Source organism: Hordeum vulgare, chromosome 3H, assembly GCF_904849725.1.
Source record: "Hordeum vulgare subsp. vulgare chromosome 3H, MorexV3_pseudomolecules_assembly, whole genome shotgun sequence".
NCBI lineage: Eukaryota > Viridiplantae > Streptophyta > Magnoliopsida > Poales > Poaceae > Hordeum > Hordeum vulgare.
In genome coordinates this window covers 418,152,051-418,224,139 of record NC_058520.1, presented here as the reverse complement: position 1 = coordinate 418,224,139, position 72,089 = coordinate 418,152,051, and the positions used below count along the sequence as shown (strand labels likewise).

The 72,089-nt window shown below is 42.8% G+C and overlaps 1 long non-coding RNA gene across 1 annotated transcript; it reads left to right on the top strand.

Moving 5' to 3' along the window:
• Positions 1-40,590: 40,590 nt before the first annotated feature.
• LOC123440076 lies at positions 40,591-42,627 on the top strand. Its single transcript, XR_006630273.1, has 2 exons — positions 40,591-40,883; positions 41,963-42,627. It is a non-coding gene; the product is annotated as an uncharacterized LOC123440076 (long non-coding RNA).
• Positions 42,628-72,089: the final 29,462 nt, after the last annotated feature.

The window sequence follows — 72,089 nt, the reverse complement described above, 5'->3', positions numbered from 1 at the left end:
CGGAGAAACCCAATTACAACAAGCGTCGTCTGTTCAGTTCTCAGGAGACGCATCCAGCTTCCGCCTTCACCGAGACTCAAATAGTCGAGGTGTGAAATATTATCAGCCCCAACACACTCAAGAAGGTGGTCTCTGAGCAGAACTCGATCCCATTACAACAGAAGAAGCAGAAGGGACGGAAAATAAAAAACAACAAGGGTGCGAGCAAGCCGACACCGAGTACGATCCATGCTCAGGATGGGCCACCAATATCTAAGGACATCTCGAGGAGGGTGCATGTGGTGGGTAGGCCAATGCTACCGACTAATCTGCTCAATGCTGCAGCCGGTGCTATGCGGAGTCTGCATGACGGTGTTCTTTATATGGAGAAGCGGCGTCTCTCCGAGAATGATCTGTCATACCCGGTTTTCGTGGCCAAGATGCTAGAGGGCAAGGGCTTTGTCGATAGCACCATCGGGCGTATGATCGTCCTGCAGTTTGATGACATCTTCGCTATGCTTAACCTTTATCTGCTGCACTAGACCTTCATTCGGCTATTTTCGCTCAGTATGGATATGCGGACCATTAGAGACAAGACCCCGGACATCATGATAGTCGACCCCTTCTACATGCGTGCCAAGATCTTGGACAGCACTGGGGACTGGCAAGTCGCGAGTTCATACCTCGAAGGCGTCATTCTGGCGAACACAGATAAGGATAACTTCCTCGTGCCTTACTTTTCCGAGTAAGTCATCCCCTCATCGCCCCGTAACCTATGATTTCTTAGATTTCGATCATTCTTTTTTTTCTAACATTCCGTGTTTTGTGCAATGACACACATTGCACACTCATCCTCTTAAGCCCAAAATATTCCATGGCCACGTATTTCGACTCGGACCGTTAGTCGAATAAAGACAAGACAAATATCAAGAAAGTTCTTGATGATGCCCTCCCCGGCTACCCCAAATCTGGAGGCACCTTCAGGAGGCCAATTCGTAAGTACGGCAAGCAGGTGTTCACCCACGTAACAACATTCCCCTGCGTCAAGCAGCCGCCTGGCAGTCAAAAGGAGGCCTACTACGCCCTCCATCACATGCGGGCGGTCATACGGGACCAACATCACCGTATGCTACCAAATGATCTCGAAGAATGGGCCGCACGCTTGTCGGCAATCCACAACGAGGACATCAGACAAGAATTCTTTCGCATCAAGTCGGAGTTTGCAGAAATCATCTATCAAGATGTCCTTCCTAGATCGGGGCAGTTCTACCTCAACTCTCAACAGTGAAATAGACACAAAGCTACAAACGCAAGCTGATAACGACCTCACATTCATGACCATCACAAAAGACAGCGGCTTCATCCACGCTCCGGTCCCTGAGTCGAGTCGAAAGTATTGATGCTATGTAGTTCTGAAATATCGATTAGCTCGTCTTGTAATTAAACTTTAATGAACTTGTATGCCTCTTTAGTTTGGACAGTCGTTCAACTTATATGTAATCGATGCTATTTATTAGTAGGACCATGAATCGTGCTATTAATGTGTTGCTTTTCTCTTCCGATCCTTTTGTTGCATACTTATATATTGCTTATATATTATCTATGAATTGCTACTAACGTTTTGTTTGTCTAGTGCATAGAGATGCCATCGTATGTCGTGTACAAGGGTGAGGTTCCCGGAGTCTACGACAACTGGGAAGAGTGTTGGAGACAGTTTCAGCGTTTCAGCAGTAACAGTTACAAAGGGTACACCACTAGGGCATAGTCGGAAGCTAGATACGCGCGCTATCTAGCGGGTGAGAGGAGGGAGCGGAGGAGGAACCGGATGAAGATCAGTTTCATCGCGATGATGCTCATCGTGACCGCAACCCTCTTCTATGTGATGGTAGTTTAGATGTCGACTTGTAATGTGAAGACAAACTCACTACTCGCGGTCTCGAGACTTGTAGTGTTCTAACTTTGTTCGGTATTTTGGATTCGGAGACTAATATGATGAATTGTATTCGGAGACTAATCTTATATTGTATTTGATAAATCTGCTGTTTATATGTTGTGTTGTTTATATTCTGTGATGTAATATATTTTGTAACCTGTGCAAATATTAGAAAAGCAAAAAAAATCCTAATATTCATAGTAGTGGAGCACCAAATTGCACTTTAGTGGCGCACATGAATAAACACACCAGTGGCGCATTATCTAAAAGTGCGCCATTAGTGTCTGGGATAGTAATGGCGCATCAGGTGGTGCGCCACTGTTATGTACATAAATAGTGGGGCACCAGGTGTGCGCCATTACTATTTATTAGTAGTGGCGTGGTAATAGTGGCGCACCTATAGTGCGCCATTAATAGCCAAAATAGGTGCGCCACTAGCAACCTTTTTTCTAGTAGTGAGGCTTGAGGTCCAAAAACCCTAAAACCCTCCAGAATATATAGGAGGAACCAAGGGGTGGTTGGCTTGCCTCCTACTCCAAGGAGGAGCTTCGGTCGAGGTAAGGAGGGAGGAGTCGTCCTCCTATTCGGTTAGGTGGAGGACTCCTTCCTATCTTGTCCACCTACTTTTTTTTCGTTTCCTTCTTTATTATTGCTTTGGCTGAAATAGCCTTATTGAGCTGGCCTCACCAGCCCAACAAGGGCTGGTGTGCCACCCATGGGCCTATTTGGTTCTCTCCCGGGTGGGTGGCCCCTCCCGGTAAACCCCGGAACCCATTCATCACTCCCGGTACTTTACCGGTAATGCTCGAAATATTTCTGGAACCCAAATGCACCAATTATATATATCAATCTTCGATTCCGGACCATTCTGGAGACACTCGTGACGTCCGAGATCTCATCCAGGAGTCCGAACAACAATCTGTTACCAACATCAATAATTCAACTACAGCAAAAACGTTAGCAAACCTTAAGTGTGTAGACCCTGCGGGTTCGAGAACTATGTAGACACGACCGAGACACTCTCCGGTCAATATCCAATAGCGGGACCTGGACGTCCATATTGGATCCTAAATATTCTAGGAATATCTTATCGGTTGAACCTCTATGTCAAGGATTCACACAATCATGTATATCATTCCCTTTGTCCTTCGGTATGTTACTTGCCTGAGATTTAATCGTCCGTATCGCCATCCCTATTTCAATCTCGTTACTGGCAAGTCTCCTTACTTGTTCCGTAATACAAGATGTCATGGCTAGCTCTTTAGTCACATTGCTTGCAAGGCTTGTTTGTGATGTTGTATTACCGAGTGGGCCCTGAGATACCTCTCGCTCGCATGAAGTGACAAATCCCAGTCTTAGTCCATGCTAACTCAACGGATACCTTCGGAGATGCCTGTAGAGTACCTTTATAGTCACCTAGTAACTTTGCAACGTTTGATACAGACAAGGCATTCCCCCGATGTAAGTGAGTTACATGATCTCAAGTTCATAGGAATGTATACTCGACATGCAGAAAACAATAGCAACAAAATGACACGATCTTATGCTACGTTTATAGATTGGGTCTTGTCCATCACATCATTCTCCTAATGATGTGATCCCGTCATTAGGTGAAAACACTTGTCTATGGCTAGGAAACCTTAACCATCCTTGACAAACAGTCTAGTTAACTAGAGGCTCACTAGGGACATTGTTTTCTCTATATATCCACACATGCATTTGTGCTTCCATTCATTACAATTAAAGCATAGATAATAAATGATTATCTTGAAACAGGAAATATAATAATAATAACTATTTTATTATTTCCTCCACGACATATTTCCAACACTATCAATGTAAGTCTTGACCGAAATGGTCACTATTTGTATCAAACGATATGTATGGATGTAAGACTCTTCTTATTCGGTTTCTTTGTGTTCGGTGAGCATTGATCTCTGGGATCACTGAGCACTTACATTCGGAGATCTCGACTTACAAGTCAGTGTACCCACATGGAGTCAGTGCGATATTCATCAATAAACTCTTGTCACTAGTCATGTGATTTGTACATCCACTTTCAAGAACACAATACGTGGTTTTGGGGTTGTCATCGTGCAGATGAATTAGTAATCCTTACCATCTCATATGCTTTAGAGTGAAGAATATGATATCAAAGTCATCAGACTTGAATTTCGTCACATGGTATAGAATTAAGACATAATGAGGACATGTGAAATGATAAACATTTCATCATGATTAGCTTGCGTCCTTTCAAGCAATTCTTCACGTCTCCAACAAATTATGTAGATGATGATATTCATTGGGAGACCTGACCAGTAGAAGTGATTAGTTTAATTTCTTCACCACCCATATCTGAAGGGGTGGCAAAGATTCCATCATCCCGCGAGCACCATAAGAGAATTGAGGAATAGTGCACATATTCATGTCCCTTGTTTCCCTCCATATGAGAACCATTAGTGCGAGTACGAGCTGAGTTTTGACCATATGAGGAATTTGATCCTTGTGAAGACTTTTGCCACTTCAGGAATTTAATCTCGGGTTCATGTTCTTAACTGGTGGTGACATGAGGACATTCAGCTGATGACTTTCCAAGCTGCTTTTGGGAACACAGATTTCCCACAAGGGTGGTCCATTCGTGTACTTAGTTCCAACATATCTAGCAAAATTTTCACCATTCTGATTTTTGAACATTTTACAATTGGAGTCAAGTGACCCATCAGAGGAATATGAAGTTTCACATGGAAAGCCAGATAGTGTAGATGGATCAACAGGAAGTCCTTTTGCAGCAACCCATGAGGTTTTGGGATACTTCACAAGTTTCCAGTATGATCCATCAGCATTCAATTTCCTCTCAAATGCAATATCCTTTTTCCTTGGATTTCTGTCCAGAATCTCCTTTTCAGCATATCTGAAAGGGTTTGATGCCCTTTGAGGATTTTGTAAATGCCCGTCACATACAATTCCTTGAACCCTGCATTTTCATAAGTGACATTTGTGGTTTCCTTAAGTGAGGAATTTGTAACGACAAATACAGTTGAAGAAGTTGTAGCAATATAAGCATTTGAACTTTCAGGTGAAGAATAATACATTCGCGTTCGATGCATTTCAAGCACAGTCGAATTAATTCTTCTTGAGCAGTACTTATCTGTTGAGCAAGCAAATAATCATTTTCACTTCAAAGATCATCATGAGATGCCCTTAGTTTCTCAAGATCTTGCTTTCTTTGAAGAAATTCATAAGAAAGCTTCTCATGATCAGCCAAGAGGGTGACATGACGATCCTCAAGACTATCAAACCTAGACTAAAGAATTTTGACATCATGAGTCAATATTTGAGTCCAACTCAGAACAGATCATCGCTTTTGTCTAGTAGTTTCTGAAGCTTTTCAAGAGCAGTTCGTTGTTTAGTGGCAATATTAGCAAGCTTGTATTAACTGGATTTTTGATAGTCATCAGGTTCACAGTCACTTGAGTCAGAAGAGGAAGTGTGGTTGTGTACCTTGGAACCTTTTGCCATGAAGCAATAGGTGAGAGCAACACTTGTAGGAAAAACCTTATAGGTAAGATCCTAGTAGTAGCGCTAGAATATGGCACGCGCTGCTGCTACTTAGCAGTAGCGTTGGATGTGCCAAGCGCTACTAGTCATGGCCTTAGAAGTAGCGCTTGATATGTACACAGCGATACTACTAAACGTGGCCCAACGAGGCCACCAACGGTAGCAGTAGTAGCAACGCGTGCTTGGGAAAAGCGCTACTGCTAAGTAGAATAACAGAAGTGCTCTTTGGGAATCAACGCTACTGCTATTGGCCCCACTTAGCAGTAGTGCTTTTCCAGAAAAAGCGCTACTGGTACGCGTGCTCCTGTGTCGGCTCCAAAATCTCCTAACTCTCCCTCCACACCTTTCCTCTCCTAATCTCCCCCATGATCTCTTGTGTCTCCACCGTCACCCGCCAAAGCCCTCCCTGCCCGTCCCTGTGCGCACCTTCGACTCCCCCTCCCCTGTAGCTCCAGTAAGCCCCAGCCCCGTCCTCCCAATGCCTCTATCCCTCGCGTCGGGCGCCCCCGCCCCCCCTCCCGATGTTATGGTGTAGGTAGAGATCAGGAGAATAAGAGGAGGAGGAGAAGAAGAAGAGGATAAGAAAAGGAAAAAGAAGAGGAGGAGAAGTAGAAGAAGAGGAGGAGGAGAAGAAAAGGAATAAGAAGAGGAGAATAAAAATATTTAGATATTTTTTATTTTTTTTCATTTAATTTCTATTGTTATTAGATTAGTGCTAGATTATTAGGGTTAGTTGTATCTAGAGTTAGGTTAGGGTTAGAATAAGAAGAAGGATGAACAAAAACAAGAAAATAAGAAGATAAGGAGAAGAAAAGAAGAAGAAGAATAAGAAGTGGAGGAGAGGAGAAGAAGAGGAAAAATAGAAGAAGTGGAGAAGTAGAAGGAGAGGAGAAGTAGAAGAAAAAGGGGAGAAGAAGAAGCGGAGAAGAAAAGAAGAAGAAGAAGAAGAAGAAGAAGAAGAAGAAGAAGAAGAAGAAAAGAAAGAAGAAGAGAAAGAGGAGAATAATACAATAAGAATAGGAAAAAGGAAAATAAGAAGAGGAGGAGAAGAAAAGAAGAAGAAGAAGGATAATAAGAAGAGGAGGAGAGGACAAGAAGAAGAAAAATAGAAGAAGAGGAGGAGAGGAAGAAGAGGAGAAGTAGAAGAAAAAGAGGAGAAGAAGAAGCGCGGAATAAAAGTAGAAGAATAAGAAGAAGAAGAAGAAGAAGAAGAAGGAGAAGAGAAGAAAAGGAAGAAGAAGAGGAGGAGAAGAAGAAATAGGTTAGCTAGTGTACTAGGTTAAATCTGTTTTTTTGTCATTTGGTTGGTATTGGTATTAATTTTTATTGCTAAGTTTGTGTTAATTCATCACATATTGTTTTGTCTTAATTAAGTATTCCGTTCGGTAATGTTGTTCGTTTCTGTCATGGTAACGCGAATGAAAAATATCATCAGTTTTGCCAGAATGTGCGAGTGGCCTATGTTTTCCCGGAATGTTGATTCATTTCCGTTCCGGCAAATTTCAGGCGCTCCATATGTCCACTTTTTAGAAAAGGCCATGCTGAAAACTTTCGTGAATTTCGGCATGACTTGTGCTAGAAACTAGGGCATATTGACTCCCCGGGAATTGTCGGAAAGGTGAATGAATCAACATTCCGACCAAATATAGTCCCCCTTTTATTATTCATGCTTCTTATTATATATAGATGTTCAATTCTTTAGATCTAGGGTCATGGTTGATGTGTACGCATTTGCAAACATGTTCCACAAATTATAAGTTAAATTACCACATTAAAATAGGAAATGTCAAACGATGATTATTGGGAGTCTGAATATTGCGACAACTATCGGGGTTTGTGTGACATGCCTCACTTGCGAGATGATAGGTTCTTTAGCATCAAGCTTGACGAGACCTTCGAAGTTTCTATGGTACGGAACAATGACAAGTGTTTTTCGTAATTAAGCATACATGACTTCTTTTCTTTGCTTCAACATGTAACTTCTATTTTGTACAATTCGACTAGTTCCTACCTTGCCATGGTAGAAGGTATGTGTTGGAGAGGCTCGGTTTCGAAGACCACGAGAGTATGGAGACGAGAAGAGCTAACCTGAGGACTATACATGGTCATACATTTCTGATCAACATAATGAATGCAGTTTATAACACAGAAATAGGGTGCCCAAATTGGGAAGATCTTTGCAAGGCATATGGATTTCAGGAGGGTATGGAAATAATATTCGAACTTCATCCTGAAGATAATATGCCAAGTAACATCAATATTTGGGTGGATGTCGATATGCTTCCTGTTTTACCTCCATGTAAGTTTGTCAACCATACTTGTCAAGTAATTTGCATTCTATATTTAAAAATTGTTGGTGTTCATCCATATACTAATTTTATTAAATTATAATTTACAACTTATTTCATTTCTTCTAGTGAATTACAGAAATTAATTGACACGACACACTACACATATGGATCACATCTAACTTGGAAGGAGAAGGATGTTCTTCTCTACTTTGTTGTTGGGGTCCTGGTTGGTAGGGAGAACTTCTCGTATAATTTTGGAACTGGCCCAAATTATACATTTTACATGCCACTAGTGCATAGGTTGAGGGCGGATGACATTCACCGAAATATGTTGGTTAGAGTTTGCTAATTAAGTACACTCTACTATTGCATAAATGGTGTTGATCACATTGTTAACTAGGTTATTGTTATGTTCTTCAACAACAACTGCCAAATGATGTAGTGCCTCTATGGATGCAAAAATTAAAAACCCGTTGAGGGCTGAGTTCGATGCTACATACTCGACTGACCTCAAATAAAAAGGCTCCAAATTAAAGCTTGGACAGAAATAAAGAAGGATCGCAAGCTACAAGTTGGAGACCGTTGGATCTCTGTGCTTCATCATGGAGACATAGGTGTTATTCTGTTTTATGACATTATACCTAGGAGCATGGACTAGGTCTTATCAGAGACAAGTTTTTCTGGTTTATATTAACTTGGCATGATGTATTTCTATTTTATGATGACTATTATGAAGTATTTCTATTTTATGAGATTCTAACTTGGTATATGATTAAGATGATGACGAGTTGTTAAATGAGTACGTGAAAGTGCGTTATATCGACTAGAGGGGGGTGAATAGGAGATTTATAAAATTTCATCACTGAGGAAATTCCTCACTCATGACTAACTTACAACGGAAACAGTAAAGGATCAGATGTGCAAAGTTTCACAACAGCAGTTTTTCATAGTGAAGAATGTGAAAATAGACTGCACTGTGAGCAGGCACGCAGAATACAAATGAGGATTAACTAACGTGAGGAATTTGGGGTTGAGGAAATTCAGAGAAAGTCTTCAACAAATTCTTCAAACAGTCGCAGTGAAAGTCATCAACACATAATACGAGGAAAGTAAGGAGTTGAGGAATTAGAACCCGTTTCTCAGTGAAGACAGTCGTTGATGACCCAGTTCCAACTGTTGTGACAGTCGTACATCTGGTTTGGAGCGGCTTGGTATTGAAACCAAAGGACACACAGTCCCGGGACACACAGTCCCTACCGTATTCTCCTTGAGCTAAGGACACACAGTCCTTGCCCAACACTCGTGGTAAGTCTTCAGGGCAGACTTCCAAACCCTCACAAACTTGATCACCCGGCGATCCACAATTGACTGCTGGAAAGCTCTAGACCATGACGCCTAACCGTCTGGAGGATGCACAGTCCTCAAAGGTAAAAGGCTTCAGTCCCACACAGGAACAACTTCTTAAGTGATGCTCAATCACTAGGTTTGGTTTGTGGTTTCGGTGTATGGTGTATTTCCTCACTGATGAATTACTCTCGAAGGCTCTGAGGAATTGGCTTGCTCTTATGACAAGTGTCAGTTTCTAACGGAGCAGCCAACCAGCTAGTGGTTGTGGAGGGTGGCTATTTATAGCCTGGGCGCATCCCGACATGATTTGACACTAATGCCCTTAAGTAATATAACTGTTGAAGTGGATAAGACCAGTGACTTGGCGTGGCTATCGAAACGGTCGGAACCCTCAACTGTGAGAGTCCTCATGTCACTTGTATTCCTCATTTGAGGCTTTTGGTAGGATTAGGCTTGGGTTGAGCATCATGAGGAAATTCATTCCATAGTGTAACTTCGACCCCCTTTAACAGTACGGTGTTCCTATTACTCGAATGCGAAGAAAGTAAAACAGAAAGTGTAAATCTTCATGCTTCAATTCTTCAAAGTGATTTTCTTCAGGAACCACCGGACTTCTCAATATCAGTATCTTCATGAGGAATATCAATTTCATCGCAGATTCCTCGCGATTCATTTCTTCAGCTTCAGACCAATCACTTCAACTGAAGACATATATTTTTAGGGGTCGATATTCTTCAAATATCTCAAACTCCTCAATGACTTATAGATCCTGTGTACACTCACAAACACATTAGATACTTAACCTATCAGTCTTCAAACCACCAAAATCACTAAGGGGCCCTAGATGCACTTACAATCTCCCCCTTTTTGGTGGTTGATGACAATTAGGTTAAGTCTTCAACAGGGATCAAAAATATGAAGTGTAAATACTCATTTGAGGAATTTGAAATCAAGATTCAGAGAGACTCCCCATGAAGATGTGCATATCTTGAGGATTTTGCTTTTTACAGCAAATGCACATTGATGATATATATCATGGAGATCTCCCCCTGAGTCTTGTAAATCATGCATACATGTAACATATCATATGAAGAATATGAAGATGCATGATGACAAATGGTATCTGACGAATTCGCACGCGTGCATTAAAACTTGAGGAATAAGCATGCGAAGAAAAATGTTCAAAAAGCGTCAGAGCACCATCGGGCTTAAGTTACAACTCATTACATAAAAACTTCAGAAGAGCCAAGAGTTTGTAACTTAAATATAGTTCATAAGCCCCAAAAATATCCCGCTTGAAGACTAACTCTCAAGTTTCTCCCCCTTTGTCATCAAGTGACAAAAAGGGACAAACTGAGGACTAGCACTCGTGAAGACTTCACTTCTTGGCGGTTGAGGAAGAGCCGTGATGCTTCTTGGGAGTAGTCTTCTTCCTTGGACTGGTAGCTGTTCTTCATCAGTTTCAGCAGTGAGGAATGAAGAAAAGGAGCTGTCTTCAAGGTCTGGCACTGGAATAGGCCTGAACTTCTTCTTGGGAGGCCACGACCATTCAAAGTCTCGCTCAAAGTCCATTTCTTCAAGCTCAGTATGAGTCTTCAGATGTGCAAGTGTAGCGCAGGTGCGATCGAAAACCTCATGCAGATAGTGATGGTTGAGCTTCACAGAGTTCTGTGTTTCAGTGAGGGTTTTCACAATGGCACCAAACTGGCGTTTGACCCATTTGTGGTTGCGATCCACCTTTTGGTGAAGACTGATGAGGAGCTCTCTGGTATTCATCACGCGAGGAGGAACGGGGCTTGCCGGACGAGTCTCAGTATCATCCCATGAAGAATAAGCTTCTAGCTCTCTGAATTGGCCATCAAGGGGCCTACTACCTTCGTCAATCACAGATTTGCCTTTTCCTTCAATGGACTCGAAAGTCTTCTTGTTGACCCGGATAGGAGGCATATAACCCATATGGTTTTGGAAATCAGCGTGGAAGTTGATGCCTGTCCTTGTCCTGATGAATCTCATGATCCATGGAGCATATATCTTGTGATCAAAAGGACACATAGCATTGTCGGCCAAAGTCCTCAAGAAGAAATCATGGATGTTGATAGGAATACCATGAATGATGTTGAATAGGATATTCTTCATGAGGCCTACAACATCTTCTTCATCATCATGGCCTTTGATCGGCGTGAGCACACAACAGAGGATTCTGTAGACAGACCTGGGTGTGTACTTGAGCTCGTGGACGAGGAAGGTTGTTCTCGGAGATTTTCCTTCAGCCAAAGGTTTCATGAGGACTTCCATCATTCCATCTGGCAGCTCACGCTCGCCATAAAGCTTCACATCCTCATCTGAGGGACTTGGTACGGGTAGTTCTCTGAGGAGTTCAGTAGCAGGAGCCTTGTAGTGAGTGTTTTGTGACATCCAGTCAAACACCCAAGTGTTAATGTCTTCAGGGTTGCCAGATATGTGAAGAGTGGCATAGAACTGAAGAATTAACTCGTTGTTCCAGTCAGATATGTTGGAGCACATTGGGAGTAAACCTGCATCATGGAGTACACTGAGGACTGGCTCCAGGCACGGTATTGCTTCAAGTTCAACATGAGGGATATGCCTGTGCTGGAATATCTTGTTTCGTCCACATAGCACAGAGGCATAGTAATTCATCTGAGTCCTAGTCGAAAACTTCAGATGCCTCATTTGAGGCTTGTCGTAGGGGTTCTCTCCAATGAAGTACATGCGTTCTTCGAAGAAATTTTCCTTTTGAAACTTTGGACGCTTGGAGAATGGGTGACGCTTAACTGGCTGAAGATTTTGCTGAGGAATAGGAGGGGAGACAACAATAGCAGTCTCTGGGTTGAGCACGACGAATGCATTGTCTTGGTCAGGTGCATTCTCCTCAGCATTTTCCTCAGGGTGAGGAATTTCAGCAGTTGGTACTTCAGGCTTTTGGTGAAGGGGTTCTCTTTTTGGCTTCCTTTTCAGCAGCCCTGGTTTTCTTCACGTCTGATGCAGACGGAGTCATCTTCTTCACCTTTGAAGCTTTTGGTGAAGGGGTTCTCTCTACAGATTCTTCAGCTGGTATTGAGGGACCAACTGGAACAGAGTCATCAGACTGCTTTGATGAAGCAGTTGGATCAGGGGCAGTCTCATCAGCTGGAGTTTCCATGATGATTTCTTCAATAGCTGGTTGATCAACACGGTGCTCTCGGTGTACTTCTCAGCTTGAGGAGTTTCATCATCATGAGGAGATTCATCTGTTGGCTCCTCAATCAAGGGCTGAGGAGTTGGTGCTGGGGGTGCGGCCTTCTTATTGTAGTCATCAGCAGCACTAGTGGCCAGCTTGATGAAATTGCTCTTGAGGCTTTTACGATCTGACAGCTTGGAGTACTTGTCAGTCAATTTCTTCAGCTCTGCCTGTGTTGACACCAGTGCATCAGGAGTCAATTTGTGGAGATTCTGCTTGAGGATTTTTTTTCCTTTTTAATCTTTGCAACTTTGGCCTGCCTGGCCTGCTGTTCTTTCCAGTTGGCTTCATTGATGAAAGTGGTCACCATGTGGCTGATGCCAGGCGGAAGCTTCCAATCATCAACTGGAGTGTTTGGGTCCTCATACCAGATGTTGATGTAGTCAAGGAGGACCTTGGGGTCCATTGCCAGAGGAATGGCACTGCCTGATGCTTGAGCTACTCTTTCCTGCTTGTTTCTAATGATGGCTTGCAGGGTTTTCATCATCAAATTCCTCACTTCCCTCTGATGCAGACGGGACGGTGATGATTTTGCTGGGGCTGGGCAGAGTTGCACGTTCAGCAGTTACCAAAGTCTTCGCAGGAGGTGTTGAAGACTTTGCCTCCGAGCTGGTTGCAGCTGGGAGTGAGGAGCTGGAGCTGGCGGTCATAGGCTTCATGACTTGCTTCTGTACTGGTTTCTCTTCAAGCTTTGGAGGTGGAGCTGAGGAGATTGGTACTGAGGGCTTTGGCACTAATGGTTTTGGTGTTGAAGGTTTTGGTGCTGAAGGTTTTGGTGTTGAAGGTTTTGGTGCTGAAGGTTTTGTGACTGAAGCCTGAGCAGACTTCTCTTGAGGCTTTGGAGCCCTTGGCTTTGATGTCACATACTACATTTGAGGAACTTCTGAGCCAGAGGTTTCGGCGGAAGAGGAAGTAGCAGCAGCTGAGGCAGCAGCTGAGGATTCATTGAATTTCCGCACTGCAGCTTCTGCCTGCTTTTTGAGCTTAGCCAGATGACTTTCCTTCTCATCTGGATAGTCATCAATAGTCATGAGGCTTGAGCGATGTGCTACTTGATGATCCTCAAGTGGGGCCCTTCTGCCAGGGGGCTTCAGAGCGAATTTCTTCGCATATTTGAGAGTCACAAACTTGTATTCCTTCCATTCCTTCGCCCATCGGCGTTCTATCTTCTGAAGCCGTATCTTTCTCTTGGCCATTATCTCATTTTCATCAGGCGTGCAATTGTCCAAGTAAATATCCTCAGGGATATCCACAGCTGTGTTTTGCTCAAGTTTCTTTCCTCCCTTCTGTTTTCTGTCTTCCTCCATTTTCTTCAGTTGAGGATTTTGCTAATGAGATTGAACTCTTGAGGATTCTGATGAGACTTGAAGATTTTCTTCCAGAAACGCTGCAAATGAGTTAATGTGATGAGAACCGAGAGATTCATCAGCTGACATGTGTGTTCCTGTGAACAGAGTATAGTTGCGAGGAATTTGGAGAGGTCATATGCGTTCTCAGATTTGAAGAAAATGAAAAAGTTTGACAGTTTGAGGAATATAACCAGTGGTTGAGGAATTTGCCTAAGCATACTGTTCTTGGGTTCCAGAGTTGTATAGATCCGAAAATTCGCACAATTGAGGAATCTCGTGAAAATCTAAGATGCTTAGCATAGTTCATCAATGATGTGGTGATAGGCAGTGTTTGAGGAATCAAGTGCTTTTCGTTTCTTGAGGAAAAACAGATTTCACATAGAAGATGTAAAAATTTAGATCTAACTTGCTTTAAAAATGGGATTTATTTACCCTGGAAGGTGCGCACGAAGAACACAGAAAGGTTTGTGTCGAGAAGCTCTTCGGTCGCGTGTCCAATGCACCCTAACCAGGTGATAGAGGACGTCTACGGCGTGGTTCCGGCGACGCAGAAGTCGAGGCAGTGAAGCTCTTCCTCACCGGCGACGAGACTACCAGCGATGGCGCTAGGGTTCGGTGGTGTATGCTGTGGCAGGAGAGCGATGGAGCGAAGAAGAGTATGCCGAGGGGGATAAGGACATATTTATAGCCAAAATTTACTGTTGGCGCGAGAATTTCGGACCAAACAGCCCCTGCCTCTATGTCTCCGCAGGACACGTGTAGCTCCCGAACGATGCGGTGGAGATAGTGGAGATCATGGTTATCCGATCGTGGGAAGTGGGGTTCAGTTACTGTGTATTAAAGAAACAATTTTTGAAGATTTGAGGATTTTCATTACAAAATCATCAGCTGACAAGGACGCAGTGAGGATTTTGAACAAAGTTTCAAGTAGAACGCATATGAAGAATTGAATAGACTGGATGAGTATAGCATAGAGGGAAAGTAGGGTCCGATCACATTCACTTAGCAGAAATATCAACTTGAAGAAATAGCAATAAGTGAATGTTGTTGAGGACTTGAAATCACAGTCTATCTAGTCAAAATGAAAGTCATCAAGTGTTTTTGAAGATTTTGTGATAAATCATCACAATGAAGAACATCTGTTTTGAAGAAAAACACATTTTGAGGGAATAGAACATTTGAAGAAAATCAACTTGAGGAATTTCGCATTGGGCGGTGGCGTGACCCACCATATAAGAATTGTTGATTACAGACACCGAGTACAATTGTCGTAGGGCCCTGAGAATCAATTTCTTCGTTAATTTCTTCACATTCAGAGTGACATTCTTCATTAGTTGAAGAAAATCGATTCATCATGTGTTGCACATCTAAGTCATCAACTTTGCATAAGTGTTAGGATGTGTGCATGTTTTTACAAAACATTTGAAGATTCTAAGATATTTAGCTCACACCGCAACTTGCAAAACCTTTTCTCATCCAAGGGCTTAGTGAATATATCTGCCAGTTGATTATCAGTCTTCACATAGTCGATGAGGATATTGCCCTTGAGGACATGGTCCCGAAGAAAATGATGACGAATCTGGATGTGCTTGGTCTTCGAGTGTTGTACTGGGTTGTATGCAATCTTGATAGCACTCTCTTTGTCACAGTAGAGAGGCACATTCTTCATGTTGATGCCGTAGTCCTTGAGGGTTTGCTTCATCCATATCAATTGAGCACAGCAAGAACCAGTAGCAATGTACTCAGCTTCGGCAATGGAGAGTGATACGCAGTTCTGCTTCTTTGAGGACCAACAAACTAGTGATCTTCCGAGGAAGTGGCACGTACCAGAAGTTGACTTGCGATCCACACGGTCACCAGCATAGTCTGAATCAGAATACCCTACCAGATGAAGATTGGAGCCCTTGGGATACCATAATCCTAGTGTGTGTGTGTGAGCTAAGTATCGAAGAATATGTTTCACAGCCTTATGGTGTGATTCCTTTGGTTTTGCTTGAAAACGTGCACACATGCAAACACTAAGCATTATATCTAGCCTAGATGCACATAGATACAATAAAGAGCCGATCGTAGAATGATATACCTGCTGATCGAAGTCTTTACCATTTTCATCAGTGCCGAGGTGGCCGTTGGTAGGCATTGGAGTCTTGGCACCTTTGCATTCATGCATGTCGAATTTCCTCAGAACATCCTTGAGGTATTTCTCTTGTGATATGAAGATTCCATTACTTCGTTGACGAATTTGAAGACCTAAGAAGAATTTCAGCTCCCCCATCATGGACATCTAATATTCTTCACTCATCATGTAGGCAAATTCATCACTGTATCGTTTGTCAGTACAACCAAATATGATATCATCGACATATATTTGACATACAAATAGCTCATTATCATAGGATTTTGTGAAAAGAGTTGGATCGAGTGAACCAGGTCTGAAGCCTTTCTTCATGAGGAATTCTTTCAATGTATCGTACCATGCCCGAGGGGCTTGCTTGAGACCATAAAGAGCCTTTTTGAGTCTGAAGACTTTGTTTGGATTCTTTGGATCCTCAAAACCTGGGGGCTGAGCAACATATACTTCTTCCTCAAGCTTACCATTGAGGAATGCACTTTTCACATCCATTTGATACAAAATGATGTTATGATGATTAGCATAAGCAAGTAGTATTCGAATAGCTTCAAGTCTAGCAACAGGTGCCAAAGTTTCATCGAAATCTATTCCTTCAACCTGGGTGTAGCCTTGGGCTACAAGTCGTGCCTTGTTCCTCACCACTTGACCGTCCTCATCTTGCTTGTTTCGGAAAATCCACTTGGTGCCGATGATGTTGTGCTTGCGAGGATCTGGTCGTTTGACGAGCTCCCATACGTCATTCAGCTTGAATTGAAGAAGTTCGTCTTGCATAGCTTGGATCCACTCCGGTTCCAGAAAAGCCTCAGCAACTTTTGAGGGTTATTTGATGGATACAAAGGAAAAATGCCCACAAAAGTTAACTAAGTGTGAAGCTTTTGAGAGAGTGAGAGGACCTGGTGCATTGATGTCGTTGAGGATTTTGTCAAGTTCTACTTCATTTGCAATCCTTGGATGAGCTGGTTGAGGATTTTGTCTGGGCTGAGGAAGTGGTGCTGGTGCAATTTCCTCAGGAGCATCTTCTTGATTTTTATCAGTGATGGGGATCGTTTCTTCACCAATTTCCTCAGTGGGGACAATGTCTTCAGTAGGCTTGAGCTTTATTGCTTCCTCAGGAGACAACTTATCTGGATCAGAAGGCAATTGCTCTCTTTGTGAGCCATTAGTTTCATCGAACCGCACATCTACAGTCTCAACAACTTTGTTGTGATAGTTGTTGAAGACTCTGTAAGTGTGCTAGTCCTTTCCATAACCGAGCATAAAACCTTCATGTGCCTTAGGTGCAAATTTTGAGCTATGTTGAGGATCTCTAATCCAGCATTTTGCACCGAAGACTTTGAAATAACTTACATTGGGTTTCTTGTCAGTGAGGAGTTCATATGAGGTATTCTTGAGGAATTCTGAAGATATACCCTGTTGATGATATGGCATGCAGTGTTGATTGCTTCAGGCCAAAAGCGACGAGGAGTCTGATATTCTTCAAGCATAGTTCTTGCCATTTCAACCAGAGTCCTGTTCTTCCTTTCGACGACACCATTCTGCTGAGGAGTATAAGGAGCAGATAATTCATGAGTAATACCAAGTTCATCAAGATAATCATCAAGACCAGTGTTTTTGAACTCAGTTCCATTATCACTCCTGATATGTTTGATCTTGATGCCAAAGTTCATGGAGGCCCTTGAAGAAAATCGTTTGAAGATTTCCTGCACTTCAGTTTTATACACTATGATATGCACCCAAGTATATCTGGAATAATCATCAACTATGACGAAGCCATATAATGATGCTGCATTGGTTAGTGTGGCATAGTGAATAGGTCCAAATAAATCCATATGAAGCAATTTGAATGGGCATGTAGTGGTCATGATAGTCTTAGAGGGATGCTTGGATCTGGTCATTTTCCCAGATTCACAAGCACCGCAGAGATGATCCTTGAGGAATTTGACCGATTCGATGTCGATGACATGCTTCTTCTTCGCGAGCGTGTACAAATTCCTCATGCCTGCATGACCTAGTCTTCGGTGCCACAAGCATCCTTCTGAGGTTTTTGCTAGTAAGCAAGTGATTGGTTGAGGACCTGTAGATAAATCAACAATGTACAAATCCCCTCCTCTTACACCTTCGAAGACTTTGGATCTGTCAGATTCCATGATGACTACACATCTATATCTACCAAAGATAACAATCATATCAAGATCACAAAGCATCGAGACTGACATAAGGTTAAAACCAAGGGATTCAACAAGCATCACTTTGTCCATATGCCTATCCTTGGAAATAGCCACTTTGCCAAGTCCCAATACCTTGCTTTTACCTTTGTCAGCATATGTGATTTGCTTCAGAGGTGATGGAGTTAGTGGCATATTCATCAGTAAGCTTTTATCACCAGTCATGTGATGTGTGCAGCCACTATCAAGAACCCACTCAGTATTCTTGGGCTTGTCATCCTTCGAACCTTTTGCCATGAAGCAATAGGTTGGAGTGAAGTCATCAGCATAGTCATCAATATGGATGGTGCAATCATTTTCTTCAAGATTGAAGATTGACTTGCTGACGAAAGTGGTTGCCAGTGCAAGACTAACCTGTCTGGATTCCGAGTCTTCATCAGAACACTCTTCTTCATCACATTCCTCTGATTCTGCCTCGGAGTCCATTTCCTTGCCAATAAGTGCCCGAGCCTTTCTGAAACTGGTCTTCTTGTGTGATGAGGGCTTTGAAGATGAGGATTTTGAAAATTTCTTCTTCTTCTTCGAGTCATCACAACTGTCATCCTTGTATTTCTTCTTCTTTGATTCCTTTCCCCAACGAGGACAATCAGCAATGTAATGACCTGATTTCTTGCACTTGTGACAGGTTCGTTTCTTGTGGTCCTCAGATGAAGATTCTGATTTCCTCATGTCTCTTCTTGAAGATTTACCGAACTGGCCACGTCGTGTAAATCTCTGGAATTTCCTCACGAGCATTGCAAGCTCGTGTCCAAATTCTTCAGGGTCACCAGTGCTGTCATCTGTGTCTTCTTCTTCAGATGAGGAAATTGCTCTAGCCTTCACTGCACGTGGTCTGGAATAGCTTGGTCCATATAGATCTCTCTTTTCTTCTAGCTGGAATTCATGAGTATTTAGCCTTTCAAGTATATTAGCTGGATCAAGCATCTTGTAGTCTGATCTTTCTTGAATCATGAGAACTAAAGTATCAAATGAAGAATCCAACGATCTCAACAGTTTCTTCACAACTTCGTGATGGGTGATGTCTCGAGCTCCCAGTGCTTGCAGTTCATTTGATATGTCAGTGAGGCGATCAATGGTGTCTTGGTAGCTTTCATCGTCATGTCTCTTGAATCGATCGAAGAGATTGCGAAGAATATCAACACGAGAGTCACGCTGGGTTGATACTCCTTCATTTACCTTGCACAATCTCTCCCAGATCAGTGTTGCAGAGCCCAACGCACTTACTCTTCCAAACCGGTCTGGGCTCAGATGGCCACAGATGATGTTCTTCGCTTGAGAATCGAGTTGCTTGAATTTCTTCACATCAGCCGCAGTGACACTAGCAGAGATGATGGGGACGCCAGGTTTCACAATATACCAGAGATCATTATCAATAGCTTGTAGATGCATTAGCATTTTGTTCTTCCAGAAGGGAAAGTTCTTTCCTTCGTAGGTAGGACATGCTGCAGTCACCTTAAACATGCCTGCGGTCGACATAACTAAAACTCCAGGTGGTTAAACCAAAATCACACAGAACAAGGGAGTACCTTGCTCAGATACCAATTGAAAGTGCGTTATATCGACTAGAGGGGGGGTAAATAGGAGATTTTTAGAATTTCATCACTGAGGAAATTCCTTTTGAGGAATTTCCTCACTGATGACTAACTTACAACGGAAACAGTAAAGGATCAGATGTGCAAAGTTTCACAACAGTAGTTTTTCAGAGTGAAGAATGTGAAAACAGATTGCACTGTGAGCAGGCACGTAGAATACAGATGAGGATTAACTAACGTGAGGAATTTGAGGTTGAGGAAATTCAGAGAAAGTCTTCAACAAATTCTTCAAACAGTCGCAGTGGAAGTCATCAACACATAATACAAGGAAAGTAAGGAGTTGAGGAATTAGAACCCGTTTCTCAGTGAAGACATTCGTTGATGACGCAGTTCCAACTACTGTGGCAGTCGTACATCTGGTTTGGAGCGTCTTGGTATTGAAACCAAAGGACACACAGTCCCGGGACACACAGTCCCTACCGTATTCTCCTTGAGCTAAGGACACACAGTCCTCTTCCAACACTCGTGGTAAGTTTTCAGGGCTGACTTCCAAACCCTCACAAACTTGGTCACCCGGCGATCCACAATTGACTGCTGGAAAGCTCTAGACCATGACGCCTAACCGTCTGGAGGATGCACAGTCCTCAAAGGTAAAAGGCTTCAGTCCCACACAGGAACAACTTCTTCAGTGATGCTCAATCACTAGGTTTGGTTTGTGGTTTCGGTGTATGGTGTATTTCCTCACTGATGAATTACTCTCGAAGGCTTTGAGGAATTGGGTTGCTCTTATGACAAGTGTCAGTTTCTAACGGGGCAGCCAACCAGCTAGTGGTTGTGGGGGATGGCTATTTATAGCCTGGGGGCATCCCGACATGATTTGACACTAATGCCCTTAAGTAATATGACCGTTGGAGTGGATAAGACTAGTGACTTGGCGTGGCTATCGAAACGGTCGGAACCCAGAGTCCTCATGTCACTCGTATTCCTCATTTGAGGCTTTTTGTAGGATTAGGATTGGGTTGGGCATCATGAGGAAATTCATTCCATAGTGTAACTTCGACCCCCTTTAACTATACGGTGTTCCTATTACTCGAATGCGAAGAGAGTAAAACAGAAAGTGTAAATCTTCATGCTTCAATTCTTCAGAGTGATTTTCTTCATGAACCACCGGACTTCTCAATATCAGTATCTTCATGAGGAATATCAATTTCATCGCAGATTCCTCGCGATTCATTTCTTCAGCTTCAGACCAATCTCTTCAGCTGAAGACATATATTTTTAGGGGTCGACATTCTTCAAATATCTCGAACTCCTCAATGACTTATAGATCGTGTGTACACTCACAAACACATTAGATACTTAACCTATAAGTCTTCAAACCACCAAAATCACTAAGGGGCACTAGATGCACTTACAGTACGTAATATGATGATGAGTTATATGACATGATATTTGTGCCATGACTTGTGTGTATTGCTATTTTCGAGATTTGATGATATTTGTGTTGGATAACGATATATGTGTTGGATAATAATGATGATGGTATAAATGATGAGACTACTTTATGTGTATGATATGATGAGAATGATTCATGTTTATTATGATACGATGAAACTACTATTTCGAGCATGCACAAATACATATAGGGGGCATAAATACGACGTGAATTAAATAATAAAAGCATGAATATTAGTAGTAGTGCTGGAATATTAGGAGTAGCATCGACCTAGGAGTAGTGCTTTACGTAATCCAACGCTACTGCTAATGTAGATACGAGTAGCGCTTTAATCCAGTAGTAATGCTAATAGGTTAGTTGTAGCGCGTTAGCAGTACCGCTGCCCCCATCGCTACAGCTAAGGGTAAAACCAGCGCTACTGGTAGGATTTCTCCTAGTAGTTCAAAGTCATCGTCCCAGTCATTAGTGTTGTTAATGTTGTCATTTTCTTCAAGGTCAAATATGGACTTGTTGACGAATGTGGTAGCAACGGCTAAGCTTGCCACACTAGACTCTAAATCCTCTTTAGATCCTTCCTCTTCATCACATTCTTCCTCAGAATCCATTTCCTTGCCAATAAGACCCCGAGCCTTTCTGGAACTGTTCTTCTTGTGCGATGAGGACTTTGAATATTAGGACTTTTTTAGATTTCTTCTTTTTCTTTGAGTCATCAAAACTGCCATCCTTTTATTTCTTCTTCTATGATTACTTCACCCAGCGAGGACAGTGAGCAATATAGTGGCCAAATTTCTTGCATTTATGGCAGGTTCTGTTCTTGTAGTCCTCATATGAACATTCTGATTTCCTCATATCTCTTCTTTAAGACTTTACGAACTGGCCTTGTCTCGAGAACTTCTGGAATTTCCTCACGAGCATAGAAAGTTCTTGATGAAGTTCCTCGGGATCGCCAAGGCTGCAATCAGAGTCTTCTTCTTCAAATGAGGAAACAACCTTTGCCTTCAGCGCACAAGGTCTTCGATAGCTTTATCCATAGAGGTATCTTTTTTAGCTTGTTGGAATTTGTGAGTATTGAGTCTCTCAAGAATATTAGCAGGATCTAGAGCCTTGTAGTCTCTTCGTTCTTGAATCATCAGAACCAATGTAACAAATGAAGAATCAAGAGATCTCACCAATTTCTTCACCACCTCATGATCAGTGATGTCTCTCGCTCCTAGAGCCTGTAGCTCATTGGAGATATCAGTGAGGCAATCGAAGGTTTGCTAGCAGCTTTCACTATCGAGTATTTTGAAGTGGTTGAAGAGATTGCGAAGAACATCAACTCGAGTCACGTTGAGTAGACACTCCTTCATTGACCTTGGATAACCTTTCCCAAACCTGCTTTGTAAAGCCCAAAGATCTCACTCTGCCATACTGACCTTTGCTCACATGGCCACAGATGATATTCTTCGCTTGAGAGTCGAGTTTCCTGAATCTCTTCACATCAGCAACATTGATTGTTTCAGACACAATGGGAACACATTTTTCCACAATTTACCAAAGACCGTTGTCAATTGCTTCAATGTGAATGCACATCTTGTTCTTCCAGTAGGGGTAGTCCGTCCCTTCAAAGGCAGGACAACCCGTAGTGACCTCAATCATACCTATGATCGACATAACTAAAACTCCACGTGGTTAAACCAAAATCACACAGAACAAGGGAGTAACTTTTTCTGATACCATTCAAAAGTGTGTTATATCGACTAGAGGGGGGTGTATAGGTGATTTTTATGAATTAATCATGAAGGAAATTCTTTCTAAGGAAAGTCATCGGCCACGAGCAGTGAGGAGCGGATTAAGTACTCACACAAGTGTGCACAAGAATGACAACATAGTCTTTAGTGTGAAACGAAACATTCGGTTTTCACAAGTAGCGTGTTCACGATATGCAGGTGAAGAATAAGTGAAATGAAGAATTTGTGGTGAGGAAATTGCGAAAGTCTTTAGTCAAATTCTTCTAACAGTAACGATCAATTTCACCAATGTGCAAGTGAGGAAATGAAAGGGTTGAGGAAATAGAACCAGGTGCTCGATGAAGATAGTGGTTTGATGACCGAGTTCCAGCTGTTGTGATAGTCGTACTTCTGGTTTGGAGCGGCTTGGTATTTAAACCAAAGGACACACAGTACTTACCGTATTCTCCTTGAGCTAAGGACACACAGTCCTCGCCCAATACTCGTGGTAACTCTTTAGGGAAGTCTTACAAACCGTCACAAACTTGGTCACCGAACGATCCACAATTTACTGCTGGATGGTCTAGACCATGACGCCTAACCATCTGGAGGATGCACAGTCCTCAAAGGTAACATGCGTCAGTTCCACATAAGAACAATCTCTTTAGTGATGCTCAATCACTTTGGGGTTTTTGGGTTTTGGTTTGGGTGTTTTGGGTTTTTCCTCACTGATCATTTTCTCTCAAAGTCTTCGAGGAATGGGTTGCTCTCAAATGACAAGTCTGAGTTTCTCTCGCGGAGCAGCTAACCCGCTAGTGGTTATGGGGGGCTATTTACAGCCTCAGAGCAGTCCCGACATGATTTGACATAAATGCCCCAATGATATGAACGTTATCTGGATAAGGTTGGGGACAGCTGGCGCGCGGCGCTGCAACGGTCGGAACATTTCAACTGTGAAAGTCCTGATGTCACTCATGTTCCTCACTGGTAGGTAATTGGCACTAGCAAAAACCTAACTCCTCAGTTAGAGAAAATTCCTCACAGACCAACAGATATTCGTCTATGTCACTGAAGAATTTGACTAAACAGTAAAATATTTCCAAAGTCTTCACTCGAAGGATTTGTATGAGTAGGCTTTGAGATGAACATCACTTTAAAATTTTCCATTAGTTTTACCTCAACCCTCTTTTATAGTGCGGCGGTCCGATGACTCAAAGACAGGAAATGAAACTATGAAAACAAAAGTCTTCACGCTTCAAAGTCCTTGTATCAATTTCATCACGGACACACCAGTTTCCCCACTTTCAAAGTCTTTGAGGAAATACCAAAGTCTTCAGCCGAAGACATACATTTTTAGGGGTTGATATTCTTCGAATAACTGAAACTCGTGAGCGACATATAGAGCCTATGTACACTCACAATAACATTAGTATCTTAACCTATAAATCTTCAATACACCAAAATCACTAAGGGGCACTAGATGCACTTACATCACCTTCTGTTCGAAATATTTACCATTTTTGTCAATGCAGAGGTGGTCATTGGTAGGCATTGGAATTTTTACACCTTTGTACTCTTGCATGTTGAATTTCATCAGGACATCCTCGAGGTATTTCTCTTGGGAGATTAAGATGCCATTGCATTATTGATGAATTTGTAGTCCTAGGAAGAATTTAAACTCCCCCATCAAGGACATTTGATATTATTCACCCATCATGTAGGGAAATTCGTCACTGTAACGTTTGTCACTCTAACCAAAGATAATATTATCTACATATATTTTTCACACAAATAGTTCATTCTCATAGGATTTTGTGAAAAGATTTGGATCAAGTGAACCGGCTTTGAAGCCTTTCTTCATGAGTAATTCCTTCAATGTGTCATACCACGCCCGAGGGGTTTACTTGAGGCCATAAAGAGCCTTGTTGAATCTGAAGACTTTGTCAGGATGCTTTCAGTTTTCAAAACCTAGGGGCTGAGCAACATATACTTCTCCCGCAAGCTTACCATTGAGGAACACACTTTTCACATCCATTTCATATAACGTGATATTGTGATGGTTAGCATAAGGGAGCAATATACGAATAGCTTCAAGTCTAGCAACATGTGCAAAAGTTTCATCAAAGTCATTTCCTTCAACTTGTGTGTAGCCTTATGCTACAAGTCATGCCTTGTTCCTCACTACCTGACCATCTTCGTGTTGCTTGTTTCCGTAGATCCACTTGGCACTGATGATATTGTGCTTGCAAGGATCAGAACACTTGAAAAGTTCCGACACATTGTTAAACTTTAATTGATGAAGTTCTTCTTGCATTGCTGGAATCCACTCAGGTTCCATGAAGGCTTCATCAACTTTTGAGGGTTCTGTGATAAAAACAAAGGAAGAGTGCCCACGAAAGTTAATTAAATGTGATGATTTTGAGCGAGTGAGGAGACCTGGTGCATTGATGTCATCGAGGATTTTGTCAGTTTGCACTTCATTTGCAATCCTTGGATGCGCAAGTTGAAGACTTTGATCAGGTTGAGGAATTTGATCACGAACAATTTCCTGAGTCGCACCATCCCGAATTTCTTCATTGTTTGGGATGACTTCTTCAACACGCAGTTATTCTTCAGTGGGAATGAGATCTTCAGTAGCCTTGAGCCTAATAGATTCCTCGTGAGGCATTTCATTGAGAACAGGAGACAGGTGCTCTCTTTGCGAGCCATTAGTTTCATCGAACCGCATATCTAAAGTTTCAAGAACTTTATTATGATAGTTGTTGAAGACTCTGTAGGTATGCGAGTCCTTTCCGTAACCAAGCGTAAAACCCTCATGTGATTTCGGTGCAAATTTTGAACTATGGTGAGGATCTCTAATCCAATATCTTGCACTAAAGACTTTGAAATAACTTACGTTGGGTTTCTTCTCAGTCAGATGTTGATATGAGGTCTTCTTGAGGAATTTGTGAAGATATACCCTGTTGATGATGTGGCAGGCAGTGTTGATTGCATCAGGCCAGAAGCAACGTGGAGTCTGATATTCTTCAAGCATAGTGTGAGCCATCTCAATAAGAGTCATGTTCTTGTGCTCTACGACACCATTCTGTTGAGGAGTATAAGGGGTAGATAGCTCATGAGTAATATTAAGTTCATCAAGATAGTCATCAAGACCAGTGTTCTTGAACTCTGTCCCATTGTCACTCCTGATATGCTTCATCTTGATGCTGAAGTTTGTCGAGTCCCTCAAGGAAAATAGTTTGAAGACTTCCTGCACTTTAGTTTTGTTCACCATAATATGCATCCAAGTGTAACGTGAATAATCATCAAGAGTGACAAAGCCATATAGAGAAGCTGCATTGGTTAGAGTAGCATAAAGACTAGGTCCAAAGAGATCCTTGTGAAGCAATTCAAAAGGATAGGTAGTGGTCATGATAGTCTTTGAGGGGTGCTTGGATCTGGTCTTCTTTACAGACTCACAAACCCCACACAGATGATCCTTGAGGCATTTGACACTTTCGATGCCAATGACATGCTTCATCTCCTCCACTCTGTGCAGATTCCTCACACCTGCATGAACAAGTCGTTGATGCCAGAGCCAGCCCTCTGAGGCTTTTGCAAGTAGACACATGGTGGGCTATGCACCTGTGGAGAAATCAACAACGTACAAGTCTCCTCTCCTAAAGCCTTCGAAGACTTTGGATTTGTCAGATTCCATGATGACTATGCAACGATATTTGCCAAAGATGACAATCATATCAAGATCACAAAGCACTGAGACAGACATGAGGTTAAACCCAAGGGATTCTACAAGCATGACTTCATCCATGTGCCGGTCCTTGGATATAGCCACCTTACCAAGGCCAATACCTTTCTTTTTTCCTTTGTCTACGCAGGTGATATGCTTGAGTGCTGATGGAGTTAATGGAATGTTCATCAATATACTATTGTCACCATTCATGTGATTTGTACTTCCACTGTCAAGAACCCACTCAGTGGTTTTGGGGTTGTCATCCTGCACATGAATTAGTACTACTTACCATCTCATATGCTTTAGAGTGAAGAATATGATATCAAATTCATCAGACTTGAATTTCATCACATACAGTAGAGTAAAGATAATATGAGGACATGTGAAATGATAATCATTTTATCATGATTAGCATGTGTCCTATCAAGCATTTCCTCGGGTCTCCAAAAAATTATTTAGAGGATCAAGTTCATCTGGAGACCTGACATGCATAAGAGGTTAGTTCAATTTCTTCTCCACATATATTTGAAGGGGTGGTAAAGAGTTCATTATCATGTGAGCACCATAAGAGAAATTTGGCATTCAAGCCAATACACTTAGTTTCAAAGGAGGGGGGATTAGTGTACTCGAATGAATATGCAGAGAAATTCTTCGAGGACTTATGAACATAGCAATTTGAGGAATAATGCACATATTCATGTTCCTTGTAATTTCCCTGCATATTAGAAGCATTAGCACGAGCATGAGCAGAATTTTGACCATATGAGGAATTTGATCCTCGTGAAGACTTTGGTCCACTTGAGGAACTTGAACTGGGGTTCCTGTTCTTCACGAGTGGTTTCATGAGGACATTCACCTAAAGACTTTCCAAGCTTCTTTTGGGAACCCATATTTTCCTCAAGGGTGGTCCATTCGTGCAGTTAGTTCCAACATATCAAGAAAATACTTAACCATTCTGATTTTTTGAATAGTTTATTGTTGGAGTCGAATGACTCATTAAAGGAATATGAAGTTTCACATGCAAAGCCTGACAATGTAGATGGATCGACATGAGGTCCTTTTGCAGCAAACCATGAGGTTTTGGGGAACTACCCAGGTTTCTAGTATGATCCATCAACATTTAATTTCCTCTCAAATGTAATACCCTCTTGTCACATCCCTGGATCCCTAACTAGGGTTTAGTATTTGTGCTCATGTTTTCTTCCATTGCATTCAAGAAATTGAAACGAACTCCAAAGAAGTGGTTAAACTCAAACCAAAAAACCCTAGCCACTTCTTAATCAAAGGACATTCATATCTTGTCAAAATCAATGAACCCAAAATGGCCTTCTTAAAAGTTCAATATTTCTGATAAATATTGAAAACAAATTATCAAGGGAGAAAACTGTTTTCAAATCACTTTTGGCATTTTATTTTGAACTAGCAAGTCTCTGAATTCAAACTTATATTTGAATTCAAAAATATATAGTTTTCAAAAATACTGAAAACTTTATGGGTGATTGGAAATATTCCAACTAACACCCCAACATTTTTCAAACTATTTTTAGTTTTCTTTTTGAAGCCAAAATAAATAGAAATCAATGTCAGCAAATAAAACAGAAACAGAAAAATGGAAAAATGCTATCCTATGCTTACCTGAAGCCCAGCCCACCTTACCTGTCGTCTTCCTCCCTACCAGTCGGAGTAGGAGGTGGCCGCCGCTCGATCCGGCACGCCCACACAGCTGGGTGCTTGCCTGGCCGCCGCGTCGCGCTGGCGAGGTCGGGGATAAGCTCCCCGAGGCATGCCCGAGCTCATCCGCTCCCCATTCTCCCCCATGTACCTCTCCTCTCGGCCGCCATTGGAGCCCGAGCAGAGCTCGAGCTCGCCGTCACTCTCACCTGCCTCCTTCCCTCCCGAGCCGCGCAGAAGTACCGCCAGGGTCCCCTGAAGCTTCCAAGCCATGAGCTCGACGCCGAGACGTAGTGAATCACCGAGAAGCCGTCGTCTTCCTCCTCGGATCGCCGACGTTCATCCCCGTCGTTCTTCCTCCTCAGGCCTGTCCCGATCCTACTTTAAACGCCACTGCACTCCTCGTGAGCTCAGGATCCTTTTCCCCCTATTTCCCCTCTCGATCCCGAGCCCTAGCACCTGATTCCACCGGAGCCCGACGATGACCGCTGTGGTAGCTCGTCGCCGATGGCTCTCCGGTGATCAGCTCGTTGATCTGAGGCTTGCAAACGCTTCAGCACGTTGTGTAGATGCCGTAGGAGCCTAGCCCCGCGCGTGAAGCCCCCTGTTTCGATGACCCCGATGACACCCGAGCTTCGACCGCCGGCAAGCTCGTCGCCGACGTCATCTCCGGCCAGATCAGCCCCGGTTCTATGCAGAAATGGAACAGCGGGTGAACGCTGGTCAGTCTGGTGCCCGCTGTCGTGCAAATGGTCGTCGGAATGAGATTTCCGAGCCCCTCCGCCGTTCTGGTAGTCCCCCGAGGCTCACCGCCGGCGAGGACGACCTCGCCGCCGGTGGATCTGCCCCGTGAGTCTCTGACAGGTGGGGCCAGCCTCTGGTTAATTAAGATTAGGATTAGTAAAAATAATTAATTAAATAAAAACATAAACAGTCACTCACATGTGGGTCCAGCCCTGATAATTAATCTATTAAGAGAAATTTAAACTAAAATCTGGCCAGAGTCACTGACCAGTGGGTCCCACTGGTCAGGTTTGACTTTCAACGGCCAGTTGGACCTGCTGATGCCATGCTGATGCAATAAGCTTTTTTTGATTTAAAAGAATTCCAGAAAATGCCCAAAACTTCTAAAAATCATAGAAAATAATCTGTAACTGCAATGAAAATAATTTATATATGAAAAAGTATCAGAAAAATCCAAGGAATCTGATTTTGATATGTTCAAACATGTTTGAAAATGTTAACTTCACCAAACAGATTAAATGATGATTAGGATAACCTCATTAAATAATTTGGAGTTGGAACTTGAAATCCATTTGAATCCCACTTCAAATATTATGACCAAACCATGATCAAGCACAACCAGCAACCTAACATACCATCATCACGCATGCCAAAACAAGATTACCTAAGCATCAGGCCGAATCAATTAAAAGGGTATTTGAAAATACCTTGTTTGAAGTGATATTTGAATCTTGATTCAAATCAACTTCAACTTAAGAAATGGTAGTCACATTAGCCTACCACCTTTCATTTTCATGCCATGCTCATGCATCATCTTGTTGCATATGATTGTTATTGATTGTTATTGTTCTCACCGGTAGGCCCCGCTCCTCCAGATTCCACCGAATATCCGACTGACAGATATTGTCCCTCTGCTGAGCAACAAGGCAAGCAACCATTTTGATCATCCCGATAAATCCCATGTTCTCGCTCCTGCTCTTCTTTCTTGCATTAGGGCAAATGCTTTCACTGCTTTTACTACGTTAGTTGAACCCACTTCCTTTGCATGACATGTCTTTGTCACAGTAAATAGCTGAACCTTGCAACCTAGCATACCTGGTAGATGCTTGAGCCATGATGTGCCTTATCCTGCTATGCATGCTATGCTTAGAGTTGTGTATGGTCTATCATCTGGGTGATGAACATAATTGTGAGAATGTGTTCAGTAAGTAAAGGTTGTGTGTTGAACCTGATTTGGTAAAGGTACAAGTGAAAGGCTATGTAGGAGTACATGGCGGGTTGTTTCATTGGAACCGTCCTTAGGAACTGAGTTTCGTGTATGTAATCCAAGACTAGATACTACCACACGTTGGGATAGTTAATTGACCCTCTCGACTTATTAATTGCTTAGTACTCGGTCCAGGAGTTGCAAGTAGTTTCTGGTGTTTATAGTCATGCTGGAGGCCGTGCGTAGCGCTGACCTTAGAGGTGGGCTATGATGCGGTAGGCAGTGGCACGGTGTACCAAGTGGCACCCGGATGGTGGGCTTGGGAACCGTGCGCACATCATTTGGGGCCGCGGCGGAAACCTCGACCGGACTTCCGTGCGGGTTACCCTGAGATAGGCGATAGACCTGGACTAAGTATTAGCGTGGTTAACGGTCGTGGCCGACTCCCTCGCTGGGCTTCCGCTTGAAGGTTGCCGAGGTGCATGACGTGCACATGGCGATAAGTGGCGAGAGCGTGTGTGAAGAAGTACACACCTGCAGGGTTATGATCTATTCGAATAGCCGCGTCCGCGGATACGGACTACTTGGAGACATATGTTGTTCATAAATAACTTTAATGGCTGCTCATAAAATTGTCAAGATAAGCGTGAGTGTCGTGGACGGAATTTCCGTATGGAGACGGAATGATTCCACGATGAAGTATTGTTGTGGTGTTAGTGGACTCGTGTGCGAGAAATCAAAGTTGTCAAAACTAATTTAAAAATGCAAGTTGTCTAGCCACGAGTCAAATCCTGGCTTTCGGCATGAAACCCCACAACTCCTTATTGATACATTGCATGAGTAGATAGCTTATCCTAAAGTCTTGCTGAATACTTTTGTACTCATGTTTGCTTAATAATTGTTGCAGAGGTTGTTAATGACCCTAATGGAGGGTTCTTCCTAGACATCGACGACGACGAGTAGCTGGTATCCCAGCTACGATCTGGCCCTATGATGGGCGTGTAGATAGGCAGGCCATGTGCCCTTGTCTTTCCTTCTGTCTGTACTCAGACAGCTTTACTCTTCCGCTGGTTTGTAAGAATTGTGTGTATGACTTGTGATGATGGGTCGTGAGACCCCTACCTTGTAATATTATGTGTGTGGCTCTTCCGAGCCTTCTAAATAAAGTTTATATGTTTATGGTTATGTTGTGATGCCATCAATGTATCTATACATACCGGTATGCCATGCGTACGTGTGTTGTACTTGATATGTATGGGGTTCGATTACCTAGCCGTAGGCTTTAGTAGCATTCCTTACAGGGAAATGCCCCTTTGTGATCCAACGAGCCATGGTAGTTCGCTTCTACTCCGGACACATTGGTTGACCGGCATGTGTCCTTCTTAGCTGTTGTGTCTGTCCCCGTTGGGGAAATGTCACGCGATGTAATGGAGTCCTTGTAGCTTGCTACGACTCGTCTACGTTCGCTGGTGACCGACACCTGCTTTGCCGGGTCATGTATGCATGTCCGTGTGCGGAACTGCCGCTTTGGTTTATGACTAGACATGTCGATCCGGGTTCTTTGTCATTGGATTACTAGCGACACAATTGCATACGTGAGTCAAAAGGCGCAAATGGTCCCGGCTAAGGTAGGGCTGCCGCCGTGGGGATAATCGTGCGTGAGACTGCAAAGAGATGCGATGTGTTACAGGCTGGATTCCGATGGCTTAGGATCGGGGTCCCGACACCTCTTTCCTAGGGTTTCTGTTCAGAATGTGCTTTTTGAGCACATCGCAAAGGTTTGACGTCCTTTGAGGCTTTTGTATATGCCTATCACATACAATTCCTTCAACTGTGCATTTTCGTCAGTGACATTTATGGTTTCCTCAAGTTGGGAATTTGTGATCATTGATACATTTGAAGAATTTGTAGCAATATAAGAATTTGAACTTTTAGGTGAAGAATTGGCAGATTCACGTTCGATGCATTTTATGGATGGTGGTATTAATTCTTCCTGAGAGGTACTAATTTGTTGAGCAAGCAAAGAATCATTTTCAGTTCAAAGATCATCATGATACACCCTTAGTTTCTCAAGATCTTGCTTTCTATGAAGAAATTTATAAGAAAGCTTCTCATGATCACCCTAGAGAGTTTCATGATGTTCGTGAAGACTATCAAACTTGGACTAAAGAGTTTGAACATCATCAGTCCGGGTTTGAGTCCGATATATTTCCTCGTTCAAAAAGTCAGGACTTTTGTCTTACAGTTTTTGAAGCTTTTCAAGAGCATTTTGTTGCGTAGTGTTGATGTCTACACACGCTTCTATGCTTGTAGACTATGTTGGGCCTCCAAGTGCAGAGGTTTGTAGGACAACATCAATTTCCCTCAAGTGGATGACCTAAGGTTTATCGAACTCTTGGAAGTAGAGGTTGAAGATGGTCTCTCTCAGGCAACCCTGCAATTAAGAAACAAGAAGTCTCTTGTGTCCCTAACACATCTAATACAATGGTAAATTGTATAGGTGCACTAGTTCAATGATGAGATGGTAAAATATGGGTGATAGGTGTGGCAAAGAAAGGTAATATAAATCTGTAATAAAAATTACAGCAAGGTAGCAAGTGACAAAAGTGAGCATAAATGGTATAACATTGGTGAGAAACAAGGCCTAGGCGTCATACTTTCACAAGTGGCAACTCCCAACAACATTAACATAGTCTAATCACATGATATTTCCACTAAAACATGCAATGGTGACGTACTCAAAGGTCATTCCTTTGTGATCAAGAGAGGACGAGAATTATGTAGGGCTACAAAAGTACACCTCAGAGTTCGTAGTTCTCATCTATGGATTTCCCAATGTCACCGCAGCCATCCAAAGATAGTACCACAATCACCACAACACATTTCAAGGATAGTCAAAGACAAGCACCCAGAGACTCTCAATCTTCAATCAATTCACAAAATAGGAAATCACTCATGAAAATATTGTTCTAATCCATGTCCAATAGACCACTGTCACCATGGTCTCGGGGAGTATACTAGATAAGATCAAGTGAGTACATCAATACAATACATAGAAGAAGGGGAAACATCATGGGATGACCCTAGGTTAACATAGCCTATGATCACAATCAAGATCACATCATGGTAGAGAGAATTAACCACATAGCTACTGTAGAAGACCTCAACGTCGAGGAGGAACTACTCCCGCTTCATGGAGGGAGGAAGTAACGTCGATGGAGATGAATACGAGGGCACTTCCCCATCCTGGCAGGGTGCCGACACAGGAATTCTGGTCCCTCGAAACTTGTTGGCGATGGCGGCAGAGATCGGAATTGCTTCTGGAGAAAAGGGTTCCGGAATGAGGGTTTCCTCCATGGGGGTCAAAATAGGAGCCAAGGTAGGGCACCAGAGGGAGTGGGCCCCACCCAGGCAGTCTCCCTGCGCGGCCAGGGGGCAGGCCGCGCCACCAGGGCGCCTATGGGCCTGGTGACCCCCTCAGGTCCTCCTTCGGCTGTCTGGAGTCTTCTGGAATGTTGATTTTTATACATTTTTGTGGAATTTTTCGGGCAGTGTAAATATGTGTATAAACCTGCAATTCACAAACATCGACAGACAGAAACTAGCACTGGGCGCACTGAGTTAGTAGGTTAGTCCAAGTATGTTGAAAAAGGTATGAAAAGTTACAAAACACATAGCAATATCACCCAAAACTTGCATGGAGCAAGCAGAAATTAGAGATACGTTTGGGACGTATCAACATCCCTAAGCTTAATTCCTGCTCGTCCTCGAGTAGGTAAATGATAACATGCATAATTTCTATGGTGACATTCTAACAGACATATAAGAACTCAAAAGTAAAGCAAGTAAGATAAGCAATTCAAGTCAAGACAATAACAAGCAAGAGTCTATATCTACTATTGAAACTAGCAAAGTAAGAACATAACGGTGCAAGAGCTCGCGCTGTCCGTTACTCGAATGTCTCCAAATGGTTTTTGCGTGCAAGAAGTGGGAGCTGGTTTTACACCATAAAAAATATATAGTTTAATTGAGAACCGAGTCTACTGAAACTTCACATTTTGTCTCCTTCGGAATCTTATCCCGAGACCACTAGTCAGGCACAAGTCAAAATGATCCTCCCCCTTTCGACTTTGAGCACTCATGAAATGGATGAGCACGAGCAAGATATATTGGCCCTTAGGATGGCAAAGAGAATAATGATGGGGAAGGAAGAAAAAAAATGTGTGAAAGGCTCACATCAATGGGGACAATCATAGGCGAGAGAAAGCCAAACGATAGATATGATGTGAGGAGTAGGGATTGCCATGCAACGGATGCACATATGATCTAAGGTAAGCTCTCCAATGGAACTAGTGGGGGTGCATCCAACTTGCTTGCTCATGAAGACCTACATCTCATTTGAGGAGGCTCATAATTGGAATATACAAGCCAAGTTCTATAGTGTATGGGTCCCCGCATAGTTATGCATGAATGATAATCTCTATGGAGTACAAAAATGATAATGGAGTACGAGTGTGGATCTTTCGAATGGAATTGTAGTGTTTCCCCTTCCTCTCTTTTTTCTTTTTTTTTCTTTTTTTGTATTTTTGTGGCCTCTTTGGCTCTTTCTATTTTTCTCTCATTTTTCCTCTTTGGGATCTTTTAATTTGTCCTCTTTTGGGATCTTTTGTTTTGACCTCTTTGGGATCTTTTCCTCACTTAAGGGCAACACTCTATATTTTACAAGAATATAGAAGATCTTCACACATTATAAGAAGTACTCAACATAAAGAAAGATGGAAACTATCATGATGTATGCAAATGTATGCCTCTGCTAGTGTAGCATGATATGCAATTAATGATACTAGCGCGTCATGTAGCAATGATAAGGGCAAGGCCTGATAACCCACAAGTATAGGGGATCAATTGTAGCCTTTCTCGATAAGTAAGAGTGTTGAACCCAACGAGGAGCTAAAGGTAGGACAAATATTCCCTCAAGTTCTATCGACCACCGATACAACTCTAAGCACACTTTATGTTCGCTTTACCTAGAACAAGTATGAAACTAGAAGTACTTTGTAGGAGTGATAGGATAGGCTTGCAAGAAAGTAAAGAACACGTAAATAAAACTAGGGGATGGTTATACAAAGAAACAACTACGAGTGTCTAACGACTGTGGAAAAGTGGTGGTAGGAGTTGCGGAATTGTCCCTAAGCAATTGACTACATTACTAGATCGATAGCAAGTATCATGTGGGAGAGGCCTCTCCTAGCATGTCATCCCTTACTTGGAATTCTATGCACTTATGATTAGAACTATTAGCAAGCGTCTGCAACTACTAACGTTCATTAAGGTATAACCCTACCATAGCAATAAGATATATTGGTCCCCTTCAATCCCATATGCATCAATTTCTATGCTTGATTTGAAGCTTCTGTCACTCTAGCCTGCAAATACATAGTCCTATCAACATACAACTAACCCTATGGTGTGATCCACGCGCGCGATCATATGCTGGGCACCAAAGGACAGCAACATAACCACATGCAAATTAAACTAATCATAGCAATTCATCAATCACCGATAGGACAACGATAATCTACTCAGACATCATAGGATAGCAACACATCATTGGATTATAATATGTAGCATAAAGCACCATGTTCAAGTAGAGGGTACAGCAGGTTGCGGGAGAGTGAACCGCTGAATATAGATGGGGGAAGATGATGGAGATGTTGGTGAAGATGACGGAGGTGTTGGTGTACATCGCCGTCACACGATGATGTCCCGGGCGGCGTTCCGGCGCCGCCGGGAGAGAGGGGGAGAGAGCCCCCCTCCTTCTTCTTCTTCCTTGACCTCCTCCCTAGATGGGAGAAGGGTTTCCCCTCTGGTCCATGGTCTCCATGGCGGCGGAGGGGCGAGAGCCCCTCCGAGATTGGATCTCTCTCTCTCTGTGTCCTTCTGTGTCTGCGCTCCTAGATTCTGCGTTTCACCATTTGTTAAATTCCCGAAGATCCGTAACTCCAATTGGGCTGAAATTTTAACACGATTTTCTTCCAGATATTATCTTTCTTGCGGCGAAAGAAGGGCACAAGCCTGCCAGCCGCAGGCCCACCCCCTGGTTGTGGCTGGTGGGCTTGTGGGCACTCCGTGCACCGTCTCGCGTTGATTCTTCTTCCCAAAAATCATAAATGTTGCAAAAAAAATGCCCGTAAATTTTTATTGCGTTTGGAATTTGTTTGGTATGGACATTCTGTGAAACAAAAAACATGCAACAAACAGGAACTGACACTGGGCACTGGATCAATATGTTAGTCCCAAAAATAGTATAAAAAGTTGTCAAAAGTATATGAAAGTTGTAGAATATTGGCATGAAACAATCAAAAATTATAGATACGACGGAGACGTATCAGCATCCCCAAGCTTAATTCCTGCTCGTCCTCGAGTAGTTAAATGATAAAAAAGATAATTTTGATGTGGAATGCTACCTAGCATAATCTTGATCATATAATCTAATCATGGAATGAATAGTAAAACACGAGTGATTCGAAGCAATAGTCTATCATTTGACATAAAGACAATAATATTTCAAGCATACTAACAAAGCAACCATGTCTTCTCAAAATATCATGGCCAAAGAAAGTTATCCCTACAAAATCATATAGTCTGACTATGCTCCATCTTCCCCACACAACGTATTTAAATCATGCACAACCCCGGTTTTAGCCAAGCAATTGTTTCATACTTTAGTGTTCTCAAACCTTTTCAACTTTCATGCAATACATGAGCGTGAGCCATGGACATAGCACTATAGGTGGAATAGAATATGGTGGTCATGGAGAAGACAAAAAAAAGGAGGAGATAGTCTCACATGAACTAGGCGTATCAACGGGCTATGGAGATGCCCATCAATAGATATAAATGTATGAAAGCTCACAAAAGAAACTAGTGGGTGTGCACCCAACTTGCTTGCTCACGAAGACCTAGGGCAATTTTGAGGAAGCCCATCATTGGAATATACATGCCAAGCTATATAATGAAAATTTCCCACTAGTATATGGAAGTGACAACATAGGAGACTCTCTGTCATGAAGATCATAGTGCTACTTCAAGCACAAGTGTGGAAATAGGATAGTAGCAATTGTCCCTTCTCTCTTTTCTCTCATTTTTTTTGTGGGCTCTTTGGCCTCTTTTTTTATTTTTATATATTTTTTTATTTTGGTGGGCATCTTTGGCCTCTTTTTTGTAAATGGGCTTCGGTGGCCTCTTTTATTTCCTCACATGGGACAGTGCTCTATTAATAATGATCATCACACTTACAACTCAATGCTTAGAGCAATGATGACTCTATATGAAATGCCTTCGGTAGTGTACCATGACAATGATCTAGCATAACAATGACATAAAAAAACGGACAAGCCATGGAAACATCATGCTAGCTATCTTACGATCATGCAATGGCAATATGGAAGTGGTGGCACATGTCATGAGACGGAACGGTGGTAGTTGCATGGCAATATATCTTGGAATGGCTATGAAAATGCCATAATAGGTAGGTATGGTGGCTGTTTTGAGGGTGGCTATATGTTGGGTGTAATGCACCGGCGAAAGTTGCGCGGTACTAAAGAGGCTAGCTATGGTGGAAGGGTGAGAGTGCGTATAATCCATGGACTCAACATTAGTCATAAAGAACTCACATACTTATTGCAAAAGTCTACTAGTCATCGAAACAAGGTACTACACGCATGCTCCTAGGGGAAAGGTTGGTAGGAGTTAACCATCGCGCGATCCCGACCTCCACACAAAGGATGACAATCACTAAATAAATCATGCTCCGACTTCATCACATAACGGTTCACCATACATGCATGCTACGGGAATAACAAACCTTAACACAAGTATTTCTAAAAATACACAATTACTCACTAGCATGACTCTAATATCACATATTCATGTCGCAAAACTGTTGCAAGGAATCAAACATATCATAATCAGTGATCTGCAAGTTTTATGTAGGATTTTATGACTAACCATGTGAATGAACAACTCATGTTAACTCTCTAAATAGGTATAAGTGAAGCATGAGAGTTTAATTATTTCTACAAAAGATATGCCCCGCTATAACAAATATAAGTGAAGCAAAAGAGCATTCTACAAATGGCGGTTTTCTGTGTGTAGGGAAACAGGCAATCCAAACTTCAAAAGATATAAGTGAAGCACAAGAAGCATTCTATAAAGCCAACCAAGGACTATCTCATACCAGCATGGTGCATAAAAGAAAAAGGAAAAATAAACACAAAAGACACTCCAAGCATTTGCACATATCATGTGACGAATTAAAATATAGCTCCGAGTAAAATTACCGATAGATTGTAGACGAAAGAGGGGACGCCTTCTGGGGCATCCCCAAGCTTAGGCTCTTGCCTCTCCTTATTCCTTCATCCATCATGCTCTCACCCAAAACTTGAAAACTTCAATCACACAAAACTCAACAAAACTTCGTGAGATCCGTTAGTACAATAAAATAAATCACCACTTCAAGTACTGTTGTGAACTCATTCTAAATTCATATTAGCATTATATCTACTGTAATCCAACTTCACCATGGTTCATACCCCCCGATACTACCCATAGATTCATCAAAATAAGAAAACAATGCATAGAAAACAGAATCTGTCAAAACAGAACAGTCTGTAGCAATCTGTATATTCCGTATACTTCTGATATCTCAAAAAATCTGAAAACTTAAGAACGTTTGGAAAATTTGCATACCAATCAGCAGAAAAAAGAATCAACTCAAAATATCTTCCATAATAAAAACTACAATTAATTTCGTGAGCAGAAAGTTTCTGTCTTTTCTCAGCGTGATCAAACAACTATTACCCAAACTAATCTTAAAGGCTTTACTTGGCACATTATTTTTAAAAACACAAAGGAATTGTACAAGGGGATAATTATTTTTGTGAGAAACTTCCATGAAAAATTCTACATTGTTTCCATGAGCATGAACACAAGTGTTCAAGGTCGACCCTCCCTTCCGCAATGCATCACCTTTCAATCGCTTCTCTTTTTGAAAAAGTTTTAAGTTCCCCTCTATATTTTTGTTGTTTTTAAACTAAATAAAAGCACTCAACAGAAATAAATGACTCTCTAAAACTTCCGGGTTGTCTCCTAGGCAGCGCTTTCTTTAAAGCCATTAAGCTAGGCATAAAGTGCTCAAGTAATGGATCCACCCGGATCCCAAGGTATATCAAAGCCAATTTTAATTAGCAATGATTCGAAATTTAGTAGTGAGCACAAGGTAACATATATCAAGCAATGACCAAGTATAACTCTCTTCCTATGCATTGGCATATCATAAAATAACAATTCATGCACACCAAGTAAAGGCCAATACATAGCATAAGCAGTTTCTTGCAATTTTATCGTATTGGAAACATAGAGAGCTGGAGATGTAGTTCCTCTCTCATAATAATTGCAAGTAGGAGCAGCAAGCACATGCATATTATATTCATCAAAATCATCATGTGTAACATAAGGAACTATATCTAGTTCATCTTCATAAGCATCATTCATATTGCCATCATGGCCACAAGCATAGCAAGGATCAAGTTCATCAAAAAGGGATATTTCAAAAGAATCCAAGGGATCATAGCATTCATTCTTCGGTAAGAATGAAGGTAAATTAAATAATGTATGAGTAGAAGAGTTACTCTCATTATAAGGTGGACACGGGTAGCTAGTCCGCTCTTCCTCCTTTTGTTCTTCGCTCTCCTCTTCATCTTTTTCATCTAATGAGCTCACAATTTCAGCACTTTCTTCTTCCATAGTTTCATGCAAAATAATAGTCTCTTCTTGGCAGCATAGAATTTCTCCTTAAATCTTTCAATATGGGCATTATATTCATAATTAGTATAACAATAACGAAGCATAGCCAAATTTTCCGATCGGTAAGGAGCATCATCATTATCATCACAACCTTTAAACACAGCCTCAATTTCATAAGCACCCATAAAAGCAACAAACTCTTCTATTTTCTTCACATCATAGTAATCATATATACCATTAGCATAAGAAGCCAAGGTTCTATGATCATTAAATTCACAAGAAAAGGAAAGGTGTGGAGCCTTCATGCTAGAGCAACAAGTAACACCATATCTCTTGCATCGTTCCCAAGCATACCATTTCAACAAATGGATTTGATCCCATAAAAGTTTCCCATTTTGAGTCAAGCGATAATCGCTAAAGTATTCACGTTGATCGAACGTATATCCCATTATCTCTACTATTAAAGGGGGATCTGCAGTCTGTCATGATGGTTCGACCACGACAGATCCCCTCGTTAGCACTTCCACCGTTAATAGTTCCATCGATTTTTTTCATCCCTCCAAAAACCAATCAATTAAATATAAAAAAAACCGGTTCACAACCTCCCCTGCAATCACCACCTCCCCTTCGCAGGCATAATAGAAAGAAAAAAGAAAAGCCACGATATAAAGAAAACGGCCACGATCAGGAACCCACCTCCCACGCCCAACCCCCTCGCTCCTCCCAATCCCATATCTCTCCGAAGAAAAATTGCCACCGTCGTCCCTCGTGATAGCCACTCCCAGATCTCCCCTCGGAGCTTGATCTCGGTCCTCCTCCGCCATGCGCCCGCCTCCTCCCACGACTGTGGCGCGAGGTTCTCCTCCTCCTCGCTCACAATCCACATGCCCGCCGCGCCGGCATAGGCGCCGACGCCGATGACTCCGGCGGCCGGCGCCCACCCTCCTATAGAAGAATATAAAAGGCCAAAACAGAGGTACGAACCCTATAGAAGAATTCCCCCACTCATGTGTAAGCGGCGGCGCCATCCTCGATCGCGGTAGATGTGCTCGCGCTTCCTTCTCGTCCTGGATCCCATTCTCCTCACGCCTGACGTACTCACTTTTTCCATGGCGTGGCGCACTAGCTGTTGGATGGGGCGCAGGTGCGCTTGTCCGGACGGACGGAGCTGAATCGAATCATGCAGCAGGTGCGGCTACGAGCTGCGCGAGACTTGGACAGTATTTGATTCGTTTCTGTATAAGCAGTAGATGGATCGTTGCTGTTCAACTTGGTCCTGCTGCGTACTTGTTGCTGCACGCTGAATCGAATCATGCAGCAGGTGCGGCTGCGGGCTGCGCGAGACTTGGACAGTATTTGATCCGTTTCTGTATAAGCAATAGATGAATCATTGTTGTTCAACTTGGTCCTGCTGCGTTCTTGTTGCTGCACTATTTTAATATTTTTGGGACATTTTCGTTCAAAATTCGCTCACTTTTCGTTCAGGAATTCAAAATCTGGATGGTGCTTTCCGTCCGGAATTTTCTGATTTTTTCCGAAAAGCCGAATTTCGCCAATTTCGTTCTGGGGCGGTATATTTTCCATAACGAAATCCAAAAGCCTGTCCGGCACCCACCCTCCTACCACTCGAGCACCGCCCATGCATAGACGCTGCCATCAGCCGCGTCATCGAGGTCGATTCCCTGGACCAACCCTTGCCCTCGTTTGCATCGGTGGCTCCGCCAGTCTCGATGGGATCATTTACTCGATCTCGATCATCGGGCTCTTCTCCGACGAGTACGGCAGTGGTGCCTCGTCCGAGTCTTTGGTCGACGCCATCCTGCCTCCTCTCTCTGTGTTGGCGCCCATGCCGTACTCCGAATGTTCTTCAACTAAAGCAACTGATTGCCACCCCCTCTGGCAGCGAAGGTTGTCATCCCCTCTGTCTCTCATTTTTTTACATCCTTGTCATAATGCTGCCGTGTGTTGCTATTGTTTCATTAATGAAGTGACATGATGTTGTTGTATGAATAAAAGTGAGCTGCTGATTTTTGAATAAAACTGACTTGTTTGTAGATTCTTCTATGGGCAGAAGAAAGATCGAATTGACCTTGTGCTTTGACGGTGGTATGGATATCGATGGCCGTCCGTCACCAATCAAAGGAGGGTGATGTCATACATTGTGTAGATGGGGTACTCGGCTGACAACAAGCTCCAAGGCAAGAGGGTGGCAACCGACAAGCAGAGTCTCCGTGTTGAGGAGGTCATCCTACTCCCTGTACATTCCTGGCCTCGCGAGAACGTGCACTGGTTTGATTTGGTCCAATTCAGTTTGATTCAATAGTTGTGGTAGTGCTGAATTGTCAGATTCAACATTTGTTTGCCAAGTCTTTACTTCAGTGAAATCACTCAGATAGAAGTAGGAGAGGAAGAAAAAGAACGTCATTATATTCAGGTCCAGTGGTAAATGCTTACATATGTTCTTGATCCCCACACACAACTTGCTTTTATTAGTACTTTTCTTGTTGGTGGAACATAACTAGAGAAAATATTTGTGTGGTTTTAGCATGTTCTGATTATGAAAAATCAGAATTCGATACCCATCTTTTATTTGTCGTTCATGTTTCGACGCTACAACTTGCTTTTATTAGTATTTTTTTTGTTGGTGGAACATAACTAGAGCAAATATTGTGTGTGGTTTTAGCATGTTCTGATTATGAAAAATCAGAATTTGGTACCCATCTTTTATTTGTCGTTCGTGTCTCAACGCTCATATTGCATGGTTCAGCGACTGGTTCGACATTACAGAAATAAGTTGGAGAAATTCCTTTTCATACATAATAGCATCAGTTAAAACAGTCGAAGCCAACAAAAAAAATTCTGGTCATGTATGCGTCGAATGTTAATATTTGCTACATCATTTTTGGAAGTAGCCAACCCTACAAAATTAAGATCATGACATGCATAAGTATAATTGGTTATGTGGAGAAAAATTATAGTCCAAAACTATATTATGCACATGCAGAAATTGCATTACATAACACAATAAATCGCATGCAATCCTGACAAGACAATGGTTTTTCTTTGTTGCCGCAATATCATGACATAATTTTTATTTATTTATACCTTTTATATGTGGATAATAGGATAGTGTATATTGTCATTAATGTTCCTTATCAAGGACTGCTTCGTTTCATATTTGAAAAAATTCATGTCGAATCAAAAGAATCACATGTCCCCGTTGCAACGCATGGGAAATTAACTAGTATAATTGAATGGGGCTTTCTCAGGATTATTAAAGAAGTGCATAATATTTTCCACATAACGAGCCTCGAGGGTTTTAGGAGGTTCCCCATCTCCATGAGTAGGAAGTACACCTAATTTTTTTTGGTATTTCGTGTTGCATATCCATAACTAAAGATAGAGAACAAGTTAGAACAGCAAATAAATCTACTTAGTGATAAAGCAAACAGGCACACACGAGGATATTCACCCCACGCTATTGCTCCCCGGCAACGGCGCCATAAAAAGGTCTTGATAACCCACAAGTATAGGGGATCAATTGTAGCCTTTCTCGATAAGTAAGAGTGTCGAACCCAACGAGGAGCTAAAGGTAGGACAAATATTCCCTCAAGTTCTATCGACCACCGATACAACTCTACGCACACTTTACGTTCTCTTTACCTAGAACAAGTATGAAACTAGAAGTACTTTGTAGGAGTGATAGGATAGGCTTGCAAGAAAGTAAAGAACAAGTAAATAAAACTAGGGGCTAGTTATATAAAGAAACAACTACGAGTGTCTAACGAGTGTGGAAAAGTGGTGGTAGGAGTTGCGGAATTGTCCCTAAGCAATTGAATACATTACTAGATCGATACCAAATATCATGTGGGAGAGGCCTCTGCTAGCATGTCATCCCTTACATGGAATTCTATGCACTTATGATTGGAACTATTAGAAAGCGTTCGCAACTACTAACGTTCATTAAGGTAAAACCCAACCATAGCAATAAGATTTATTGGCCCCCCTTCAATCCCATATACATCAATTTCTATGCTAGGTTGAAGCTTCTGTCACTCTAGCCTGCCAATACATAGTCCTATCAACATACAACTAACCCTATGGTGTGATCCACGTGCGCGATGATATGATGGGCACCAAAGGATAGCAACGTAACCACAAGCAAATTAAACCAATCATAGCAATTCATCAATCACCGATAGGACAACGATAATCTACTCAGACATCAACGACTATCTACACCAAAGGATAGCAACACATCATTGGATAATAATATGTAGCATAAAGCACCATGTTCAAGTAGAGGGTACAACGGGTTGCGGGAGAGTGAACCGCTGAATATAGATGGGGGAAGATGATGGAGATGTTGGTGAAGATGACGGAGGTGTTGGTGTAGATAGCCGTCACACGATGATGTCCCGGGCGGCGTTCCGGCGCCGCCCGGAGAGAGGGGGAAAGAGGCCCCCTCCTTCTTCTTCTCCTTGACCTCCTCCCTTGATGGGAGAAGGGTTTCCCCTCTGGTCCATGGTCTCCACGGCGGCGGAGGGGCGAGAGCCCCTCCGAGATTGGGTCTCTCTCTCTGTGTCCTTCTGTTTCTGCGCTCCGAGATTCTGCGTTTCACCGTTTCTTAATGTCCCGGAGATCCTTAACTCCGATTGGGCTGAAATTTTAACACGATTTTCTTCCGGATATGATCTTTCTTGCGGCGAAAGAAGGGAGCCAACCGCCTTAAGGAGTGGCCACAAGCCTGCCAGCCGCGAGCCCTCCCCCTGGCCGCGGCTGGTGGGCTTGTGGGCACTCCGTGCACCATCTTGCGTTGATTCTTCTTCCCAAAACTCATAAATATTCCCAAAATAATCCCTGTAAATTTTTATTGCGTTTGGACTTTGTTTGGTATGGATATTCTGCGAAACAAAAAACATGCAACAAATAGGAACTGACACTGGGCACTGGATCAATATGTTAGTCCCAAAAATAGTATAAAAAGTTGCCAAAAGTATATGAAAGTTGTAGAATATTGGCATGAAACAATCAAAAATTATAGATACGACGGAGACGTATCAAGGCCCAACTAGCATGTGGCTCTATCATCAAGCAAAAGCATGTATGACATTAAGATCAAGTCATGAGATGGTGGATGTTGCATGTCAATGTATCTCGGAAAGGCTATGGAAATGCCTTGATAGGTAGGTATGGTGGCTGTTTTGAGGAAGGATATAATGAGGCTTATGATGACAGAGTGTATCATGCCAAGGGTTTGGATGCACCGGCGAAGTATGCACCAACTCTCAAGATGAGAAAGGGCAATGCACGGTACCGAAGAGGCTAGCAAAATATGGATGGTGGAAGTGCCAACAATTGAATACTCGCATTAGTCCGAAAAACTCATGCACTTATTATCGGTAACTCTCTATCTATTCAGGAGATTCACAAAGAGAGAAGTACCCCGAGGAGGAGTGTTTGGGGGTTTGGTTATCCTTGCGCATCCTCGACCCATGATAACGTGAGGGTACTCTATATATTCCGACCCCTCCAGAGGTTAGCGATCCATCTAGTAGCTAGAGTTCTCAACTAATTTTTCTATTTTTGAAAATACACACGGATTTCCCAAAATACGACGCCTATCACTAATAGTCTCAAGCTATTGACACCAAAATTCCAAACATTACTCAAATCAATACTTCAAAACTATTGCAAGTTACTACTATACTTAAACAACAACCTCAATTACCTACTCATGCAATACACACAACTCAGTGCAACAAGCCAACTCTCTAAACAAGATAAACATGATAAGTGAAGAGAGTTCCAAAAGAATCCTAAAGAAAAGCTCTTAAAAAGATAAAGCATGGAAACTGAGAGCTAAACGTGATAGCAGTTATGAAAAGATAAAGAACGCACAAAAAGATAAACATGAAAACCTATGTTGTGTTCTAGGGTGGAGTGGAGCGTGTTTCTCTCCCAAACAAAGAAGGCCAGGGTCCAACTTGTTATGAACAACAATCAAAACTAAGAAAACCTATGCGGGACGCTCCAAGCATAGCACATAACATATGAAGTGATAAAAATATAGCATGGAGAAGGACGAACTGATGATTGTTGATGGAGAAGGGGATGCACAGGGACATCCCCGAGCTTAGACCCTTGAGTATTCTTGAATATTTCTTGGGGTGCATGGGGGCATCCCCAAGCTTGAGCACTTGACAGTCATGGATCTTCTTTCATCATCTGCCATCGCATACTTGAGAAGTCCCTTCACACGAAACTCATCATACGCTGATTAGAGTGGTTAGTACCCATAATAAAATATATTTTCTCTAGTAGAAATAAAGATTTTCATGAAGAGATATTGTTTCTCAAGATTTCCAAAATGTTTTTGCAAAGAAAAATCAAGCTTAAGATTTGCAAAACGATGAAAACGCAAAACGTGGCAGAATCTGTGAAAAACAGACGAGTAGGTAGTAAATAATTTTTAGGGGCACTTATGCAATTCAAATCTAAAAACTCAAAGCAGACGCTAGAAATCCAATTGTATAGAGCATACTCTCAAAACAATTCAGATCAAAAAGATTATCTCGTGATTTTTGGTGAATTTTTCCGTCAAGCACACAAAATCTGTTTCTGGACAACATGTCACAACTTTTGAACTTTCTTGCAATCGGAGGTAAAACTTCGCACAAAGCTTAAAAATACAGATACAATGATGTTGCTACAGTAGTAACACACATCAAGACTACTAAAAACTGAAAGTAAAAACTCAAAGTAAAGATAACAAGGGTTGTCTCCCTAGAGCTCTTTCCTTATAGCCATACAGATAGGCTTATGATTTTAATGATCCTCTCATAGGAATAACAGTTGTATAACAAAAGAGAGCATCAAGAAGCAAATACCAAACACATTTAAGTATAACGTGCTTCCTATGCATAGGAATATTGCAATAATAATTCATTGAAGCACAAAGCAATAAGCATAGGAAGGCAAAACAAGTGCAGCTTCAAAACCATCAACATAAAGAGAGGGAACTCGATATTATTGAAATATCTATAAGCATATTTTCCCTTCTCATAGTAATTTTCAGTGGGATCATGAATAAACTCAACAATATAAGTATCACATAAAGCATTGTTACCATGATCCACATGCAAAAAGGTACTCTTACTCTCCACACAAGCATAATCTTTGGGGAGCCCATGGTTAGGACATTTTAGCATTAAAGTTTTCAATCTCCCCCAATCTTGAGTTATGCTCTCTCCATCATGAGGATAGAAATTATAAACATAATTCCTATTCTCATGGATTTCCTGAAGAGGATAAAACTTGGAGTAAAAAAGAGACTGGATCTCTTCCCAATCCCGTAGGTGGAATCATCTAGTAGCCTATACCATTCCAATGCTTTTCCTTCTAGTGACAAGGAAAATAATTTCCTCATGACTCCATATCTTGTCAAACCTGAAATCTTAAACAACTCACAAAGTTCTATAAGTTTCAACAAATGAATACTAGGATTGACTATTCCATCTCCTGTATAACAATCATTCCAAATTATTTCAATTATCCCAAGTGGTATTTTGAATGGGATACATTCAGTAGGTGGAGGAGACTTCTCTACCACGGATGTGGTAAAGCGGCCTTCCCCAAGTAGCGAACTAAGAGTGCAGTTTTCCATAAGCCTAACTAGTGAAAATAAAAAGAAGAAACGAAAAGATTGAATTGCAAGATCTAAAGATATACCTTCAAGCACTCACCTCCAGGCAACGGTGCCAGAAATAGCTTGATGTCTACGCATGCTTCTATTCTTGTAGACTATGTTGGGCCTCCAAGCGCAGAGGTTTGTAGGACAGAAGCAATTTCCCTCAAGTGGATGACCTAAGGTTTATCGAACTCAGGGAAGTAGAGGTTGAAGATTGTCTCTCTCAAGCAACGTTGCAATGAAGAAACAAGAAGTCTCTTGTGTACCCAACACACCTAATACAATGGTAAATTGTATAGGCGCACTAGTTTAGCAAAGAGATGGTAAAATATGGGTGATAGGTGTGGCAAAGAAAGGTAATATAAAGCTGTAATAAAAAGTGACAAAAGTGAGCATAAACGGTGTAACAATGGTGAGAAATAAGTCCTAGGCTTCATAATTTCACCAGTGGCAACACCCAACAACACTAACATAGTCAAATCACATGATATTTCCACTAAAACATGCAATGGTGATGTACTTGTAGGTCATTCCTTTGTGATCAAAAGAGGACGAGAATTATGTAGGGCTACAAAAGCAGACCTCCGAGTTCATAGTTCTCATCTATGGATTTCCCAATGTCACCGCGGCCATCCAAAGAAAGTACCACAATCACCACAACGTATCTCAAGGATAGTCAAAGACAAGCACCAAGAGACTCTCAATCTTCAATCAATTCACAAAAGAGGAAATCACTCATGAAAATATTCTTATCATCCATGTCCAATAGACCGCTATCACCATGGTCTCGGGGATTATTTTATATAAGATGAAGTGAGTACATCAACCCAATACATAGAAGAAGGCGAAACATCATGGGATCACCCTAGGTTAACAAAGCCTATGATCACAATCAAGATCACCTCATGGGAGTGAGAATTAACCACATAGCTATAGTAGAAGACCTCAGCCCCGAGGAGGAACTACTCCCGCTTCATGGAGGGAGGAAGCAACATCGATGGAGATGAATCCGAGGGCACTTCGCCGTCCCGGGAGAGTGCCGGCACAGGAATTCTGGTCCCTCGAAACTTGTTGGCGATGGCGGCGGAGATCGGAATTGCTTCTCAAGAAAAGGGTTCCGGAAATCAGGATCCCTCCACGGGGAAAAATAGGAGGCAAGGTAGGGCACCATAGGGGGTGGGCCCCACCTAGGCGACCTCCCTACGTGGCCAGGGGGCAGGCCACGCCACGAAGGCGCTTGGGGGCCTGGTGACCCCCTGTGGCCCTCCTTCGGCCATCTGGAGTCTTCTGGAACGCTGATTGTTTATATATTTTTTGTGGAATTTTTCGGGCACTATAAATATGGGTATAAACCTGCAATTCACAGACATCAGCAGACAGAAACTGGCACTGGGTGCACTAAGTTAGTAGGTTAGTCCAAATATGTTGAAAAGGTACGAAAGTGTACAAAACACATAGCAATATCACCCAAAACATGCATGGAGCAAGCATAAATTATAGATACATTTGGAACGTATAAAGTGTCAATATTAGAAAGTTTGTAGTAACTGGGTTTTTTATAATCATCAGGTTCACAGTCACTTGAGTCAGAAGAGGAAGTGTGTTTGGGTATCTTGGCACCTTTTGCCATGAAGAAATAGGCGGGAGCAAAGTCGTTGTCGCAGTTATCACTGTTGTTGACGTCGTCATTTTCTTCGAGGTCGAAGATGGATTTGCTGACGAATGTGGTAGCAAGGGCTAGGCTTGGCACACCAGACTCTGACTCCTCCTCAGATCTTTCCTCTTCATAACATTCCTCAGATTCTTCCTTAGAATCCATTTCCTTGCCAATAAGTGCCCGAGCCTTTCTAAAATTGTTCGTCTTGTGCGATGAGGACTTTGAAGATGAGGATTTTGAAGATTTCTTATTTTTCATTGAGTCAACAGAACTTTCAACCTTGTACCTCTTCTTCATTGATTTCTTCACCCAACGAGGACAATCATCAATGTAGTGACTAGACTTCTTCCATTTATGGTAGGTTCTTTTCTTGTAGTTCTCAGATGAAGATTCTGATTTCCTCATATATCTTCTTGAAGATTTTCCGAACTGACCTCGTCTCGAGAACTTCTGGAATTTCGTGACGAGCATAGCAATTTCTCACCAAGTTCTTCAGGATCACCAGGACTGCCATCAGATTCTTATTCTTCATATGAGGAAACAACCTTTGCCTTCAGCGCACTAGATCTTCCATAGTTTAGTCTATAGAGATCTCTCTTCTCAGCTTGTTGGAATTCGTGAGTATTGAGTCTCTCAAGAATATCAGCACGATCTAGTAACTTGTAGTCTCTTCACTCTCGAATCATCAGAATCAGTGTATTGAATGAAGAATCAAGAGATCTCAGCACTTTTTTCACCACCTCAAGGTTGGTGATGTATTTGACCCCAAGAGCCTGTAGCTGATTGGAGATATGAGTGAGGCGATCGAAGGTTTGCTGATAACTCTCACTATCTAGTCTTTTGAAGCGGTTGAAGAGATTGCGAAGAACATCAACCCGACAGTCACATTGAGTAGACACTCCTTCGTTGACCTTGGACAACCTGTCTTAGATGAGCTTTGCAGATGCCAAAGCACTCACTCTGCCATACTGACCTTTGCGCAGATGGCCACGGATTATATTATTTGCTTGAGAGTCGAGTTGCTTGAATCTCTTCACATCAACAACGTTGATAGTTGGGGTGACAGAGGGAACACCATTTTCAACAACATACCAGAGATCGTTTTCAATCGCTTCAAGATGCATGCGCATCTTGTTCTTCCATTAGGGGTAGTCCGTCCATTCAATGGTAGGACATTCCGACGTGACCTTGATCATACCTATAGTCGACATAACTAAAACTCCACATGTTTAAACCAAAATCACATAGAACAAGGGAGTACCTTGATATGATACCAATTGAAAGTGCATTATATCGACTAAGAGGGGGGTGAATAGGCGATTTTTATGAATTAGTCACCGAGGAAAAAATTTTGTGAGCAAATTGCTCTAATATGAACAACGAGGAGTGGATTAAGTACTCACACGAGCGTGCAACACATCAACAACATAGTCTTCGTGATGAAATGAAGCAGAGAATTGACACAAGTAGCGTGTTCAAGATACGCAGGTGAAGAACAGGATAAGTGAAGAATTTGGGGTGAGGAAATTGTGGAAGTATTCAGTCAAATTATTCTAATAGTAACAATCAATTTCATCAAAACATAAATGAGGAAATAGTATGGTTGAGGAAATAGAACCTTGTACTCGGTGAAGACAATGATTTGTTGACCCAGTTCCAACTATTGTGACAGTGGTACGTCTAGTTTGGAGTGACTTGGTATTTAAATCAAAGGACATACAGTACCAACACTTGTGGTAAGTGTTCATGGGGGTCTTCCAAACCCTCACAAACTTGGTCACCCGACGATCCACAATTTACTACTAGATGCTCTAGAAAAGTGACACCTAACTGTCTGGAAGATACACAGTCTTCAAAGGTAACAAGCATCGGTTCCAACCAGGAACAATATCTTCAGTGATGCTCAATCACTTTGTGTTTTTGGGTTTTGGTTTGGGTGTTTGGGGTTTTTCCTCACTGATGATTTTCTCTCAAAGTCTTCGCGGAATGGGTTGCTCTCAAATGAGAAGTGTTTGTTTCTCTTGCGGAGGAGCCAACCAGCTTGTGGTTATGGGGGGGCTATTTATAGAGTGGGAGCAATGCCGAAATGATTTTACATAAATGCCCCAATGATATGACTGATATGTGCATAAGGTTGGGGACCGTTGGCATAGAGTGAGCAACGTTCAGAACTTTCTAGTCGCGAAAGTCCTCATGTCTCCCTTATTTCTCACTTGTAGGTAATTCGGATTGACGAAATCCTAAGTTCTCAGTTAAAGAAGTTTCCTTAGAGATCAGAAGATATTTATCTCTATCACTCAAGAAATTGACTAAACTATAAAATATTTCCAAAAGCTTCACTCGAAGGATTGGGTATGTGTAGGCTTTGAGATGAGCATCACTTGGACACTTTTCCTTAGTTTTACCTCGACCCCCACTAATAGTACAATGGCCCTATGACTCAAAAGAAAGGAAATTAAAATACAAAACAAAAGTATTCACGCTTCAAAGTCCTCGCATCAATTTCTTCATGAACATACCAATTTCCTCGCTTTCAAAGTCTTCGAGGAATTACCAAAGTCTTCAGCCTGCGATATCCATTTTTAGGGGTCGATATTCTTCGAATCACTCAAAGTACTGAGCTACTTATAGAGCATGTGTACGCTCACAAACACATTAGTTTCTTAACCTATAAGTCTTCAATACACCAAAATCACTAAGGGGAACTTGCTGCACTGACAAGATGATTTTTTCTTATCAAACATCACTAAGGCATATAAATTAATCCGGTTTGAAGTCCAGAACCTTTTTGCATCTCATTGTTGCTAAGTCATAAGGGTATTCACCTATGAGGAATTGCGCTTAGCAAAAAGATCGTCCTTGTTGAATATGACCCTCTTCATGCCTTTGTAGGGTTGTGATGGATTTGGCTGAAGATTTGGCTTGAATATCATCATAGTTTCCCTTGGCATAGTTTTAAACTAAGGAATTTGCACAACAGGTTCCTCAATAGTAGTCTGCGTGTGGATTTTTTCAGCTGATGCAGGTCGATTTTCTTCACGAATGGATTTGAGGGGAGTAGCACGCCCTTAAGATCCAGTTAGTATTTATTCAGTCTCATCACGAGACTAAGGAATTTGAGTGAGAGGAGTGATGATTGGCGAATTTGGGTATGTTGCTTCCCAATATTCATCATTGATCAGTGGAGGTGTAGAGGCGATACCCACATCCTATTCATCATTGATTAGTGGTTGTTCTTCAGGCGCAACACTCAAAGTTCCCCTAGCAATTTCTTCAGGAGCATGAATTTCTTCAGCTACCCCAAAAGTTTCTTCGGCACGCACAACAAATGAGCTGGCGTGAGGAATTTTTTGTTGCGATTGTGCTGCAACCCTTGAATTGTGATTATTGATAGGTGAAATTGCCTTGTTAACGAATCCGACCTTTAGTCCTTTCCAATCAGTATAGTATCTATCAAATTTCTCAGTGTGACCCTTCATTTCTACTTGCATTGCTACCAGTTCTTAAGAGGACAGGATTAGGATGTTGTTCATAAGAATTGTTTCTTTCTTATATTGTGACTTTTTGATTCTGTGAGCCATTTCATATTTCCATTTTTCTTCAACCATGGAAGCCGTTAGAACGTGACTCGTACCAGCTGTCAGATCCAAGTCGTTAATAGGTGTTTTTGGATCCTTGTGGCATATGTCAATGAAGCCTAGCACATCCTTTGGATCTAGAAGAAGAGGGATTTGAGTACCCCTTTCATGAGAAACTCTGTGTTGCTTGTTTTTGATGAATTCAAGTTCTTCATCATGCTTAGATTCTGAGGGAATTTTGAAGAAAACCTGCTTCTTATGTGGACTTGGTCTTTGACCATGTCCAGTAGTCATTTTAGTCTTCAGGGAAATGCCACTTGAAGAAGTGTGAGGACTTTCTCAAGCAGATACAAATGCAGATGCCCCTGAGGTAATTGAAAAGATGGTCGTCTGCTGACACATTGCAAGATGCACTTGCATTGAAGCTTTTGTGGCAGCGACTGAAGATGTGGCAGCAACAGAGGGCACTAGCCCTTCTCTTGTTGAAGTTTCTTGAGGAATTTGCTGTGAGGACTTTGCTATTGAGGGTTCTGGCCATGAGGGCATTGAGCTTGAAGACTTCTGCTTGACAACAAAATTCTTTGATATTTCCTTATTTGGCACATTGCCACTCGTAGTAGCCTAGCAACAACATCTTGAGAGTCCTCATTCATTTTCCTCACTAGTTTAGTGGATTGCCTCTACAGTTTGGCTTGATGCTTTGCCATTCTTGAGGAAATTCCTCACCACGCGTGATGCTAGTGGGATCAACTATTTTCTCTTCATCGAATGGTGGTCTTTGGAATGGAGGATTAAGTGCAAATTTCTTCATGTACTTTGGAGTAACATATTTGTATGCCCTCCATTCCTTCGCCCATCCCCTCTCAATCTTTTGAAGTCTTGTTTTGCGCTGCTTTTGGGTTTCTTTGTCGTGAGTGACTTCATCTGGTGTGCAATATTCATCATATATCTCCTCATTTATTTGAAAGGCAGTGTGCACTTATGGCTTCTTTCCTCCTTTCTAAGGTATTTACCACTAGCCATTTTCTTCAGTTGATGACTTTGTACTTTTGAGGATCGTGATGAAGTATGCATTTTTTGTTCGAGGAACACTGCCAATGAGTGAATTTGATGAGAACTTAGAGATTCATCAACACACATTTGTACACATTAACATAGTATAGGCGTGAAGAATTTGAAGAAGTCATATGCATTCTCAGATTTTTTTTCAAAAGAATACAAATTGAGGAATTTGACAACACTAGTCTTGAGGATTTTCAGTAAGTGTTTTTTTCTAAGGTTCCATATTTTTCCAGATTTGACAATTCACACAATTGAGGAATCTTGAAGAAAATCACAATTTAGTGAAGAAACACAAGACAAAGTAGATTGGAAGTGTTTTGTGGAATGGATTGTTGAAGAATAAACACCATTTGATGATTTTGTGGAAATCATAGGGATCAAAATTGGGAAGTAAAATTAGATTTTAATTACCCTTTATGAACACGACGAACTAGGAGTTTGAATGGAGAAGTTCGTGTGTCCAGATCTCCCGCGCCCTAACTTGGTGGTGGAAGACAGATACGGCGGAGATGGAGTGAAGATTTCCGCGTCGATGCAAGTATGACGGCGAGGAGGTCGAGGCAGTGAAGCTCTTACTCTCCAGTGACGATGAAGCTTAGCTCCGGTGCTGGGTCTGAGCTTAGGACCGATGGGGAAGTGTAGATTAATTGTGACTAGTGAAAGGGAGTGGGGTATTTATAAAGGGAGTGAAAAATGAACATCCGAACAATTTGGACATCCATATCACTAGCCCTTGCTATCGTACTGACATGTGTCACCACGTACTCGGAAGTGGAGATAGTGGGGTATCATGGGTTAATTCCAGTGATGAGAAGTGGGATAGGATTGAGCGGTTATCGCCAAAAAATTAATATGAAAATTTTAAAGTTTTGTTCGCAAATTATTTAGCTTACAAGGACCTTGTGAAGACTTTTTATGAGTTTCAAATAGAACACATATGAATAATATGTGAACAAATAGAAAAATGTTACTTCGTGTGTTGCACATCTAAGTCATCAATTTCGCACAAGTGTTATGATGTTTGTCCTTCAAAAGAACATTCAAAGATTCTAAGATATTTAGCTTGCACCACAAGTTGCAAAATCTCTTTTCATCCAAGGGATTAGTGAAGGTATCAGACAGTTGTTCATCAGTCTTCATGTGGTTGATGAAGATGTCACCCTTTAGCACATGATCACAAAGAAAATGACGATGAATCAACATGTGCTTCGTCTTCGAGTGCTGAACTGGGTTGTGAGCAATATTGAGAGCTAAAAGTGTGATATGTCGACTAGAGAGGGGTGAATAGGTGATTTTTACAAATTCATCACTTAGGAAATTCCTAGTGACGAAAGTCCTCAGTCATGAACAAAGTGCGGAGGAATAAGTACTCAAATAGATGTGCAAAAGTGGCTATAGCTTAGTCCTCAGAGTGCAGTGAAACTTTCGGGTTGCACAGGTCGCCTGATCAGGATAAGCACGTGATGAATAACTTAAGTGAAGAATTTGAGGTGAGGATTTAGGGAATGTCTTCAGTCAAGTTCTTCAAACAGTAAAGATCAAAGTCATCAACATACAATTCAGAAAGTGAAAGAGTTGAGGAATTACAACCCGTAGCTCGATGAATACAATGGTTTGATGACCTAGTTCCAACTGTTGTGACAGTCGTATGTCTCGTTTGGAGCGGCTTGTTATTCAAACCAAAGTACACAGAGTCTCGGGACGCACAGTCCCTACCGTTTTCTCCTTGAGCTAAGGACACATAGTCCTCGCCCAACACTCGTGGTAAGTCTTCAGGGTAGACATCTAAACCCTCGCAAACTCGGTCACCCGAAGATCCACTATTTACTCTTTGATGCACTAGACCATGATGCCTAACCGTCTGGAGGATGCACAGTCCTTAAAGGTAACAAGCAAAGACTCCACACACGAACAATCTCTTCAGTGATGCTCAATCACTTTCGGGTTTTTGGGGCTTGGTTTGGGTGTTTGGGGTTTTTCCTCACTTGATAATTTTCGCTCAAAGTCCTCGAGGAATGGGTTGCTCTAAATGACCAATGTTAGTTTCTCTCGGAGTAGCTAGCCAACTAGTGGTTGTGGGGGGGGGGCCTATTTGTAGCCTTGGAGCATCCCAACATGATTTGACATTAATGCCCCCAATGATATGACCATTGGGTGGATAAGATTGGGGAAAGGTGGAGCGCAGCGCGGCAACAGTCAGATCTTTCAATTGTGAAAGTCCTCATGTCTCTCATGTTCCTCACTGATAGGCAGTTCGCACTGGCAAAATCCTAACTCCTAAGTTAGTATAATTTCTTCACCGACCAGAAGAACTTCATCTCTGTCACTGAAGACATTGACTAAGCTGTGAGAGATTTTCAAAGGATTCACTTGAACGATTTGGTATGTGTAGGTTTTTAGATGAGCAGCATGAGGAAACTTTTCCTTAGTATTACCTCAACCCCCTTTAACACTACGGTGTTCCTATGACTCAATAAAGAAGAAAATGAAACATAAAGAGAAAATCTTCAAGCTTCAAAATCTTCAGAGCATTTTCTTCAGGATACACCAAATTCCTCATTTTCAAATTCTTCATGAGGAATAGCAATTTCTTCGCTATCAAAGTCTTCAAGGAATGACCAAAGTCTTCACCCGAAGACATACATTTTGAGGTGTCGATATTTTTGAATAACTCAAACTCCTGATCGTCTTATAGTGTATGTGTACAGTCACACACATATTAGTCTCTTAACCTATAAGTCTTTAATGAACCAATATCACTAAGGGGCACTAGATGCACTTACAATAGCACTCACTTTGTCGTAGTAGAGAGGAATTATTCACGTTGATGCCGTAGTCCTTGAAGGTTTGCTTCATCCATAACAATTGAGCACAACAAGAACCAACAACAATGTACTCAGCTTCAATGGTAGATAGTGACAATAGTTCTGCTTCTTCGAGGACCAACACACTAAGGATCGTCCGAGGAAATGGCATGTGCTGATGTTGAATTGCGGTCCACGCGATCACCAACATAGTCAGAGTCATAATTTCTAACAAGATGAAGATTCGAGCCCTTGGGATAGCATAATCCAAGTGTTGGTGTGTGAGCTAGATATCGAAGAGTATGCTTCACAGCCTTATGGTCTGATTCCTTCGATATTGCTTGGAAACAGGCACACATGAAAACACTAAGCATAATATCTCGCCTAAATTCTTCTAAAGAGCCAATAATGGAGTGATATACCTTTTGATCGACATATTTACCATTTTCATCACTGCAGAGGTGGCTGCTTGTGGGCATAGGAGTCTTGGCACCTTTGCACTCTTGCATGTTGAATTTCTTCAGGACATCCTTGAGGTATTTCTCTTGAGATATGAAGATGCCATTGTGTTGTTGAAGAATTTGAAGACCTAAGAAGAATTTCAACTCCCCCATCATGGACATTTCATATTCTTCACTCATCATGTAGCTAAATTCATCTCTGTAACGTTTGTCAGTACAACCAAAGATGATATCATCCACATATATTTGGCATGTGGATAATTCATTATCATAGGATTTTGTGAAACGAGTTGGGTTGAGTGAACCAGGTTTGAAGCCTTTCTTCATGAGGAATTCCTTGAGAGTATCATATCACGTCCGAGGGGCGTTCTAGAGGCCATAGAGGGCCTTGTTGAGTTTGAAGACTTTGTGGGGATGCTTAGGATCTTCGAAACCTCGGGGCTCAACAACATATATTTCTTCCTCAAGCTTACCATTGAGAAATGCATTTTTCACATCCATTTGATATAATATGATATTATGATGGTTAACATAAGAAAGAAATATACGAATAGCTTCAAGTCTAGCAACAAGTGAAAAGGTTTCATCAAACTTAACTCCCTCAACCTGTGTGTAGTACTTTTCTACAAGACGAGCTTTATTCCTCACCACTTGACCATTTTATCTTGCTTATTACGGTAGATCCACTTGGTATCGATGATGTTGTGCTTGCGAGGATTAGGTAGCTTGACAAGCTCCCACACATTGTTAAGCTTGAACATGCAATTCCTCTTGCATAGCTTGAATCCAATCAGGCTCCATAAATGCTTCATCAACTTTGGCAGGGTATGTGATAGAGACGAAAGCAAGGTACCCACAAAAGTTATTCCAATGTGAAGCTTTTGACAATGTGAGGGGATTTGGTGCATTTATGTCATCGAGGATTTTGTCAATCCACACTTCAGTAGCCACTCTCGGATGAGGAGGTTGACGACTTTGTTGGGGCTGAGGATTTTCTTCAACGCCATTTTTCTTAGGAGCACCAGCATTTATTTCTTCATTGTTTGCGATGAATTCCAGATCAGTTCTTCAGTGGGTATGATATCTTCAATAGCCTTGAACCTAATGTATTCCTGAGGACGCATTTCATCCTGCACAGGAGGCAAGTGCTCTCTTTGCGAGCCGATAGTTTCATCGAACCGCACATCTACAATTTCAAAAACCTTGTTGTGGTAGGTGTTGAAGACTCTGTAGGTGTGCAAGTCCTTTTCGTAACCAAGCATAAAACCTTCAAGTGCTTTCGTTCCAAATTTAGAATTTTTGCGAGGATCTCTAATCCAGCATTTTGCAACGAGACTTTGAAATAACTCACATTGGGTTTCTTGTCACCAAGGAGTTCATATCAAGTCTTCTTGAGGAATTTGTGAAGATATATTGAAAGTGCGCTATATCGACCTGAGGGGGGTGAATAGGCAATTTTTACAATTTCATCACTAAGGAAATTCCTAGTGAGGAAAGTCCTCATTTATGAACTGAGTGCAGCGTAAATAGAACCAGATCAGGAATGCAAAAACGTCTACTTCAAAGTACTTAGTCAGATTTTAGAGATACGGTTTTCAGAGGTCACAAGTATAGGATAAGCAGGTGAAGATAAAATTAGGTGAAGAATTTGAAGTTGAGGAAATTCAAAGAAAGTCTTCAGTCAAAATCTTCAAACAATACAATGAAAGTCTTCAACATACAATTGAGGAGACGAGATAGTTGAAGAAATAGAACCAGTAGCTCGATGAAGACAGTTGTTGATGACCCTGTTCCAACTACTGTGAAAGTTGTACGTCTCGTTTGGAGCGGCTTGGTATTGAAACCAAAGTGTTGGGTTACACCTATGGGAACCTCCTAGGATCCCTTGATCGTTCGGTAGGGAGATGGGTGGCGCCAAGAGGAGAGCTAGCAATCAACACCGGGAACGTTTTTACCCAGGTTCGGGCCGCTTAGTGCGTAAAACCCTACTCCTGCTTTTTTTGTTTTATTAGGTATCTGTTGTAGGATTACTTGCTATAGTGAGTGCCTGCTGACCAATTCCCAAAGTGTCTAACCTCTTAGAACTGAGCCTTGGGCCTCCTTTTATAGGCAAAGTGGTCACCAACAATACTCAACAGTGGGTTCACGAGCTATACATTGAACATGGTTCATTGTTATCCATCTACCGCGGTGTCAGGGAAAGTAAATGCTTCGTCAGTCTCCTGACCTGCCTCAGGATGGTATCGACACGTACCCAGGTGTTTCAACACTTGGTTGTTGTGCTGGCGCATGAGGGATGCACCGGCGTTGTGGTAGTCGGTGGCACTATGGTAGGAGGGAACACCTGGCGGGAGAAAGGGGGCTTGCCGAGCTGGTGCCCTCTCAAGTGGCCTAGTCTGCCTTCCCGACAAGGAAGGATTGCCGGGGCCTTGTCAATCTTCCTGGCAAGGAGGACTTGCCGGGGCCTTGGATGTCTTCCCGGCAAGAAAGGCTTGTCGGGGCCTTGGATATCTTCCTGGCAAGAAAGGCTTGTCGGGGCCTTGTAGCTTAGATTTATTCCTCACACCCTTGGAGTGGTGTGGCCCTGGTGAGCTTGGGGATTCAATCTTCCTACCAGACTTCGTCGTGCCTTGCCGTGAAAGGGGTTGTAGGCACCCATGAACAAGTCTGTGGCACATAAGACCCCAGTCTTCAGTCCACCGAAGCCCCCGGGCCTGGGCCACACACGCGTGCGAGGCGTTGTTGGGCCGATCCAAAAGTGGTGCACGGGCCTCTATGACAGGGTATCTTGTAGGCTGGAGCTGTTGCTAATGGTGTTTCCCCACATCATGCATTGAACACACGAACTGGAGAGGCTTGCGCACAGTGGCCGTTCCACCTCCCGAAGTATTTCCTCCATGTGCGAGGCATGCGTAGTAATGGTCAGGCAAGTGGCGGTCGTGGCCTTAAAAGTCGCAACCATGGCAGGGCCCGCCCTTGCATGCATTGGTGCAGCACGGCAGCTCCTTGTTCGCCCTTGACCATGGGCGATTGGACGAGAGGGGTGGTGGTCACTTGAGTGAGGAGGGCTAACCCCCGTGCCTTGCCTTATAAATTAGGGGGTTTGGGAGGGGGTTTTGCTCATCCATCCAACACCTGAAACGCGTAGCACCCCCATCCTGTTCTGCAGTATCTTCTTTAGCTTCAGGTGGCGCTCGCCCTTAATCATGGTTCAGGGACGAGGGTGGCCACCATCAGTCGCTAGAGTTGCGAGGGGATCCTGTTCGGATCATGCCACAACATCAGGAGCCGCAACTGCGGAGGATGGCTAGAGCGCCTGAGGTGGCGGAGCGGCGAGGGGCCGTGTTCACCGCGGAGGCCGTGGCTGGGGAAGGTGGGATGCTACTCCAGCACCCCCGCCTTTGCCGAGGCTCGTCCCTACAGGGACTCATGTTGAAAGGACTCTGTTGGAGTTCCTTGTCAAGCTGCGAGGCTGCATCAGGATCCGGCTTCAACTCCCAAGCGCCTTCGCCAAGGCGATGGAGAATGAGAAGCTCCCGATGCTATGGCTCCGGGTGCATGGCTGCGGCAATGGCGCCATACTAGTGGCCGTGGAGCAACCGGGGCCTCAGCCCCTGTTCCTTGGCCATGGGTGGAAGAGCTTCGCTCGCGCCCACAATATCTGGGATGGGCACGTTCTCCGCTTCAAGATGATGGCGGACAACCTGCTCTCCGTCAAGCTATATGGGAGCTCAGGTGCATGCCTCAGCTGTTGCGAAGAGAGCGTGAGCAGTACTGAAAGCCCTTCCTCGCGTGGGAGCGACGAGGAAGGGACAGATGGAACAACAGCAGGTACGGGTCAGACCCTCGGCACGCTAAGCCTGGGTACGAGGATCTGACCTCGGAGTAACTGCCGGCCGCACCTTCACAGTTAGTCCGCGGCTCTCCTCCTCTCGAGTTGGGACCGATGCGCCGGAAGAACCGATGCTGCCCCATATTCCTGGCAGCGCCTGGTTCCTAGCTCCGACATCCCTTTTGGCCCCGTTCTCCTATGCACATTGCTGGTCTAGGAGGAAATAGCCTGGGTTGCGCCGCGGTCCTAGCTATTTTTTGTCTTCTTGAACTCGTGTCCGACAAGCATTGTCCCTCACCAAAGACAGTATCATAGGTTAGAGTAGTAAAATTCATCCATGTAATATGTCTGAGTTTGACTCAAACAAATGAACGAAATATTGTTTCCCTTTTGTCTGATCCCCCTTTTTGTATGATACATCCTTTGCGTTTTCCATAAGCTCGCCGGCTTGACTGGTCCTGCCGCCAGTTCTTTGAGGAACGGGTCCTTAGCAGTTCATCGGAGGGGTCATTACTGGAAAGACTCCTTGCCGCACTCAGTACAACCGTTTAAATCGTCGAGCGCGTCTCGAGGCAAAATAAGGTGCTGCGTAGCCGCTTTATTTGTTGAGCAAGTTCAAAATAGTGTGAAGGCGCTCTGTGGCCGTTCAGGTCATTGAACGAGTTCCAAACAGAACCAAGGTGCACTAATCCTAGAAAGGTTCCTCTGCGCGCAGGTTTCTCATAAAAAGATCGGGATATCTAGAAGGGAAACAATATATCTACTCAAAATTCTCATCTAGAGTTTTTGTCAGTTATCTATCGTGTCGGGGCGTCTGAATATTTTGTCGGGGCCTCAGATCCCCGGCAAGCCGGATGTTACACCCCCGTGGCAACCTCCATGTCGGCAAGGTTCTTGCCAATAGTCTTTGACCATCGCGTAGGAAATGGGTTTTCCGGGATTTAACATTTTTTTCTCTTTTGCCAGGCCGTGCTGATGGAGCCCCTGAGCACATATTTGGAGGCAACGCGACACTTCCAGGGGAGAAAACATTTTCGCTGTAGTGCGTGCCGGGCTTCGGGACCTGTTGGCGCATCCTCGACGGCTATGCATCACTCCGCAGAGGTGCGTCCGCCGGAGTATGCGCCGAAGGCCTCGCCGAAGCTCCCAGGCACACCCTCAACAACAACGTACTGTCCTGGAGCAGCGCATCATCCTGATGGCATCAGACTTAGGGTCTCCGCCTCCCCGGCATGCGCTTGCGCAGCAGCGCGCCCGCGCAGGCACTAGGAGGCCATAGCAGAGTGGAACGACCATCACTATGTCCCGCTTCGGGGAACTGCGGCGGTGCACTCAACTTCTAAAAATACGGCGCAGAGCTTGCTTAGATTAGCGCAAATGCTATCATCCCCCTAACTGGCGCACCAAAGATGTCAGGTGATACCTATGGGAACCTCCTCGGATCCCTTGATCGTTCGGTGGGGAGAAGGGTGGCGCCAAGAGCACAGCTAGTGATCAGCACCAGGTACATTTTTACCCAGGTTCGGGCCGCTTAGTGCGTAAAAGCCTACTTCTGCTTTGTTTATTGTATTAGGTGTTTGTTGTCGGGTTACTTGCTACAGTGATTTCTTGCTGTCCAATGCCCAAACTATGTAACCTATTATAACTGAGCCTTGGGCCTCCTTTTATAGGTAAAGGGGTCACCAACAGTGCTGAGCAGTGGGTTCACGAGATATATAGTGAACATGGTTCATTGTTATCCATCTACCGCAGTGTCAGGGACAGTAAATGCTTTGTTAGTCTCCTGACCTGCCTGAGGATGGTATCGACATGTACCCAGGTGTTTCTACACCTGGGTGTTGTGCTGGCGCATAAGGGATGCGCTGGCGCTATGGTAGCAGCTGGCACTGTGGCAGGAGGGAACACTTGGAGGGCGAAAGGGGGCTTGCCGAGTTGGGGCCCTCGCCAATGGCCTAGTGTGCTGTCGGGACCCCGATCCTAAGCCATAAGAATCCAGCCTGTAACACATCGCATCCCTTTGCGGTCTCACGCACGGTTAACCCCACGGCTGCCACCTTACCTTAGCCTGGACCGTTTGCGCCTTTTGACTCACGTATGCATTTGTGTCGCTAGCATTCCAATGTCAAAGAACCCGGGTCGACATAACTAGTCATAAACTCAAGTGCCTCAGCTGTACAGAGACAGGCATACGTAACCCAGCAAAGCAGGTGTCGGTCATCAGCGCGTGTAGACGAGTCATAGCAAGCTACAAGGACTCCATTACACCGGTGACATTACCCATGTCACACCCTGTTTTTGCTATGACTTGTCTGTATGCTGAAATTCTAAGCTTGTTAAAACTTTTTCAAACTTAATAATGTGAGTGCCATGTGTAAGTGCATCTAGTGCCCCTTAGTGATTTTGGTGGTTTGAAGACTTATAGGTTAAGTATCTAATGTGTTTGTGAGTATAGACATGATCTATAAGTCATTGAGGAGTTTGAGATATTTGAAGAATATCGACCCCTAAAAATGTATATCTTCAGTTGAAGAAATTGGTCTGAAGCAGAAGAAATGAATCACGAGGAATCTGCAATGAAATTGATATTCCTCATGAAGATACTGATGTTGAGAAGACCGGTGGTTCCTGAAGAAATTCATTCTAAAGAAATTGAAGCGTGAAGATTTACGTTTTCTGTTTTACTTTCTTCGCATTTGATGAATAGGAACACTGTACTATTAAAGGGGGTCAAAGTAACACTATGGAATGGATTTCCTCATGATTCTCAACCCAAGCCTAATCCTACCAAAAGCCTCAAGTGAGGAATATGAGTGACATGAGGACTCTCACAGTTGAGGGTCCCGACCGTTTCGATAACCACGCCAAGTCACTGGTCTTATCCACTCCAGCGGTCATATTATTTAAGGGCATTAGTGTCAAATCATGTCGGGATGCTCCCAGGCTATAAATAGCCACCCCCCACAACCACTAGCTGGTTGGCTGCTCCATTAGAAACTGACACTTGTCATAAGAGCAACCCAAATTCCTCAGAGCCTTCGAGAGTAATTCATCTGTGAGGAAATACACCACCCACCGAAACCACAAACCAAAACTAGTGTGGGATTGAAGCCTTTTACCTTTGAGGAATGTGCATCCTCCAGACGGTTAGGCATCATGGTCTAGAGCAATCGAGCAGTCAATTGTGGATCGCCGGGTGACCGAGTTTGTGAGGGTTTGGAAGTCTGCCCTGAAGACTTACCACGAGTGTTGGGGAGGACTGTTTGTCCTTAGCTCAAGGAGAATATGGTAGGGACTGTGTGTCCCGGGACTGGGTATTCTTTGGTTTCAATACCAAGCCACTCCAAACCAGATGTATAACTGTCACATCAGTTGGAACTGGGTCATCAACGACTGTCTTCTCTAAGAATCGGGTTCTAATTCCTCAACTCTTTACTTTCTCTGTATTATGTGTTGATGACTTTCACTGTGATTGTTTGAAGAATTTGCTGAAGACTTTCTCTGAATTTCCTCAACCCCAAATTCTTCACAATGGTTAATCATCATCTGTATTCTGCGTGCGTGCTTACTGTGCAATCTGTCTTCACATTCTTCACTCTGAAATACTGCTGGTGTGAACGTTTGCACGTCTGATCCTTTACTGTTTCCGCTGAAAGTTAGTCATCAGTGAGGAATTTCCTCAAAAGGAATTTCCTCAGTGATGAAATTCTAAAAATCTCCTATTCACCCCCCTCTAGTCGATATAACGCACTTTCAATTGGTACCAGAGCAAGGTACTCCCTTGTTCTGTGTGATTTTGGTTTAACCACCTGGAGTTTTAGTTATGTCGACTACAGGCATGTTCAAGGTGACTGCAGCATGTCCTACCTATGAAGGGAAGAACTTTCCCTTCTGGAAGAACAAAATGCAAATGCATCTACAAGCTATTGATAGTGATCTCTGGTATACTGTGGAGAATGGCGTCCCCATCATTTCTGCCAGTGTCACTTCAGCTGATGTGAAGAAGTTCAAGCAACTTGATTCTCAAGCGAAGAACATCATCTGTGGCCATCTGAGCCCTGGCCAGTTTCGAAGAGTAAGTGCTTTGGGCTCTGCAACACTGATCTGGGAGAGACTGTGCAAGGTAAATGAAGGAGTATCAACCCAGCGTGACTCTCGTGTTGATATTATTCGCAATCTCTTCAATCGCTTCAAGAGACATGACTATGAATGCTGCCAAGACACCTTTGATCGCCTCACTGACATATCAAATGAACTGCAAGCACTGGGAGCTCGAGACATCACTCATCACGATGTTGTGAAGAAACTGCTGAGATCCTTGGATTCTTCATTTGACACTCTAGTTCTGATGATTCAAGAAAGACCAGACTACAAGATGCTGGATCCAGCTGATATCCTTCAAAGGATAAATACTCATGAATTCCAGCTAGAAGAAAAGAGAGATCTATATGGACAAAGCTATTCCAGACCACGTGCACTGAAGGCTAGAGCAATTTCCTCATCTGAAGAAGAAGACACATATGACAGCACTGGTGACCCTGAAGAATTTGGACACGAGCTTGCAATGCTCGTGAGGAAATTCCAGAGATTTACACGACGTGGCCAGTTCGGTAAATCTTCAAGAAGAGACATGAGGAAATCAGAATCTTCATCTGAGGACTACAAGAAACGAACCTGTCACAAGTGCAAGAAATCAGGTCATTACATTGCTGATTGTCCTCGTTGGGGAAAGGAATCAAAGAAGAAGAAATACAAGGATGACAGTTGTGATTACTCGAAGAAGAAGAAGAAATCTTCAAAATCCTCATCTTCAAAGCCCTCATCACACAAGAAGACCAGTTTCAGAAAGGCTCGGGCACTTATTGGCAAGGAAATGGACTCCGAGGCAGAATCAGAGGAATGTGATGAAGAAGAGTGTTCTGATGAAGACTCGGAATCCAGACAGGTTAGTCTTGCACTGGCAACCACTTTCGTCAGCAAGTCAATCTTCAATCTTGAAGAAAATGATTGCACCATCCATATTGATGACTATGCTGATGACTTCACTCCAACCTATTGCTTCATGGCAAAAGGTTCGAAGGATGACAAGCCCAAGAATACTGAGTGGGTTCTTGATAGTGGCTGCACACATCACATGACTGGTGATAAAAGCTTACTGATGAATATGCCACTAACTCCATCACCTCTGAAGCAAATCACATATGCTGACAAAGGTAAAAGCAAGGTATTGGGACTTGGCAAAGTGGCTATTTCCAAGGATAGGCATATGGACAAAGTGATGCTTGTTGAATCCCTTGGTTTTAACCTTATGTCAGTCTCGATGCTTTGTGATCTTGATATGATTGTTATCTTTGGTAGATATAGATGTGTAGTCATCATGGAATCTGACAGATCCAAAGTCTTCGAAGGTGTAAGAGGAGGGGATTTGTACATTGTTGATTTATCTACAGGTCCTCAACCAGCCACTTGCTTACTAGCAAAAACCTCAGAAGGATGGTTGTGGCACCGAAGACTAGGTCATGCAGGCATGAGTAATTTGCACACGCTTGCAAAGAAGAAGCATGTCATCGGCATCGAATTAGTCAAATTCCTCAACGGACATCTCTGCGGTGCTTGTGAATCTGGGAAAATGACCAGATCCAAGCATCCCTCAAAAACCATCATGACCACTAGACGTCCATTCGAATTGCTTCATATGGATTTATTTGGACCTACTCACTATGCCACACTAACCAATGCAGCATCTTTATATGGCTTCGTCATAGTTGATGATAATTCCAGATATACTTGGGTGCATATCATAGTGTATAAAACTGAAGTGCAGGAAATCTTCAAACGATTTTGTTCAAGGGCCTCGACGAACTTTGGCATCAAGATCAAACACATCAGGAGTGATCATGGAACTGAGTTCAGAAACACTGGTCTCTATGATTATCTTGATGAACTTGGTATTACTCACGAATTGTCTGCTCCTTATACTCCTCAGCAGAATGGTGTTGTCGAAAGGAAGAACAGGACTCTGGTTGAAATGGCAAGAACTATGCTTGAAGAATATAAGACTCCTCGTCGCTTCTGGCCTGAAGCAATCAACACTGCATGCCATATCGTCAACACGGTATATCTTCACAAATTCCTCAAGAAAACCTCATATGAACTCCTCACTGACAAGAAACCCAATGTAAGTTATTTCAAAGTCTTCGGTGCAAAATGCTGGATTAGAGATCCTCACCATAGCTCAAAATTTGCACCTAAGGCACATGAAGATTTTATGCTCGGTTATGGAAAGGACTCGCACACCTACAGAGTCTTCAACAACTATCACAACAAAGTTGTTGAGACTGTAGATGTGCAGTTCGATGAAACTAATGGCTCACAAAGAGAGCAATTGCCTTATGATCCAAATAAGCTGTCTCCTGAGGAAGCGATAAAGCTTAAGCCTACTGAAGACATTGTCCCCACTGAGGAAATTGGTGAAGAAACGATCCCCATCGCTGAGAAAAACCAAGAAGATGATCCCGAGGAAATTGCAACAGCACCACTTCCTCAGCCGAGACAAAATCCTCAACCAGCTCATCCGAGGATTGCAAACAAAGTAGAACTTGACAAAATCCTCAACGACATCAACGCGCCAGGTCCTCTCACTCGCTCAAAAGCTTCACACTTAGTTAACTTTTGTGGGCATTTTTCCTTTGTATCCATCACAGAAGCCTCAAAAGTTGTTGAGGCTTTTCTGGAACCGGAGTGGATCCAAGCTATGCAAGACGAACTTCTTCAATTCAAGGTGAATGACGTATGGGAGCTCGTCAAACGACCAGATCCTCGCAAGCACAACATCATCGGAACCAAGTGGATTTTCTAAAACAAGCAAGATGAGGACGGTCAAGTGGTGAGGAACAAGGCACGACTTGTAGCCCAAGGCTACACCCAGGTTGAAGGAATAGATTTCGATGAAACTTTTGCACCTGTTGCTAGACTTGAAGCTATTCGAATACTACTTGCTTATGCTAATCATCATAACATCACCTTATATCAAATGGATGTGAAAAGTGCATTCCTCAATGGTAAGCTTGAGGAAGAAGTATATGTTGCTCAGCCCCCAGGTTTTGAGGATCCAAAGAATCCAGACAAAGTCTTCAGACTCAAAAAGGCTCTGTATGGCCTCAAGCAAGCCCCTCGGGCATGGTATGATACATTGAAGGATTTCCTCATGAAGAAAGGCTTTAAACTGGTTCACTCGATCCAACTCTTTTCACAAAATCCTATGATAATGAGCTGTTTGTATGTCAAATATATGTTGATGGTATCATATTTGGCTGTACTGACAAAAGATACAGTGATGAATTTGCCTACATGATGAGTGAAGAATATCAGATGTCCATGATGGGGGAGCTGAAGTTCTTCTTAGGTCTTCAAATTCGTCAACAAAGCAATGGAATCTTCATATCACAGGAGGAATACCTCAAGCATGTTCTGAGGAAATTTGACATGCACGAATGCAAAGGTGCCAAGACTCCAATGCCTACCAACGGCCACCTCGGCACTCATGAAAATGGTAAAGATTTTGATCAGCATGTATACCATTCTATGATTGGCTCCTTATTGTATCTATGTGCATCTAGGCCAGATATAATGCTTAGTGTTTGCATGTGTGCACGTTTTCAAGCAAAACCGAAGGAATCACACCATAAGGCTGTGAAACATATTCTTCGATACTTAGCTCACACACCAACACTAGGATTATGGTATCCCAAGGGCTCCAATCTTCATCTGGTAGGGTATTCTGATTCAGACTATGCTGGTGACCGTGTGGATCGCAAGTCAACTTCTGTCACGTGCCATTTCCTCGGAAGATCACTAGTTTGCTGGTCCTCAAAGAAGCAGAACTGCGTATCACTCTCCACTGCCGAAGCTGAGTACATTGCTGCTGGTTCTTGTTGTGCTCAATTGCTGTGGACGAAGCAAACCCTCAAGGACTACAGCATCAACATGAAGAATGGGCCTCTCTACTGTGACAATGAGAGTGCTATCAAGATTGCATACAACCCAGTACAGCACTCGAAGACCAAGCACATCCAGATTCGTCATCATTTTCTTCGAGACCATGTCCTCAAGGGCAATATCCTCATCGACCATGTGAAGACTGATGATCAACTGGCAGATATCTTCACTAAGCCCTTGGATGAGAAAAGGTTTTGCAAGTTGCGGTGTGAGCTAAATATCTTAGAGTCTTCAAATGTTTTGTAAAAACATGCACACATCCTAACACTTATGCAAAGTTGATGACTTAGATGTGCAACACATGATGAAATGATTTTCTTCAACTGATGAAGAAAGTCACTCTGAATGTGAAGAAATTAACGAAGAAATTGATTCTCAGGGCCCTACGACAATTGTACGCGACGTCTGTAATCAACATTCTTATATGGTGGGTAACGACACCGCCCAATGTGAAATTCCTCAAGTTGATTTTCTTTAAATGATCAATTTCCTCACAATGCATTTTTCTTCAAAATAGTTATTCTTCATTGTGATGATCTATTACAAAATATTCGAAAACACTTGATGACTTTCATTTGCCTAGGTAGACTATGATTTCTAGTCCTCAACAACATTCACTTATTGCTAATTCTTCAAGTTGATGTTTCTGCTAAGTGAATGTGATCGGACCCTACTTTCCCTCTATGCTATACTTATCCAGTCTATTCAATTCTTCGTATGCGTTCTACTTGAAACTTTGTTCAAAATCCTCACTGCATCCTTGTCAGCTGATGATTTTGTAACGAAAATCCTCAAATCTTCAAAAATTGTTTTCTTTAAAGGAACAGTAACTGAACCCCCACTTCCCACGATCGGATAACCACGATCTCCACCATCTCCACCGCATCGTATGGGAGCTACACATGTCCTGCGGAGACGTAGAGGCAGGGGCTATCTGGTCCGAAACTTTCGCGCCAAACAGTAACTTCTGGGCTATAAATATGTCCTTATCCCCCTCGGTATCCTCTTCTTCGCTTCATCGCTCTCCTGCCACAGCACACTCCACCAAACCCTAGCGCCACTGCTGGTAGTCTTGTCGCCGGTGAGGAAGAGCTTCACTGCCTCGACCTTTTCGTCGCCAGGATCACGCCGGAGTCGGACCATCTTCGTCCGCCGCCGCCGTAGACGTCCTCTGCCGCGAAGTTAGGGTGCATTGGACACTCGACCGAAGAGCCTCTCCAACTCTACTTTATGTGTTCTTCGTTCGCACCTTCCAGGGTAAATATATCCCATTTTTATAGTAGTTTAGATCTGAAATTTTACATCCTCTATGTGAAATCTGTTTTTTCCTCAATATACGATGCGCACATGATTCCTCAAACACTACCTATCACCGCAATCATTGATGAACTAGCTAAGCATCTAAGATTTTCACGAGATTCCTCAATTGTGCGAATTTTCGGATCTGTACAACTCTGGAACCCAAGAACAGTATGCTTAGGCAAATTCCTCAACCACTGGTTATATTCCTCAAACTGTCAAACTTTTTCATTTTCTTCAAATCTGAGAACGCATATGACCTCTCCAAATTCCTTGCAACTATACTCTGTTCACAGGTACACACATGTCAGCTGATGAATCTCTCGGTTCTCATCACATTAACTCATTTGCAGCGTTTCTGGAAGAAACTCTTCAAGGCTCATCAGAATCCTCAAGAGTTCAGAATCATCAAGCAAAGTCCTCAACTGAAGAAAATGGAGGAAGAGAGAAAACAGAAGGGAGGAAAGAAACTGGAGTAGAACACAGCTGCTGATATCCCTGAGGACATATACTTGGACTATTGTACGACTGATGAACATGAGACAATGGCCAAGAGAAAGATAAGGCTGCAGAAGATTGAACGCCGATGGGCGAAGGAATGGAAGGAGTACAGGTTGTGACTCCGAAATATGCAAAGAAATTCGCTTTGAAGCCTCGTGGCAGAAGGGCCCCACTTGAGGATCATCAAGTAGCACATCCCTCAAGTCTCATGACAATTGATGATTACCCAGATGAGAAAGAAAAACATCTCGCCAAGCTCAAGAAGCAAGCAGAAGCTGCAGTTAGGAAATTTAATGAATCCTCAGCTGCTTCCTCCGGTGCTGCTAATTCCTCAGCGGCAGAAACTTCAGGCTCAGAAATTCCTCACACGCAGTCTGTGCCATCAAAGCAAACAGCTCCAAAGCCTCAAGAGAAGTCTATTCAGGCTTCTGTCACAAAACCCTCAGCTCCAAAACCCTCAGTTCTAAAACCCTCATTACCAAAACCTTCAACACCAAAACCATCAGCGCCAAAACCCTCTGCACCAATCTCCTCAGTACCAAAATCCTCAGCTCCACCTCTAAAGCCTCACGAGAAACCAGTACAGAAGCTTGTCGTGAAACCTACGACCGCCAGCTCCAGCTCCTCACTCCCAGCTGCAGCTAGCTCGGAGACAAAGTCTTCAACACCACTTGTGAAGACTTTGGCAGCTACTGAACGTGCACCTCTGCCCAGCCCCAGCAAAATCATCGCAGTCCCGTCTGCATCAGAGGGAAGTGATGATTATGATGATGAAACCCTGCAAGCCCTCATCAGAAACAAGCAAGAAAGGGTAGCACAAGCATCAGGCGGTGCTATTCCTCTGGCCATGGACCCCAAGGTCCTCCTCGACTACATCAATATATGGTATGAGGACCCAAACACACCTATTGATGATTTGAAACTTCCTCCTGGCATCAGTCACATGGTGGCCACTTTCATAAATGAAGCCAAGTGGAAAGAATAGCAGGCCCGGCAGGCAAAGGTTGCAAAGGCCAAAAAGGAGAAATTCCTCAGGCAGAATCTCCTCAAGCTGACTCCTGATGCACTGGTGTCAACCCAGGCAGAGCTGCAAGTATTGACTGACATGTATGACAAGATGTCAGATCGCAAAAGCATCAAGCGCAATTTCATCAAACTAGCCACTAGTGTTGTTGATGACTACAACAAGAGAACCGCACCACCAGCACCAACTTCTCAGTGCCTGGTTGAGCAGCCAACAGATGCATCTCCTGATGAGGAGGAAACTCCTCAAGCTCAGGAAGAACACCAGGAGCACCGTATT